This window comes from Octopus bimaculoides, chromosome 29 (assembly GCF_046866305.1).
Source record: "Octopus bimaculoides isolate indiv1 chromosome 29, ASM4686630v1, whole genome shotgun sequence".
Lineage (NCBI taxonomy): Eukaryota > Metazoa > Mollusca > Cephalopoda > Octopoda > Octopodidae > Octopus > Octopus bimaculoides.
Genome location: NC_142956.1, coordinates 4640265 through 4701539, shown reverse-complemented (window position 1 = coordinate 4701539; position 61275 = coordinate 4640265). Strand labels below are relative to the sequence as shown.

The 61275-nt window shown below is 36.9% G+C and overlaps 2 protein-coding genes across 2 annotated transcripts in view; one reads left to right on the top strand and one right to left on the bottom strand.

The window, feature by feature from the left end:
- The first annotated feature begins 1223 nt into the window (after positions 1-1223).
- Positions 1224-34415, top strand: LOC106873005 (uncharacterized). The gene is made up of 9 exons (XM_089345361.1): positions 1224-1624; positions 9666-9755; positions 12530-12606; positions 16590-16709; positions 17702-17818; positions 21295-21411; positions 28001-28129; positions 29730-29846; positions 33459-34415. The coding sequence occupies exons 1-9, from the start codon at positions 1482-1484 to the stop codon at positions 33689-33691; spliced, it is 1143 nt and encodes a 380-aa protein (XP_089201487.1). The 5' UTR covers positions 1224-1481; the 3' UTR covers positions 33692-34415.
- Positions 34416-55258: 20843 nt separating this feature from the next.
- Positions 55259-61275, bottom strand: part of LOC106873015 (uncharacterized) — a 16882-nt gene continuing 10865 nt past the window's right edge. The window contains exons 7-9 of the mRNA XM_089345569.1: positions 59310-59426; positions 58841-58957; positions 55259-55993 (exon numbers count right to left, since the gene is read on the bottom strand). Of these exons, the coding sequence (XP_089201695.1) occupies positions 55761-55993; positions 58841-58957; positions 59310-59426 (467 nt within the window). The 3' untranslated portion in view covers positions 55259-55760. The remainder of the gene's footprint in view (positions 55994-58840; positions 58958-59309; positions 59427-61275) is intronic.

Sequence of the window (61275 nt, the reverse complement as noted above, 5' to 3'; positions counted from 1 at the left end):
GATTCCCAGACCGGGCGTTGTGAGTGTTTATTGAACGAAAACACCTAAAGCTCCACGAGGCTCCGGCAGGGGATGGTGGCGAACCCTGCTGTACTCTTTCACCACAACTTTCTCTCACTCTTTCTTCCTGTTTCTGTTGTGCCTGTAATTCAAAGGGTCAGCCTTGTCACACTGTGTCACGCTGAATCTCCCCGAGAACTACGTTAAGGGTACACGAGTCTGTGGAGTGCTCAGCCACTTGCACGTTAATTTCACGAGCAGGCTGTTCCGTTGATCGGATCAACTGGAACCCTCAACGTCATAAGCGACGGAGTGCCAACACACATGGAATCCTGAAGTGAGGTGGTGGGACTGAAAATGTATGAGATTAAGACGCAGTATCTGGTAGAGAACATTAAGAACCCAGAAAAGATTATGAATGTAAGCGGGAAGTCACTAGAGTTGGCTGAGGACTTTCTGTATCTGGGATTGGGAACACAGAATGTGATATAGTTTGCTCGAAAATAAAACAGAGTAGACTGAGGTTAGCTTGACATGCTCAGCGTCATTCACAGTTGATACTGCACTCAGTGCTCCTATGGAAGTCCCTACGTAGATACTTGAAGAGTGGTCTCCCCATTTGAAGAGGGAGACCGAGAATGACATATGTTGATGCCCTAAGAACAGACACTGGTCTCTGAGGAGACTCAGGACATAGCAGCGATGATGAGGAACAAGGACCGCTAGACAGAACTCATCCATGGCTCTTGGGAACTTTACCCGCCCTAGATAGATATATATGCAAGCATACATAAAATCACAAATTTGTAAACATGCTTGTTTGAGTATGTATACGTATACACGCATAAACACACATACACACACACACATAAACAGACATACACACATACATATATTTATATATATATATATACTGGCGTGACAATTTTCCCGTAGTACTTCTTGTGAAATTTTCAGAGAAACAAAGCCTCATACACCCCTATCTTACCCCTGTCTCATACTTATCCAACATGACCTCCAGACAACCAAATGAGCTGATGTGAGATCAGGTCATTTTCTGCTTCAGGTGGACAGTTTGGGTAGGGGTGTGATAGGGGTGTCTGAGGCCTGTGTTTGCTTCTTCTTCTTGTCTTTTTTTTTAGCTTAAATTGTTTATGTAATATATCTTGGCCAATCAGATTGCTGAAGGGAATGTCTGCGATTTGTTATAAATGTGCGTGCACGCTTTGAAGGTTTGTCACAACTGAGCCAGTTGCGCAACTAAATTCCTTCTGTGCTGTTGTTGAAGACATCTGTTTCTGGACATCACCGACATCATCATCGAGCATCACTAACAACAACAGCAGGAAGAGTAGTCACTATTCTGTATTAATCATATCTACTACTACTACTACTACTACTACTACTACTACTACTACTACTACTACTACTACTACTAGAGACTGCTCAGGTGCCATTGAAAACAAAATAACACAGAAGCAATGAGGGACCTCGTTCAAATCGCATTTGTTTTCGTCGTGGGTTTGTGGTTGAGTGACGGACAGGTGGCAGAAGTGCCATTGGTAACTGAAGAACCACCAGTAACAAAAGCAGGTGTCGAACCCCTCCTTAATAAGCAAACAGGGTAAGTATCTCTTCCTTTAATGTATTTCATATGTTTTTATTTGACTGATTAATGATCAAGGGTGTAGGAAGCTGCGGCTGAGAATGGGGTGGTTTCGAATCTTGCAGCCCAAACACCACTAACTATGATGATGGTAGTACCACGTAGTTCTAGGTTCAGCCCATTGCGCGGCATCTTTTCCAGGCGCCTTCTGTTATCGTGCCAGACCGACCAATGCACTGTGAATAAATTTGATAGACGGAGACTGGTAGTAAGCCTGTCATATATATATATATATATATATATATATATATATATATATATATATATATATATATATATATATATATATATTACTTTATTACACTTTTGCTTGTTTCAGTCATTTAACTGCGGACATGCTGGAGCACCGCCTTTAGTCGAACGAATCGATCCCAGGACTTATTCTTTGTAAGCCTAGTACTTATTCTATCTGTCTCTTTTGCCAAACCGCTAAGTTACAGAAACACAAACACACCGACATCGGTTGTCAAGCAATGGTGGGGGGAACAAACACAGACCCACAAATATATTGTTGTGTCGACGCCCCCAAGCGAAGAAGTAGGATCTCCCAAGACATAAATAAAGGTAGTCTGGCTGTGATAAGTGGGTTGAATAGCTGACGAGGAGCAGTCGAGTAGCTGTTGAGTAGCAGTCGAGTAGAGATCATCCGAAGGTGCTAGATCGCAGTAGCTTGAGACATAACACATATACATCGATATATATATATATATACACAGATGTAAATATAGGTATGTACATATATATATATATATATATATATATATATATATATATATATATATATATATATATATATACAGATGTATATATATATATGTACATATATATGTATGTATATATATATATGTGTGTGTGTGTGTGTGTGTGTGTGTGTGTGTGTGTGTGTGTGTGTCTGTGTGTCTGCGTGTGTGTGTGTGTGTCTGTGTGTCTGTGTGTCTGTGTGTATATATGTATGCATATATCTCTAGTTCGTCCCTCAAAAAATGGAATAAGAACGTAACAAACGACAATAAAAAGATACGGGTAGATAGACGATACAAAAATGGGCAAGAAAAAACAAGAACGGATCATTCGTAGTCTTCTATTCATCAGTCAAGTTTCCAATTATCATTACAGTTTCGACTTGTTACACTTGACACTTTTGAAAATCGGTTGGACCCAAAAATCTAAGCTAAAAGCATTAAATCTTTGGCAGAAAGCAACCGAATGTTTACAACAGACAGAAAAACGAGAAAACGGAGAAAATGTTACACGATTACAAATCCAAACAAGAGAATAACAACAGGTATCTTTCGATTTATAAGGACGAATCAAGTTGAGCTGGCATGTGGAGTGAAATCCTTGTAGCACAAACATAGATGAAAGTCAGGAGACACGAAAATAAGGTGTTGTACGGGCGGTGGTCAGACCAAGAAAGAAAGATCATGCTTGGGCGAACACCGGTTACGTGGAAGGAAACGTGACAGGGGGCAGAGGGATTGAAAAATTATGGAATGAACTGAGGAGAAAGAAGAAGGGACAGAGGGAAAAGTACAAGGAAGATAACGAAGGAAATTAGAGAGATTAAAGAGAATGCCAAGGAATGTGAGAGAGGGGGAGCAAGGAAAAGAAAAGAGGAAAGAAAGAAGAAAGTATAAGAGGACTAGAAGAAAGAGTAAAATGTCGTACAGCTTTTAGATACATAGTTACTTACAAGGTGAGCAAAAAGTGTACGAACGCCACTGGTCCTTTTGTGGTACCCCAGCTAACAACATGTTGCTAGGTTCTGGTAGGTTTTCTTATTTGGTAAATCCCTGTGTCCTCTAGAGGACTGGATAATTTGTATAGAATAAGCAATAGTGTTAATAATTATAAAGAAAATGGAGATTGTTCACATCCATAACTTTTGTTTAACAGCATGCTGTAAATAACTGTTACATAAAATTACGGATGTGTAAAATTCCCGTTCTCTTAATAATTATTAATATATATATATATATATATATACATACGCACACACACACACACACACATATATATATATACATATATACAAACATACATACGTACATACATACATACATACATACATATAATTATATATATATATATGTATGTAAATAATAAAAGGGTAAAATTAATTAATTAATAGTTTTACCAAGTAGATCGGTGCGTTAAAATAGCCTTTATAGGTAAAATGATACAAATAGTCTATAATTATAAACATAATTGTATTTATGTATTTATGTTTATAATTATAGAATATATATATATATATATATATATATATATATATATATATATATATGTATTTATGTATGTATATATATGAAGATGAACAATGGGATTTAAAAATGCTGGCAGATATCAATTAAGCACTCAATATAAAGGAATAAGGTTAAATCTCCAGCAAGTAGAAAACCAGTTAATGCAAGTACAACACAAATCTCAGGTAAATCCTCAGGTATGACAGGTAATCCAACAACCTTTTTGTAGAATTTTAAGAAATTCTGAGTATTAACCACAAATAAAATGTATGAAGAATAAAGCCATGATTTTCTACGTACATATAATTTGTTGCTTTTTATATATAAATATAAATATACATATATATATATATATATATATATATATATATATATATATATATATATATATATATATATATATATATATATATATGTATGTATGTATGTATGTATATATATTATATATATATAGTATATATATATATATATATATATATATATATATATATATATATATATATATATATATATATATATATATATATATATACATATGTATGTATATATACTATATATATATATATAATATATATGTATATATATATATATATATATATATATATATGTGTGTGTGTGTGTGTGTGTGTGTGTGTGTGTGTGTGTGTGTGTGTGTGTGTGTGTGTGTGTATTGTGTTTCATACTTCCGCACTGCATGACATTCGGCGTTGGTTTGTTGACATACCCATAGCTTAGCGGGTGATGCGTTGAAAAAATACTTTATTTCACGTTGATCCAATCCATTCACCTGCAAACGAATAACTCTATGAAGAGCTGGTGACCCGTTCCCTACCAGAAATGTACCTTTCTGGGTGATAGCCTGTTGGGGTCACTCTTCATCTTCTCATTAAACCCATTATCATGCCTGTTCACAAAACATAGTAAGCAGTGTTATGGATCCAGAAGTATCACCCACCTTTTCTTTGTCGACGACGTGAGACTGTATAGTCCAAATATCAACCACAAGCGAGTGGACCTCGTTAGCCTTTCTCTACAGTCATTGGAATGAAGTTTAGTGAGTTTAAATGTGCATTTTTTTACAATATAACCTGGGAAATTTCTGCCTCCTTCCTCTGAAAGCCAAAAATAAATGGTTTTACAGTACAACTTCGACAGGCATATGACACAGGGCAAGAGTAGAAAAGTAAAAAAGTAAAAGACACTTGTTCAATGTGCTGCACTGTGAGATTGAACCTGAAGCTACGAGGTTACAAAGGAAGCTTCTTAATCGCATAGACATGCCTGGACCCGATGTTTGTGAAAAATACAATTCAAAAATATTCTCACAGTTTGTAAGACAAAAAAGAAAAAAAACTCAACACACAAAAACAACCCAGGTTTATTCAAACAGTTCAAGATATATTTCATGGTCACGAGGTCAAGTTTGTAATTATTATTGTTGATTAATCAATACCTCACACTGACACTTCAGATATCATTCCCACTCCTACTCCCATGGTTTCTCATTTCATTGTCCTCAACTGATTTGCTAAAAAAAAAAAAAATTCTTCAGCGCAGACATGGTTGTGCGGAAAGAAGCTTGCTTCCCAAGCACCTAATTCCAAGTTCAGTCCCATCGCGTGACACCTTGGTTGTGTCTTTTACTATAGCCTCGGACCGACGAAAGCCTCGTCAGGGGATTTGGTAACGGGAAACTTAAAGAAGCACGCCGTGTTTGTATATATATATATATATATATATGCGTGTGTGTGTGTGTGTGTGTGTGTGTGTTTCCACTCTCCACACCCCATAACCGGTATTTATTTGTTTAAGTCTCCCTTACTTAGCGGTACGGCGAAAGATTCCGGTGGAATCAGTACCTGGTTAAAAAAATAGTTTAGGATCGATTCGTTCTACTAAAAATTCTTCAAGATGGTGCCCCAGCACGGCCGCAATCTAACGACTGAAACAAGTAGAAGTCGAAAGACATATTCATGCATACATGCATAACCGGCACTCCGTCGGTTGCGACGGTAGGAGCTTCAGTTGCTTCGATCAATGGAATAGCCTACTTGTAGAATTAACGCAGAGGTGGCAGAATATTCCACAGACATGCATACTCTTAATGTAGCCCCCAGGGAAATTCAGCTGGCCCTTTGAATAACAGGTACTATTCATTTTTACCAGCTGGTATCTTTACGCCCTCGTAAACTAGCGGTTTAGCAAAAGCAACCGATAGAATAAATACAAAGCTTAAAAAATGAAGTCCTGCAGTGGATTCATTCTACTAAAATCCTCCAAGGCGGTGCCCTAGTATGGCCGCAGTGAAGTGACTGAGACAAGTATGAGAATAAAAGGAACATAAGAACATGTATATTTATAGTACACATACAGATGTTTGTAGCTGTGAGTGTATGTACAAATTTCCCCACATTAACAGCAAAATAATTACCTCCAAGTGAAATTTAGTCCTCTTTCTTTTTATGAAATCAGTCAAGGGCAAATAAACAAAGAACAATGAGATAAGAGTGATGTCTGGAGTAAAGGGCGTGAGGTATTATTTAATAAACACTGGTGAGATGTTTAGTTGACTTGGTGGCAATAAAATGTGTCGTTTTATGGTGATTTAGTGACAGTTTTCTTTACGTTTTACAATGCAAGTTCACTTACTTGTTACAAGGGCGTGAGAAGATTTACATAATAAATTTACAATGAAGTCTATACCTTAGGAAGTTTTGTAGAAATGTTCTCGGTGTCGCAAATGTATATGTACGCTTGTATTGTACACAAACATACACACAGAAACGCACACACACAAACATACACACACACACATCCTTCGTTGAGAGGAAGCTTCAAAGCCATTTTGTATCAGTAGCAGTTTAAGCCAGAGTTTTAGTGATGAACCAAACTGAGAACTTACAGTACATATCTATTATATTATGTCATTTGACGAAAATTATACAAACACACACACACGCACACACTTACACTCTCTCTCTCTCACACACACATATATACGCATACATACATATATATATATATATATATATATATATATATATTAATTATGTTTATTATGGTAGTTTTGATTTTAAGAGTCCCTCCTAGGGTGAGGCATTTATGTATAGTAATGCCCTTAATATAAATAAATATATTTATAGGGAATAATTAATAAATTTTCCCTTATGAGGTTTTTCACGCTAACTACTTGATAAATTCTTATAAAGATTTTATCCTATATATATAGATCGAGGTGAGAGGGATAACTTCCCTTGGCAAACAGGACACAGTCGTGTGTCGATAAGCCAGCTGGAGGAGATGTCCTCCTGGGGCTAAAAGCAACAGTAACATCCACCCCTAGGGGTCAGCCACACTTAAGTGGCAATATACTACACTTTATCGTGCAGTTACTGTTAATACTTCATTTAGAGAATTAACATTGCTTATATATATATATATATATATATATATATATATATATATATATATATATATATATATATATATATATATATATATATATATGCGAGTAAAAATAAATACAAAAAAGGTGGGGGGTTTTTGTATGATTGTGTATAGAGGAATATATTATTTTGTTTAAAAGAGTTCCAACACTGTCTGTTTTTTTATGTTTTATTTATATTCCTGCAGAACTAATGTGGGGTATAGAATATGGAATATACAATATATAATATAATATACAATATACAATATAAAATAAAATAAAATAAAATAAAAATGGATGGCACCATGAAAGAAAGTATTGAATGTAGATGAAATATTGAGTATTCAATATAAAGGATCAAATATATAAATATATAAATATAAATATATATATATATATATAAAGGCGACTCGAGTTTCAGGGCTATTTCCCTTCGTCATGGCCGGTATGACAGACTTTAACAGACTGTAATAAGTTGGCTGGTTTTCTGTCTTTTATACCAATTCCTTTGGACGGCAGCAGTAGGTGTTTGGCTATTTTTAGAATTGATGTTAAATCTATTTTTAGAAATGATGATATTTTAATTTATTGTTTTGTGTGGGTTGTAGGGATAAGATTTTTAAACCCCAGTAGGTGTTTGGCTGTTCTTAGAAATGATGCCAAATCTATTTATAGAAATGATGATATCTGAGAGATTTTTTGTGTTTTGTGTTTTTATTTTATTTTATTTTATATTGTATATTGTATATTATATTATATATTGTATATTCCATATTCTATACCCCACATTAGTTCTGCAGGAATATAAATAAAACATAAAAAACAGACAGTGATGGAACTCTTTTAAACAAAATAATATATATATATATATATATATATATATATATATATGTAGTTCAAAAAAACAATAACAAAGAAACAAAAAAACAATATATATATATATATATATATATATATATTAAGAATATATATCCATATATTCTCAAAATGTATCACGTTAACTCGGTACATCAACCTGTAAATCGGCTGGGATATCTTGTTTTTTACTGTAATTTTGCTACCCATGGTAACTATTAACGTATTCAAATTATCGAAAGTTTCAATAACTGAGATAATATTAATTAACATAAAATAATATATATATAAGTTTGTAGTATATTGTCAACTTAATGTGACAATCCCAATAAGGGAATACACTACTGCTGTTTAGCCCTAGGAAGCTGGACCGCTTCCTGTCGGCCTTGACACAATTACTGTGTCCTTAAGTTTGTGAAGGGGAGACAAGCTCCCCCACCCAGCCTAGCCAGCATTCAGGGACATGTTTCTGAGTCTTTGTTCGTCATCAGCCTGAAGTAGCTTACCAGCTGGATAGAGAAGCCTGTTTCGCCTTCACAAACTTATGTAAATCATAGTGAAGTTTATTCACTGATCAGCAAAATTAGAAATATAATATTTCTAAATCTCTCAGAGAGATTTAAGCAGTAGTGGAGCGACAAAGTTGTAGTATATTGTCAACTTAATGTGACAATACACACTGGCTTCTTAATAAAATTCTTGTAAAGGAGTTTTTTTCCTTTTTTGAATTTATTTATCAAATATATACACGGAATACATTCAATGTTGAATTTTTTATTCCTGTTTCCACATGGGTACCCCAAAAAACAACCCGGAAGTATTTCCCGCTTCCTTGATGAAGATATATACAGATAAACTTCATTCCCTTTTCTCTGTCGGATACGTAGTTGTTCGGTTTTGGTGAGGTGAGAATTCTGTTTATTTGTATATATATTTTGGACAATACTGTGCTGATGAACGAAATCTAGATTCATTCTAGTAATCGCGAAATCGGTCGATACACAGTTAAGTCTATTTAAAAGAAAGTTGGTCATCTTCTGTTGGTTGTTTTTTCCTCGCATTAGGTACTAAATGTGGTTATTTTGAGAAGTCCACTGTGTGGCGTTATTATTTTTCTATAATAATGCCCTTTATATAAATATATATATATATATATGTGTGTGTGTGTGTGTGTGTGTGTGTGTGTGTGTGTGTGTGTGTGTGTGTGTGTGTGTGTGTGTAAATATAGGAAAGTTTGACTTCGATTAGAACGGTTTTAGTTTGGGTCTCGTGATCTGTAAATGCTTATAATACAGCTTATACATACATATATATATATATATATATATATATATATATATATATATATATTTATATATATATATATATATATATATATATATATATATATATATATATATATATATATATATATATATATATATATTTATATATACATACATACATCCATTTCTATTATTTTTCTTTACAGTCGAACGTGCAGTTATCCTTGCTTGAAGAGTGTGAGATATCTAACAACCCGAGGTACATGGTGTTGGTTCGGGCTCTGCACCGACCTGACGTAAATACAAAGGCTCACGTTACTTATTTTATGTGTCTTACTAACTATGCAGAATGAACATTCGTATTAACAACGTCCATCGTGACACATCACCTAAACTAACAAAATGAAAACCGCCTTTGTATGTGTATATATGACTGTCCGGGCCTTTATCTTTTATCTTTCATGCTTTTATTTGTTTCATGTATTAGACGGCGGGCATGCTGAAGCACCACCTTAAAAAATATGAAGTATCTTAGCCGAGCCACTCGGCTCGGCTCTATCCCCAACTAGCGCTCCGTTCAGGAGCATATATTTATTGAGTTTTACACCAGGTTATTAGTATGGCAATGCCTAAGCGAAATATTAAAATGCAAAAACTCCAACCGGTGCTGGTGTGTTTACATCGCTGTAACCTAACGGTTCGGCAAAAGAGCCCGATATTGTAAGTATTAGGCTTTGAAAGAATAAGCCCTGCGGTCGATTTCTTCGACTAAAAACCTTTTAAGGCGGTGCTCCATCATGGCTGCAGTTAGATGACTGAAACAAGTAAAAGAATAAAAGAATAAAAGAATATGTATGGATGCACGAAGGAGTCCTGAAAAGGTCATGGCTTGAAATGCATCGCGAAAGGCCTAGTTGACGGTTGACTCTTCTGAGTTCTTTCTAGTGCTAAAATAACTGTAAGACCGCTGCAATAAGCGTGTGAGTCTGTGAGGATAATTTGTTAAATGAAATTATAATTAACTGATCTTCCTATATTTGTTTTTTACCCAAAGCCAGGAATTTCTCAGTACTACTTCGTGTGTGTGTTTGTGTGCGTGTGTATACCCAAGTATCTATCATTATTCCGGACCACCAAGGTCCAGAAACAGATGTTGGAGTCGTGAAACTCTACCCATTTAACTTCTACTACCATTTATAGCCAGTATAAGTTGAACTATTTTATACCCATACACATGTATATTTTTTGTATTAAATGTATTTAATATTACGAATAAATCGACTTGCCTAACTTGCCTTTATGTATATATCAGGTCATCCCATAAGTTCTGTCCGAATTTTGAATACGGAAAACAAGTGATCAAATGTTATATTTAATTGAAATTTAATCATCAATGTACTTTCCCTGATTATCTATGACTTCCTTCCATCTATTTACAAGCTTTATAATCCCATCAATGTAAAACTCTTTTGGTTTCAAAGCGAATTACTCTGAAATGTCAGTTTCGACCTCTTCCTGGCTTGCGAAAGTTATGTCCCCCAAATGATTCTGTAAACTACGAAATAAATGGTAGTCTGAAGGAGCAAGGTCGGGAGAATAAGGTGGAAGAGGAATTTTTTCACAACCAGGCTTTTCGATCTTCTGTGATGTGATCTTTGCAGTGTGGGGTCGCGTATTGTCCTCATGAAACATCACTCCTTTTTGATTCACTAAAGCGGGTCTTTTTTTTTTTTTAAGCTTGGTTCAAACGCTCTAATTGCTGACAGTAGACTTGAGCATTGATTGTTGCATTAAGTGGTAACAATTCAAAGTGAATTACTCCTTTGCAATCCTACCAGATAGAGAAAAGAAACTTTTTCCCATGAATCCCCCTTCTCGGTTGTGGTTGAGCTTTTTCCCTTTTATGAAGCCACTGTTTACGACGTTTAACATTTCGATAGAAGATCCATTTTTTTTGTCACCAGTCATAAGTCTATCCAAAAAGGGTGAAATGAGTTCGCGAGAATGGAGAGAAGAGCAGATGTCAACTCGGGATTTGCGGTTGCTTTCGGACAATTCATGAGGCACACATTTTCCAAGTTTAGGAACCTTTCCAAGTTGTTGAAGATGACGACGAACAGTTGTATGGTTTGAACTAAGCTTTATTGCCAATTCTTCAACTAATAATGCAGAGTTTTCTTCAAGTAATGCCTCAAAGAGCTTATCCTCAAACTCAAGTGGACGTCCTGTTCGATCTTCATCTTCCAGGCTGAAATCTCCACTTCTGAATTTTGCAAACCATCTTCTGCAAGTTTTTTCATTCAGGCATTCTTTCCCATAAACTGAGTGTATGTTTCGAGTCGCTTCGGCTGCTCAGTTTCCTTTTTTTGCACTCATAAAGTATTATGTGCCTTAAATGCTCTTTGGATACTTCCTTGTTAGAAAGGGTTTTAATCAAAGAAATTTTAATTCTATTATTCTGTAAAATAATATATAATTTGTTTAAATGTACACAAATGCATAAAAGTAATTTTTAATTCTATTAGTCATTCTAGAATACTACTAAATTTCATTCGATTTAAAAAAAGATAAAATGGGACAGAACTTATGAGATGACCTGATATGAGTATTTATGTGTGTGTGTGTGTGTGTGTGTGTATCTGCGAATACAGTGTGTGTCTGTGTGTGTGTTCGTATGTTTGTCATGTATTTGTCTCAACAACCACTTAACAAATGGTGTTGGTTTGTTTACGTCCCCGAAAGCTTAGTCTTTTTCAGGAAAAGTATATATATATATATAGTGAGTGGGAGAGCGGGAGAGAGAGAGAGAGAGAGAGAGAGAGAGAGAGAGAGAGAGAGAGAGAGAGAGAGAGAGAGAGAGACAGACAGAAAAAAATTCCAAATTTAAAAAGCAAGCTTCGAGATGACTCTGTTCGGCTAAAACCTTCAAGATGGTGCTCCATCATGGCTAAAGTCCAGTGACTGAAACAAGTAAACGATAATGAACACGAGATGTGTAGATCATATTTCGAAACTACTATTACTGTTCTGTTTATAGATTCCGTAATTCTATCATTCTTTCTTTATACAGCACATCTTATAGATTAGCGAAGTCGACTTGTACCAGCTGCTGCAAAGGATGGACTGGCACACCTGAAAACTGCACAGGTGAGGATATGGGTTCCATACTGTCCAAGTTTCGTGTGTGAATGATGCTGGGAACTGATTTATAAATATCGCAGTTTTTCGACTCCTGAGCGCACGCTCGTGGTAATATAAAAATAATAGGAATGCAGCGAGCGAGTTCAAATTCCGCCGTGGTCGATAAATTAAGTACAAGTTGCGTACTGGGGTCGATCTAATCGACTGCTCCTCCCCAAAAGTTCCGGGCCTTGAGTCTAGAGTAGAAAAGAAAAGATTTAAGGCGGCGAGCTGGCAGAATCGTTAGCACGCCGGGTGAAATGCTTAGCGGTATTTCGTCTGCTGTTACGTTCTGAGTTCAAATTCCGCCGAGGTCGACTTTGCCTTTCATCCTTTCGGAGTCGATAAATTAAGTACTAGTTGCGTACTGGGGTCGATATAATCGACTGGCCCCTTCCCCAAAAATTTCGAGCCTTGTGCCTAGAGTAGAAAAGGATATAAAAAAAATTGGTTAAATAAATAAATAAAGTGTGTACGTACCTAAGACGCGCAAAGCTCTTTTCTGTTGTGCACCGGAAATAGACAATCGCATAGATATTATTTCAGACATGTCCCCTATATGTAATAATCCTTTCTACTGGCGGCACACGGCCTTAGATTTAGGGCGAGGCGGACAAGTCGATTACACCAACTCCAGTGTCTCACTGGTACTTAATTTATCGACCTCGAAAGGATGAAAGGCAAAGTCGACCACGGCGGAATCTGAACCTAGAACGTAAAACCTGGCAAAATGCCGTAAAGCATTTTACTCGTTGTACTAACGATTCTAGCAGCTCACCACCTTTCCTCTGTGTGTAATATTACTGAGATAGAGAAGGTTATGTCATCTAAATATAATGATACTCGGGCAGTGGTAACATTCCTCGTTAAATTCTGACAGTAAATACATATTTGTACTCTCTGTATATTAGGTTAGTTAGAAGGTCCTGTTGTATTTTTGACACGATTACTTTAAAGGGTAGTTTTTCAATATTTTTGATAAAATAAACATTAATTTTTTAAATTCTAGTGTTTTTATTTCCTTGTAGATTACTGTATGCCATAGTCGTTAAATTTGTATCGACTTTTCTCTTTTTAAAATGAGTTTAGAACAGGCCCATACAGCAACTGCTTGCGGTATGGATTGAAAAGGGATTTTTCGGGAACAGAAGCGGCAAGAAATGTTCGTTCTATCTACAGACATCAAGTTTGAAGTGTCTGGACATGCTAACGATGTTTTGCCCGTTTTACTCGGGAAAGTTTTTCTTGTTGTTATCTCGCGATCTGGATGGCCAAGTTCTGTCAGTTGCGAATCTCTGAAGACCGTACTTGAGGAAAATCCAAAGCAAATTGCACGAGAATTGGCAAAACAGTTCAATTCAACTCATGTTCCGGTCACAGAACACCTTAATGAGCTAGACGACTCTCATATTCGATCAGTGGGTCCCTCGGCAAATGACCGCTTTTCAAATTAATCGATCAGTTGCTATCTATTCTTCATTGAGGTATAGATTTGCTAGCGATCCTTTCCAGGGCAGAATCATTACAAGAGATGAAAAGGGTGTTGTCTAAATATAAGATCTAACGAAAGTAACAATGGTTAGCATCCAAATGGAAGGGGAAAATCCATTCCCCAAACCAGAACTTCACCCGAAAAAGTTATGTTCTGTATTTGGTGGGATATGAAGGGTTTCGTCGATCTTGTAGTGTTAAACCAAAATGAAAAAGTTAATATGGGGAATGGTGCCGTCGATATGAAGCATCGCACAATTTTATAGAAAAGGCACCCAACGATCGTAAAAAGATATTGCTCTTACACGACAAAGCATGGCCACATATTGGCCAAATCACTCAGGCAAAGATTACTGACTTTAATATAGAAGTTTTGCCTCATCCTTCTTACGCACTTGATTTTGTTCTATCTGACAATCATCCTTACCAATCAGTGCCACGTTATTTAGAGGGGAAAATGGCGGCCAGCGAGGTGGCAGAATCGTTAGCACGCCGGAGTAAAATGCTTAGCAACATTTCGTCCATCTTCACGTTCTAAGTTCAAATTCCGCCGAGGTCGATTTTGCTTTTCATCATTTCGAGGTCAATAAAGTAAGTACCAGTGAATCGACATAATCTATTAGTTTCCTCCCTGCAAATTTCAGGCACTGTGTCTTTAGTAGAAAGGATTATTTAGAGGGAAAATAGTTTGTTAATTGTGAAAAGGTTGTGTGTTTCTTTGCTTCGAAAATTGAGGAATTTTATACTCGAGGGGTCAAACGTTTGCATAATAGAATGGACTATGTTATCAATAATGAGGGGATATATTATCTTGATTAAATATATCAATTAAAAAGGCGGTGAGCTGGCAGAATCGTTAGTATGCCGGGCAAAATGCTTAGCGGTATTTCGTCTGTTCTGAGTTCAAATTCCGCCGAGGCCGACTTTGCCTTCGGCATCGATAAGATATGTACCAGGTAGGCATTGGGGTCGATATTATCGACTCACTCCTTCTCTCGAAGTTGTTGGCCTTGTGCCAAAATTTGAAAACAGTATATCAATTCAGACTAAAGAATTACAGACTTAAATATACACGTTTCGTCTCATCCTCCTTACGCACTTGACTTAATATGCGAGAGGACTTTCTTTCAAGCCTTTTAGTAAAATTGAGACTGAGCAGAAATACCCCTTACATAAGTGGACCCCATATACGTTTGCGTCACAGATTTGGGGACCACGTGCATTATAAAGCACAATAAAGTGTATAATATATAATTGAATTATTACATATATCATGGCATCACGGTATCGACCAGACCGTCGGATGTTGTAATACATCGCTGGTTACAATACGCTTCGTATTATTTTCGCTTTCGAGTGGCTAGGCGAGTAGGCCGCGAAATTTTTTTCCCACGAAAGTTCTGGACCCCAGTAATGAACTCATTTGCATACAACCAATCAGAGATCGCCTTGACCTTGTTATCAGATTAACAAACACACTCTACCAAGTAAACTCGAGACAAAGAAGGGTGTTGTAAGTCTACCGATCATCAAGTTATGCCTGACTTTGAAAGGAGATAAGTAATTAGATAGGTTTGGATCTATACCTATTACCGGAGTTTGTTAGGGTCCCATATGGTAAAGACATGGATGGGAAAATGCGGGTGGAGTGTGATGTGCTAGCAACCCTCCCTTCTTACTATTTTACAAAGTAAACAACAACACAAATAGCTACTCAGAGCCAGTCATGGTTTAAACAAGAACAAGAACAACAATCATTCTTAAAAGCGAAAAGAAGCATGGTCATTCCTTACCCAACTGACCTTATTTTATCGCCCATCACTCGTTATGCGCTTATAAACTGGTTTGATAGTTGAGCTCTGATTGGTTGTAAGCAAATGTGTTCATAACTAGAGTCCGGAACTCCCGTGGAAAAAAAGAACATTTCGTGAGCAGGCCAATACTTCCTCTGACCGGAAGGCTATTTAGTTGCAGAGTTACGATTTACAGCTGAGCGGACTAGATCAACGTGAAGTGAAGTGTTTTAATCAAGGACACAACATGTCACTTGGAACTGAACTCATGACCTTACGGTCATCAGCCGAATGCCCTAACCACTAAGTCCCTGCCCTATATGTAATAAAACAGGAACCGGCCGGAAATATCCTCCATATTAAACTAGCAATATTACTGAGTACATGTATGTATGCAATATTTACTTTTCTAAGACGGCGAGCTGGCAGAAACGTTAGCACGCCGGGCGAAGCGTTTAGCGGTATATCGTCTGTTGTTACATTCTGAGTTCAAATTCCACCGAGGTCGAATTTGCTTTTCATCCTTTCGGGATCGATTAAATAAGTACCAGTTACGCACTGGGGTCGATGTTATCGATCTAATCCCTTTGTCGGTCTTTGTTTGTCCCTTCTATGTTTAGCCCTCTGTGAGCAATAAAGAAATAAATATTTACCTTTCTATTTCAGACTACAATGAATGCTTGGAGAATAATCCGTGCCATCCTTCGGCATTTTGTCGCAACACTCAGGGGTCCTACGAGTGTGGATGTAAACGTGGTTACAGAATGATCGATGGAAAATGTGTGGGTAAGTAAACAAACTATGAGAAAAGCTTTATCCACTTTTCATTTACCAGCCATGGGTGCGTGGTTCAGAGGCTCGCTTTGTGCCCATGTGGTTTCGGGTTCAATCCCGCTGCATGCGCAGCTACTTGGGCAAGTGTCTACTACTATAGCCTCCGGACCTTCCCATGAAATTTATAGAAAACCAAAAGACGAAGGCAAGTGTATGGACAACAATCAAGTGTATTAGTTTGACGCTCGGGAAAATGAAAAAGTCTTTTACATTTCGAGCCTACGCTCTTCAACAGAAAGGAATATGAGAAAATAAACACAACAAGAGAATGGAAAAAACTCTTAGATTTTATCGGTCCAACATGGTGAATATCTATCTATCTATATATCTATCTATATATATATATATATATAATATGGGCTCTCCCGTCGTTGATGACGTATAAGCGTTCAGCTTTAGCCGAACGACCTCAATAAATGATTTGTTTATAGTGATCAAACGCATGTTCTGTATATTAGCTGACTCCCTCCACCAAATCGACTTTGCCTGCAGAAATGCACAGTGTGCCACACGTCAGGTGTTGAAATGATCATGGAGCAACATGAAGTGAAGTGCTTTTGCTCAAGAATACAACGCACCACCCACTCTAGGAATTCAAACCGCGATCTCGCGATCGTGTATAAGACACCCTAACCACTAGGCCATGCGCCCTCATTATATATGTACGTGTGTGTGTGTTTGCCCGCGCGTGTGTACGTGTGTGTGTATATGTATGTGTGTGTGACCCACTACCACTACCACCATCAACGCTTGACAACCGGGGCTGGTCTATGATGGTCATGAAGATGCTGCTGTTGCTGCTGTTGCTGCTGCTGATGATGATGATGACGACATTCCTAACAATTTCACACAACATAAAAGTGGGTGGGTGGCTCTTTTAATGAATAATTTAATTTTTCTTTTAAATGCGTTATTCTTATTTTGGTTTCAATCTATTTGTCCAGATTTCGACGAGTGTGCGATGCGACCCTGTTTTCCCTCCGGTACTTGTTACAATACTCTAGGATCCTACAAATGTGTTTGTAAAACTGGATACCAAAGAAATAACAGCAGATGTATTGGTAAGTTACGTTTGTGAAGTAACGTATTTTCCGGGCATAAAAGTCAAATTTTTCAGACCAAAATTTCCAGCCGAAATGCTAGGTCGACCTATATATTATTATACATTATACATTATACCTATATCCAACATTGAGGACCAAAATTTCTATGTGAAATGCAGCAAGATTTAGAAATACAGCGCTTGAAGTCTTATATTGCATGTCTACACTATACACTACATCAATTTGTATGCCGGAAATTTGCTATGTGCATGTAGGTATGAATGTATATCTTTTGTCTTTTACTTGTGTCAGTCATTTGCTTGTGGTCATGCCTTGCAGTATCGACGCCAGTACTTATTTTTTTTAAAGCCTAGTAGTAAATTTATCAGCTTCTTTTCCCGAACCGCTAAGTTATGGGAATGTAAACATACTAGTACTGGTTGTCAAGCGGTGTAGAGGGACATCACAGACTCAAAGACACACAAACACACAAGTGTATATATATAGACATGCATACGACAGGCTTCTTTCAGTTTCTCTCTAAGAAATCTACTCACAAGGCTCTGGTCGTAGAAGACACTTTCTATTATAGTAGAAGACACTTTCCGAGGGTTTCACGTAGTGGGACTGAACTCAGAACGGTGTGATTACCATACAGCTGCACATCTATCTATCTATCTATCTATCTATCTATCTATCTATCTATCTATCTATCTATCTATCTATCTATCTATCTATCCATCCATCTATCTATCTCGATGTATATATATATATATATATATATATGTGTGTGTGTGTGTGTGTGTGTGTGTGTGTGTGTGTGTGTGCGCGTGTGTGAGTTTTGTTAATAACACCTATAGAGAGGTGCTTTTTCCATTCACCAAAGTGAATGGAGCCTTGGCCAGGAGGAACTGATGGCAACAGACAGTATCCATCGTTCATCTGGTGTTTCAACCCTGAACTGTAGCACCCTTCCGTTGGTGGGTCAACAGAGGTGGCCAACTCACTGCTCCTCGTCTCCTTCCTAGCTTAACTCCTCTTCCTTGCTCCAAAACCAACAAAAGGCTCTTTCAGCTGCTTCTCCCATCTTGTACACAGCCACACTTCGCTCCTTACCTCTCATTCCAGTAGCTGTAAGCGTCCGCTCTGCTGACTGAGTAGAAACTCCCTTCAACCAACCCCGACTGGAAAAAGTCATACCTGCCATTCCTTCCTCCTGCAATCCTGCAGAAAGCTCTCATATCTGGCACACTTCCTTTCGTGGGCCTCATCATACCCCTATACCCATGGGACTGTGAGTTCCATCACGATAATTTCCTTGGCCTTTTCAGACCACAGGAACACATCTGGCCTCAGGGTTGTATGGATGACCTGGAGAAACTGCAGTCTCTCCTCTAGGTCCACTTTCATGCCCCACGGTTGAGATCCATGCAGCAAGCTAAGTATTGTCTTTGCTGCCTTTACTGCCCCTCCCCCTCTTTCATGAACGTAATTGCTGCTGTTACCTTCCTCTGGTGATGGTGTTTCTTGTTCCCTTCTTCTTCCTATCATGGCGCCATCTATATATGTCTTGATAAAGTGCGATTTTCAACCCTACCAAGATGTGTGACACAGCGCCCTTTTCTCCACCACATCTGTGCAGGTTCGATGCAGGTTCGATGGCAGGTTCGATGGCATCGGGAGTGTGTCATGCACCATCCGTAGCAGGGATGAGATGCGGAACGGTTACAGTCTCCACAGGTCAATGCATGTGAGCATCATCTTAGAGAGTCCCATTTAGTCCATACGCTCCACATCTCTCGATTTCCTGATGAACGTTGGATATCGTCTGATGACATCAGTTCCTCCTGGCCAAGGTTCCATCCCTTTGGTGAATGGAAAATGCACCGCCTTATAGATATTATTAACATAACACACACACACACATACATTTTTATATCTAATATATATATATATATATATGTATATATGTACACATATATATATATATGTATATATCTATCTATCTATTTATCTATATATATATATATATATATATATATATATATATAAGGGCATTTCTACAGAATAATGCCTCATAATTAAATAAATAAATAAATAAATATATTCTTGGGAATAGAAAATGCTGGGTTTTTTTTCGTTATGAGTTTTTTCACGCTAACTTCTTGATAAAATTCTTGTAAAAGATTTTATCCTATTATTGAATTAATTAAGTATATATGTGTCTTGTTTGAGGTTCCGATGTTATTTGTGATTATTGTGAAAAATATATATATGATGGACTCTCGTCGTTTCGAGGTATGATGTTTCAGCAAGACACAGCTTAGGCCGCCTGGGAACATTCTAGATGCCAGTCGCCTAAGCTTCGTCCTAAGCTTCGTCCCATGACTATAGCTTCACCAAGAAGACAGACAGTGAAAAGCGGTGTCATATGAAAGACACCTGCACCATTTCGCCCTCGTTTTCTCTGTTGTAGTTGACATCACCGCAGCTATTTAGATATTTCTGCAGGTTCGTCACCCTCAGCGCGTACCGTTGCATTATTACTGACTGCATTCCCAGTCCCCCACAGAGTGGATGTTGACACCAGATGAATATCCTGACCAGCAGAACTTGACCTTTCCTTAAGAGGTCATATCCTCGACCAATTTTTTATAGAAATCTTGAGTCATTTTTAACCGCTAACGGCTTTTTCAGCTAGTACAATCCTGTGAATGCCTGGCAACACTGTATACCAAACGCCCAATCTTGACCCATGACTGCAGCTTGGTCATGGAGAGGAGTTGCGGAAAGGTGCGACCCACGAAAAACGCTCATATCAGTTCGTACTTGTATTTGTTGTCGTTGTTAACTTCATCAAATATTTTTGATGGTGTCGGCCTCAGTGTATGCCGGTACATTATCACTGAATGCATTCTGAGACCACTACGGAGTGGATGTTGAAAGCAGCTTAATTTTCTGACCAGCAGAACATGACCTTTATTTAAGAACTCATACCCTTGACTAGCTCCTTATAGAAATCTTGAGTTGTTTTTCTGTGAACGACTTTGTCCGGCTGGTTCAAAGATGCTGTGAGCGCCTTCAAACACAAAATGCCAAACGCCTAGTCTTGGTCCATGCTTGAACCCTGACTAGCTCTGTCAAGGTGACCTACAGCGCGGTAAGACATGTGACGGCGACGATGCTCACACCAGTTCAGCCTCGTTCTCATTTTCGTCATAGATACCATCGGAACGATGTAGATATTTCTGAAGGTACGTCAGCCTCGGTGTGTGCCGGCGCTTCGTAAAGGACGACATTCCTAGGCCACTACGGATTGGGCTTTGAGAGCAGATAGCAGATTTCCTGGCCAACAGAACCCGACTATCCCTTAAAAATCGGTAAAGCAAGTACTCCAATCTGGTTAGAGTTTTCTCGGATCAGTTTACAACGAATGTTGTTGTCATTGCTTCGCCTGTTCTATATTTTTCTGATGCATTTGTTTCAATTTCCAGACATCAACGAGTGTGCAAGCAATCCGTGTTCTTCCAGTGGTCGATGTCTCAACACTCGAGGATCCTACCTTTGTATATGTAACCGCGGATACCGAATGGAAAACAACAAATGTGTTGGTAAGTCTCTCTCTTTCACACGCACACGCCCGAGCGCGCACACACTAATACGTACACACACACTTACACTCCGCACCAACATTGATATGGTGGCGGTGTAAACACATTCACACTCTTTTATGTCTGTGTGCCCATGCTTTTGTTTGTGTGTGTAACTAATTATAAAAACAAACTCTCCTGTTTTGTTTTGCTTTCTCTTGCTGTTTCTTGCTCTTTCTCCCCTCCCTCTCGCTCTCCACACACATTTACATACACATACATATGTACATAGATATGTACGTATATATATATATATCTGTGTGTGTGTGTGTGTGTGTGTGTGTGTGTGTGTGAATATACATGTATGTATAATTTGTGAAATACAATAATTACGTGGTCGACCGGTTTCGCTTGCGCTCATCATGACTAAGAAGTTAGTGATAATGTAACTCTTTGATCCTGTCATAAAAAAGTTTTCATTCCGTGTTAGTAGGAGGAAGAATATTTTGTAAATGAATCACGCACACATATGTATATATGATTGCGTTCCACCAGAGAAAGCACCAACACACAGCTGTCACTGGTAAATACTTACCTGTATAGTTATTCTAAAGAATAATCGTATACACTGATATATGAATGTAAACTCAGCAACTTGAAGCTAATGTCCGGTGCGGAAAAATATGTGATTTGTCATTAGAGCCTGCTATTTTCCATCTTAGCATTATTATTCTTATATTAATCTAATTCAAAAGCGGAGTTCTTCATGTTTATCCGGCCTTGGAAAAGATGCTGCTGTAGGATGCCATGCAGTAGCTAATAACGATATTGAAACTTTTGAAATTCACGTTATCAGGTTATTATACAGATTACATATAAATATACCTACACACACAGACACACCACACACATACATATGTGTGTGTGTGTGCGTGTGTATGCATGTATATATATATATATATATATATATATGCATGTATCTATGTATAAATATATATGTGTGTATATATATATATATATATATATATATATATATATATATACATATATACATATATACACACACACACACACACACACACACACACACACATATATATATATATATATATATATATATATATATATGCATGTATCTATGTATAAATATATATGTGTATATATATATATATATATATATATATATGTGTGTGTGTGTGTGTGTGTGTGTATATATATATATATGTATATATGTATATATATATATATATATATATATATATATATATATATATATATATATATATATATATATATATATATATATATATATATATATATATATACAAGAATAAGGGCAGAGAATCGTCAATTAATAATAGAATTAATAATTAACAATTTTGCCAAGTAGTTCAGTATGAAAAAAACCTTTATCGGTAAAACTATTTATCATTATAAATATACAGGGATTAGCAATTGAGTTGCTTCTCCAACATACTGAAAATTTAGAAATAGCAGTCAAAGAACTACTGATAAATAGTTATATATATATATATGTATATATGTTTGTATGTATATGTGTATACACACACACACACACACACACACACACATATTATTACAATACAATAATATTTTGTATTGTAATAATATTTATATTTTTATATAAAACTTTTACACTGATCTCGGTTCTGTTTATGGTTGGGACAAATGGCCGAGTATACAGGCATTGATGCAGCGGATATTTTAAATTCAGTCTCTTCGGTGGACCTAGCTGACGAGAACCAATCAGTTTTACGATAACAAACGTATTATAAAAAGTCTGAAACTCGAGTACTATGTTGCCCATTTCTCTGGCGTTCTTCCTAGAGATAAGATGAACATTTTTTATATATTCGCCGCCTGTCCACATCTTTGCCTCTTTACATTCAGTGAAGCTTTACCTAGAATTGAACGATAATCGACTGCTATTTCCAGCAAATATTGGTACTTTCTTGTGCCATTATTTCTCATATATATATGATGGCCGTCCACTCGTGATCGAGAAAGACCATTGCTGACCTTCAGGAACATTGTACGCTCTAGAACTAACTTATATTTTGCATATACGGCTCGGTTGGTGGCTAATGAGCCCTGCTCTTGACAAGCATACACGACTGCAAACATTGCAAGCCAAGATTTCCCTCATTCACTACACCAGCCATGCGATTTCAAGCAGCACGCTTAAATTCTTCATGCAGAATACGTGATTTCTCAAAGGTGTCGACTCCCTCCTTAACCTGCTTCCTCCATCTGTAGCGATGAGAGGCATTGCTCTACCAGTTAGTTTCCTGCATTTCACAGGCCTTTCATGAGAAATTGTCACAGTCTTTAAATCGCAGCCTTGGTTTCTATCGGGGTCTCTTTTTCATTACAGGTTCCCCATATAGCATCTGTTTAGGGATCCTGCTATCCTTCATTCTAATGTGTCCAGTCCTACGTAACCGATGCTTGTGCACCATTGCCTCAATACTCAAAATATCAGCTGTCCTCCGTTGATATTTGAAGGTCCAGCCAACATTCAAAATGTGTCTGAGACATCTTTGGTGAATGCTTTCAAAGGCCCTTACATGACGTTTGTAAAGGGTCAATGTCTCACATGAGTAAAGGAGCTATGTCAGTACACTTGCACGGTACACAACAAATTTTGTTTGCTTTGTGATGCCATGCTGGGACCAGACACGAGACTGAAGAGACTGGAAGGGCTCAGTTGCTTCCTGCAGTTTGAAAGATATTTCATCATCCAGGGAGCAAGAATGGCTGAGTATGCTGCCCAGGTAGACAGACTTGTCTACCACTTTCAGAATTGTTCCTTCCACCAAGATAGCTGGTTTCACGTATGGATTTCTTGGTGCAGGCTGGAACATTACAACAGTCTTGTCCAGGATAATGCTGAGTCCAAATGCCTGGCAAGAAGCAGGGATACGATTCATAAGTATGTGCATGTCATCCACTGTATGAGTGACTAAGTCATAGCCATCTGCATAAAGGAGGTTTTGAATAAGCGACTGGAAAATATTTGAATTGGAAGCAAATCGGCGCAAATTAAAGAGGCGGCCAGAAGATCGATATTTGGCATATATTCACAGAGAGCTAACCTTAGCAAAAGCATGAGTAAAAGTAGCAGCAAAGTACAAAGAAAAGAGAGTTGGGGCAAGGATGTCACCCTGCTTGACACCATTCTCTACAGCAATGGGTTCTGCCATGCTACCACCAACATTGACCCAAGCCTCCGTCCCATCATGAAATGATTTAATTATAGATACAAAGTGATCCGGACACCCAAGCTTGCCAAGTATTTTCCACAGACCCTTTTCACAGTATCAAAGGCCTTCGTTAAATCAATGAATACCAGAACCTGAACAAGATCCATATTCTGCTCATAGCACTTTTCCTGCATCTGTCTTGCTGTGAAAATCATATCCATTGCCCCTCTACCAGATCAGAAGCCACGTTGAGATTCAGATAGGACATCATTTACGAGACACCCATTCAGGCAGGTAAGAAGAATATTTGCCAGAACCTCGGCAGCTGCTGATAGTAGAGAAATACCTCTGTAGTTACCACACATTATCTGGCTCCTTTTCCTTTATAGAAAGGAAGAATAATTGCATCCTTCCAGTCCTTAAGCATTGCACCATCCATCCAGACTGCAGTAATAAGTTCATGAAGGGACTGTATGATGTAATCACCACCAAATCGCAAGACCTCAGCACAAATTCCGTCCTTTCCAGGTGCCCTACCAAGATTCAATTTACTTATTGATGTCATTATCTCATCTAGCGGGAGCGTGGAATTTAAGGAGCCAATGATAGGTCTTTGTTGCATAGTATCAATCGCCGTTTCATCCATAACTGACTCATGGTTTAGGAATTCAGAGAAGTGTTCAATCCAGCGACCTATGATTTCTGTTGATTTGGTAAATAGAGCAGAAGACTCCTTGGAAAGCAAAGGAGCTAATGCGGAGCTGATGCGGAGCTGATGCGGAGCTGATGCGGAGCTGATGCGGAGCTGATGCGGAGCTCATAGGCCCATAAACTTGCTTCATAAGATGGTAAAGCTTCTTGCTGTCATTTGCATCAGCAGCGGCCTGAACATCACGAGCAAGATCCTCCCACCAAGTGTTCTGCATCTTCTTGAGAGATCACTGCAGTAGTGATTTTACACTGCTATAGTGCTAGACTTCGCTGCGCAGCTGAATGTCCTCTGTGCAGCAATACATTGTGGGCATGGTACCTTCCAACCAATAGTCGCTGAACTTCAGCATCATTTTCATCAAACCAGTCTCTGTGTCTGGCAGTAGTATATCCCAGTGTTTCAGCAACACATTGATGAACCTGGTCTCGAAAATCTTCCCATGCTGTAGTATATTCAATGCTGGACAAGCGAGTCTGAAGCTCTTTCCTCAACACAGCATCATATATCTTGTGGACATTCACACGCTAAGGAATGCTGACTGGCCCTCTTCTCTCTTTCACTCTAATCATCATCCGGAACTTTGCTCACACCAGATTCTGGTCTGTCCAGCATTCCGATCCATGAAAGGACTTGACATTACAAATGTCATAGATGTCACAGTTGCGGATGGTGACATTTTCCATTAAGTGCCAAACTCTAGATCATGGATGCATTCACGCTGTTGTGTGATCCCCTTTGTGCATGAAATGAGTGCTTGCGATATAAAGTCATGTTCATGGCAAAGCTCCAGTAGCATGAGACTATTGTTATTCATTTACCTTAAACCAAAGCGTCCTAGAGAGTTCCATGTTTACCAGTCTGTTCCAACCCTGGTATTAAAATCCCCCAGTAGAATGACTTTATCAAAATGGGATATTTTCCTAAGTATGGGTATCAAAAATAGCTGGGTATCAAAAATAGTTTTATCTTCATCACAACTAGTCAAAATAGGTGCATCGACACTTATTAGAGCAGCAAACCGCCCACCTTTCAGTTGCAATCGTAGAGTGATTAGACATTCATTTATAGGAACAGGAAGCTCCTCCAACTTCTTAAGGATATCAAATCGAACTGCAAAGCCAACACCAGCCTCTCTACACTCCTTCTCCTGCCTCCCCTTCTAAGAAATGGTGTATCCACCTCCTACTTCCTCAAGCTGACCATCACGTTCTATACGTGTCTCTCTGAAAGTGCAGCTATGCCAATGTTATAGCGGTTCAGCTTGCGAGCAACAAGTGCAGTGCAACTTTCAGGCCTACAATCACTCTTGTTATCCAACAGAGTGCGCACAATCAAACATGAAATGTTCAAGGTCCATGCAGATTTTGTAAATAAAAGTCTCCTTGTTTTTCGAGCGCAGGGTGGACATCTGTTAGCTGCGCTAAACTGACCAGATATAGAAAGACAGGCAATTTTTTGTGAACAGTGCCCTTTCCAAATGGAGCTGTTCAGACACCCATGCAGGCACCGAATCCTACCGCTGTGTTGAGCGGCAAGGAAATGACTTTGTATCCAGCATGTGCTGCCTACGGATTGGAAGTATGCAGTCATTGACTACATACTTCCAATCCGTCAGAACTGCATGCTTCACCACCTTCCCATCACCGCAGGACTTCCGAATAAAAATAAAATAAATGTATACTAAAAAATAAATAAGTATATACTAAAAATTGAGATAAATATATACTGAAAATAAAATAAATATATATAGAAAAAAAACAGCACATATCGAGCAGAGGTCAGCAATGCCTGTGCAGAGTTTTAGGTCCAATAAGGCTTGTACGACACCTCATCGACCCTCTCCATTCTATTGATATTATTGCGATCCACTGAGTACTTCTTAGGCTGTCTGGTTGAATGCTTTATCGAAGTTTTTCCATTTCCCTTCTATGTCAATATCTTCTGGAATCGCCTCAAGTAAAGCAAATTTATTCTTTAGTTCCATAATGAACCTACATTTGATATACTGATACGCGTCTGGGAAGAATTCTCTTATCGCATTGATGCTACTCGTGCTGCAAGTGGTGGCCACATTGAACACTTGTAAGACAGGAAATAAAAGTTGATTGTGGGTAAATACTTGAAACGGAGGTAGAGTTTTCTGTTGCTTTTTCCTTATTAAAATATTGCGTAATGAAATCTGTTCATTTTTTTTTTATAACCCTGTATATATATATTTATATAAGGGCATTACTATACAATAATGCCTCACGCTATGAAGGACTCTAAGGTCAGACTACCATCAAAAACACATTTTTACCGAACGCGAGGAAATGCAACTCTCAAAGCTAGCCCCTAAAAAACAGACTAAATTATAGGGGCTGGCCTTGAAAGTTGCATTTCCTCGCGTTCGGTAAAAATGTGTTTTTTATGGTAGTCTGACCTTAGAGTCCCTCATAGCGTGAGGCATTATTGTATAGTAATGCCCTTATATAAATAAATATGTATTTCGGGAATAAATGATGGATTTATTCCCCTTATGAATTTTTTTTCACGCTAGCTACTTGATAAATTCTTGTAAAAGAATTCATCCTATTATTGAATTTATATATATATATATATATATATATATATATATATACACTCAAACACACACACACACATATTTATGCAAAGTTTTTGTTTCAATTTTCAGATGTCAACGAATGTTTATGGAAACCTTCCCCCTGTCCATCTACTGCTTCCTGTTATAACACCCCGGGATCCTACAATTGTGACTGTAAATTTGGGTACAAAGTGGATGAGACGACAAAGAAATGCGTAGGTAAGTAGAATGTTTGATACGCCTTGAATAAATGATGGGATGGTCACGGATGAAACATATTCGATTGTAGGTCTGTTGAATGAAGAATTGACCTAGAGCTAGAGAACAACAACAATAAGTATACCTACTTATACTAACTACTCTAGTATACGTTATATAATGTAGTCCTAGACACAGTATGTTTGAATAAATTTTGGGATGCTCACACCCCTGATTGTCACAAAATTGCATACTGGTGCATTTGGCTGCATTGCAACACAGTGTGAAAAAGGATTAAGTGAATAAGGTAGTAGATTTCCCTCATTCCACTTAACCATTCATCACTCATGCTTTATGTTACTGAAATGTTTCTTTCATCATTACGTGTGCAAGCAGCATGTGTGCATACGTGTAGTATACACATGTAAAGAGATAGATAGATAGATAGATAGATAGATAGATAGATAGATAGATAGATAGATAAATAGATAGATAGATAGATAGATGAAAAATAGAAGTTGAAAATGCATTGAGAATTGTTAAAATATGCTATATTAAAATATTTGTAGCTTTAAACGGTTTCACAGTTTACACTGATTTTCAAAAACTTCAGATAGAAAGACGTGGCTTATGTCGCAGCTGTGTTGCTTCTGACTACTGTTTGAATTTTGCCCTGTTCTTATAGGGAGTTCATGGCTCAAATTTGTATATGTTTTGAATAGAATTTGATTGGTAGAGGATAGTCACATGACTAGTCTTAGAAATTATTGTAGGTTCCCCGCTACATCCGTGTGTTAATTCCAAATGACAATGTTTGGTGTCGTACGTTAAGGATGACACGGTTGACTAAATAAGTCCAGATATTTCTACCTACCCTACGTGGAATGAAATATCTTTGTTTTATATATATATATATATATATATATATATATATATATATATATATATATATACGGAGATGCACCTGCATAGCAAGTGACCTGATCTGAGATCGTGTGTTGGAACGAAAACAATTGCAGCGAGGAAGGTGTTTATAAGCCATTTAAGAAATTTATGCATATAAGTTCTCTGGCTGCTTGTATGTATCATTATATGAGAACTGATTAGCCTACCTTCATTCTCAATTCTCTCTCTCTCTCTCTATTCCAACCCTCTCTCTCTGAATATATATATATATATATACATATATATATATATATATATATATATATATATATATATATAAAATGTATATGTTACCATAAAAGTATATCATTCAGTTATGTTGGGGAATAATTCAGTTATTTGATGAATTACCTGGCTGAATCAAGTAACGTTTCTTATTTCTTTACTGCCCACAAGGGGCTACACACAGAGGTGACAAACAGGGACAGACAAACGGATTAAGTCGGTTATATCGACCTCAGTGCGTAACTGGTACTTATTTAATCGACCCCGAAAGGATGAAAAGCAAAGGTGACCTCGGCGGAATTTGAACTCTGAACGTAAAGACGGACGAAATGCCGCTAAGCATTTCGCCCGGTGTGCTAACGTTTCTGCCGCCTCACCGACTTAAAAAAAAGAATAATATTGATATAGTTGTTGTTATTGTTATTTGTATATGTATGTATTTATTTCATAGATATCGACGAATGTCAGAATAAAGGAATCTGCAACCAAACATGTACCAATACACCCGGCTCCTACGTTTGCTCTTGTGCTAAAGGTTTTCAAATATTTATGAATCGTTACTGTGTGGGTAAGTTAAGCATTTTACTACGATATTCTATTTCATTGACGAACACGCACACAGACACAGAGACACAGACACACATACGACACACACAAACACACACGTACACACACTCACAGACAGACACACGCACACACGAACGCGCACACTCACACATAAACACAGGTACACATACAGTCACAGACGCACGCCTGCACTCACACTCGCACACACGCACATACACACACACACTAGCACCTTCCTCCCTGTAGGTTTTACTACAACACACTACTACACAGACTAATATACATTCTCTCCCCATCCTCTTCCTCTCTAAATATATGTGTATAACGTCGTCGTCGTCGTCGTCATGTATCGTACGCTTGTAGTGCATTGATGACATTATGATGAAAACCAAGCCGATGAAGTGGTTGACCAATCTCGTCCAATAACTTCTTAGTAGTGTGTCAACTGCGTTCTTTGCCAGCCCCTTCACTTACTGCCCTGTGCTCTTTCTTCGACATATATATATATATATATATATATATATATATATATATATAATTATAATACAGGGTATCTAAGAGATACCGCCACGCTGAAAAAATAGCAGTCAAATCTTGACTCTAAACCACAATAAATGTTCATATAGAGTCAAGATTTGACTGCTATTTTTTCAGCGTGGCGGTATCTCTTAGATACCCTGTATTATAATTTTAAATAATTGTTACCTTTGATGGTCTTTATTCCCATGCTGGCCACTTGATAAAATCAATATTTTAAATATCGATCTTATCCTTATTTATATAATATATATATATATATATATATATATATATATATATATATATATATATATATATATATAGTAAATATATATATATATATATAGTAAATCTTCAAAAGAAGAACAAACACAAAAAACACAACAACGCGAGGACGTGGTACACGTAACATATTAGCAGACGCTAAGGGAAGGAAAGAAAGGTGGTTTAACGTTTCGAGCAGACGCTCTTCTTCGAAAACAGAGGAAAATCCAATAGAAGGGAAGACGGAGGAAAAGATCGCCAACTATTCAAATGTGGTTACGTTCATCGTAATTTGAATTTAACATATATATATATATATGTTTATATATATATATATATATATATATATATATATATATATATATATATATATATATATATATGTTTATATATATATATATATATATATATATATATATATATATATATATATATATATATATATATATATATATATATATATATATATATGTATGTATGTATGTATGTATGTATGTATGTATGTATGTGCGTGTGTGTGTAAATATATATATATATATATATATATATATATATATATATATATATATATATATATATATATATATATATATATATATATATATATTTGGACACGTATGGGCATTGTCGTACAAAGGTAGAAATGAAAGAAAAGAGAAACAAGGAAAGCTTCTAATGATACAGTGAGTTTTACAAAAATAATACCTTTATATTTTGGGCACAAAGGCCATCCGCAGGGAAGTCTTCTACATCCTACAGGCCGATTCGGGACCGTCTCTATCTATGCACCTATCAACGAGATAGTAATGTGCAGAACAACAGCCCTGTACACTGACGAACTCCTTTATTCGTTACACGTATATGTGCCTACGTACATACGTGGTATACCTAATACAATGCATCAAATGCTATAACTATCACATCTGAAGCACAGTCCGCCCATTCCACGTCGGAATGAAGGAACACCTAACAACGATGAGTTTTCCTTCCGCAGACACTTAAGCAAATGCGGCAACACCACCGAATAGATGGCCGCCTCCAGACCAGCTTCGTACGGGAACGGAGGGAAATTTCGTTTCAAAGAAACTATGTAGATCTACATGCTCAACCCGAAAATCAATGGTCATCGGAAATGGAGCGAAGGCTCCTATGATTACATCACTGCGCCAACGACGAACATCCCAACATTCGCCACCAGCACAATCTTCCACATAAAAATACGTCACAACGACCGCGACCAACAATTGGCTAGTTGCTGCTGTTGCTGCCAGCCCAAACACCGAGCAGTTCAAAATATCGAAATCTCTGTAAATGCATTTATTGTTCACTTCTTCCTTCCGAAGACAGGCCTTTGTGCCTGAAATATAAAGGAAGTTTTGGGAAAACTTTCTGCTTTCTTAGAAGGTTTCGTTATTCCTGTTTTCTTTCATGTATGTATGTGTGCGAGTGCAAATGCATATGTGTGTGTGTACATTTTTTATAAATAGAAATATATATGTATATACTGGGTTGGTGTACCTCAAGTAACATATCAACAAGACTCAGATTCATATGTCATATATATATATATATATATATATATACATACACATATATATCACTTCGACGCCTGACACGAGTTACACAGTGCACCTGCTCAGACAACGTCGATTTGATAGAGAGAGCTAATGTGCGGCACGAACATTTGATCACAATAAACAAATCATTTCTACAGGTCGTTCGACAAAGGCTGAACGCTCATATATATATATATATATATATATATATATATATATATATATATATAAACGCTCACACACATACACATACACACACACACACACACACATACATACATACATATATATATATATATATATATATATATATATATATATATATATATATATATATATATATATATATATATATATATTCATATATTTGATCCTTTATATTGAACACTCAATATTTCATCTACATTCAATACTTTATTTCATGGTGCCACCCATTTTAATTTTATTTTATTTTATATTATATATTGTATATTCCATATTCTATACCCCACATTGGTTCTGCAGGAATATAAATAAAACATAAAAAACAGACAGTGTTGGAACTTTTTTAAACAAAATAATATATTCCTCTATACACAATCATACAAAAAAACCACCTTTTTTGTATTTATTTTTACTCGCATATATATATATATATATATATATATATATATATATATATATATATATATATATATATGACTATCCATCTTTATAAACATACATGAATGTGACTGCAATCGTAAGATGACAAAAGAAAACTGTAAACATCGCGTCGATGGGACATGATTTAAGCATTTAATAAGAGAAAAATTACCTGAAAGAAAAGAGGAAACAACATGTATTTTGTAGTTTTAAGCATTCTGGTTGTGAGTATCGAAAATGCAACGCAAAATATCCAGAACAGCAGCAGATGCGTAAAAGCAGAAAGACCCAGCGTACAGTATCAGTTTTTTAAACGCACGTGGTTTTTTGTAAACAAGAGGTCCAACGTTTGGCTTGTTACTATGGAAACAACACCTATATGTCTGGGTTTCGATTGGCTAGAATTACTCCAAAGTTGTAAACTTTAAAAGTTATTAACCGTTTATTTATTGTTTTATGACGAAAATGAATTTCATGTCAATAATTAGCATACATAACTACATAAATACACCAAATTTGAAATCAATTGGAACAAAAAAAGGTTGAAAAGTGGCAGTCAAACAAAAAAAGATATATATATTTCTTATATTTTTGTTTATTCTCCTCACTATTATATTTTATTTATGTTATTTTTCTCTCCTTATTTTCAGACATCGACGAATGTAGGTGCAACAATGGTGGATGTCCTTTCCCTCTCAAATGTGTTAATACGCCTGGATCTAACTATTGCGATTGCCCGGATAGGTTTGCACGGAGAGGGAGTCTGTGTCATCTGGCACCGAGTGCAAACCTCAACTCTACTCTCCCAACGAATAAAACTGTTATATCAAGAATGAAGCTGCCAGTAAATAAAACATCTTTGACGCCACCTGGAAGTAGCTGAAACAATTGGCGAGATGGCCATTAATGGAATGCTTATCACTTGTTCTTTTCCACGATTCTTCTCAATCGAAGTTGACATGCTATCTAACCAACATCAATGACTATACCAGTTACTACTATCTATATTATACATTACATAATGTAGTCCTAGATACACATAGTCTAAACCAGTGCTTCTCAACCACTTTTTACCTAAGGACCCGTTTCGTTCCTATTTTACTTAATGGATCCATATAGCTATTGATTTTTGTTTTCTTTTAAAATCTTATTTTTATTATTAAATATTGTTAGGAAGTGCATTACAAGCTTAAAATATTTTGTGTGATATAGGAACATTACCAATTTATTGCACATGAATTTTAACAAGAAATTCTTATATGGATCCTCAAAGGCCACATGAACCCCGGCTGAGGAGCACTGGTATAAACCTTCACTAGCTGGTAATAAGACACCGGCTTACACAGAACATTGGAAACATAATCACCAGTCAATTTTAAACCACTCAGAGCAAGATACCTCTATGGGGTCACATCCATAGCAGGTTATCTCATCTCTGGTGACCTTCATATGACTCGGGTCATCTCCATATTACGTGATCATCACATCAGGACATCATCACACAAGGTCACATGATGACAATCCTATCATCCCACTATGTCACTTATACACTACATCATTGTTGTATTTTTTATCATTTCGTTAATTAAAGATATTTTAATCATAAACGTTATTGCTTGTCAGTTTGTGTGTTTACGGGAAACATTCCAGAATAATCACAAACTCATTATCTTATATATAGTGGAACAATATATGTATGTATGTGATGATTTTTTCATCTTGAGAGATGACAGCCGTCCCATCAATGCACACACCACACCTCATCACACAGTTCAATCACTCCGTTGATGAGCCCTTAGATGACTTTTCAGACCAGTTGCTGACTGACAGGGTTTAAAACACAAGTGCCCTTTGGAATCTGATTCTGAAAGAATGTTTTTGTGAACTAACATATGTCTTTTTAAGTCTAGATATTGTCTCACAAGTTTTTTTGCCATACGACACAAGTTGTAAGAGGTGGCTGGTGTCCAAGATCATTACCTCTCAGAGCATTATGATTTTCAAGTGTCTTCACATGGTTCACATATCCTGCTTTTGGCAACAGAACACGGTCACAACGTTCACTGTTGATTACAGTTCCAATTGTTCCTTTGCGACAGACCCTTTTAAGTCCAAAGTGCTGAATCATCTTTCCCTCCCAAGCATTGCAACCATTCCTAAGAGCACCGCTCTAATTGTTCTAATCTGGAACATCATTTTCCCAATCACATTTATTCATATCTAGTTTCTTCAGGTTTTCCTCCACTCAGTCTTTATACCTTTTCCTCGGCTTGCGTTGGGGTCGCTTATGTCAGGTCGCACTTCAGCGCAACTGGTAACATGTAACCCAGTACAACCTGTCGCATGGTCGGGTCGTCGGCGTCTAAACTGGCAACCCCACCAAGCTTCCTTGGTGAGGAGGGTGATTGTTGGACACCCTGCAGGACGAAAAATAAGACCTGTCAAAGAAGGACGGAAGATGTATGTATGTATATTCATATACACACACATACATATTTATATTATATATATATATCATATATAATATATTATATATATATATCATATATAATATATTATATATATATACGTATTATATAAATAATATCCATATAATATATATGATGTATATATAAAATATATATATTATATATATATAATATATATGTATATTATATATATATATATATATATATATATATATATATATATATATATATGTATATATATATATATATATATATTATATATATAATATATATAATACATATATAATATATATGTGTGTATGTGTTGTGTGTACGTACGTGTGTCTATATGTATGTATTATATATGTATATATTTATGTATATATATGCATGTATGTGTATGTATATATGTATTTATATGTATATATGTGTATGTGTGTATGTATGTAGGTGTGTATGTATTTATATATATATGTGTATGTATATATGTACATGTATATATGTATGTGTGTGTATACATGCATATGTATACATATATGAACATGCAAGCGGGTACATGTGAGTATATGTGATTATAGGTATAGACACTTTATACAACTATGGATTCGTATATGAGTATGTGTAGATACATACATATATATATATATATATATATATATATATATATATATACGCATACCCACCCGCCTCTATGTGTGTGTGTGTGTGCGTGTGTGTATATATACACTTGCATATATTTATGCGCGTGTGTGACTCTGCATGCATGTATTTATGTATGCAAGTATCTATATATATACAAAAATAAATACAAATGAGTGTGGATATGTGTGAATGCGTGTAACATACAAGAGTTTGTGTGCGTATATATGTGTTGGTGTATATACAGGTGTGGGTACGTATGTGTGTACACACTTTCACACATACATTCTTTATTTCTTCTACTACTCACAACTAACCAGCCCATTTAAGCAACTTGACTTATATTTTTCATTCTTCATTCCACCTCAATTTTATTACTCTTACCTTCTCTCTACACGTTATATACACATCCCTTAATGTGGCTACGTTACAACACCCCTGCTAACATACCTCACACTCTTTTACTCTTTACCCTCTTATCTCTTCCTCTCTCTCTCTCTCCCTCTCTCTCTCTCTCTCCCTCTCTCACGTCACCCTTCCTTCTATCATTTTATCCTGACCACTAGTTAACACACCTCTTTCATCACTTGTTTATTGTGTCTCACTTTTTTCTCTTCCTATTTTTGATTTGGCCTTATGAACACATTCCCAACTTTTAAATCACTTCAAAAAAAAAACTCGATCGTATAACACTATTTATAAGACTCTATGCTTGGAATAACCAATTATAAACTCCATTGGAATTCACACACAAGGTACAGGAAAATTATATATACACCATTCTGCTTAAATAATGGAACTGAAGATACAATATCCTTACGTATCTCACATCTGTTTTCATTCCTCCATTTCCTTCCGTATTTCATATTTTCTCTATAATAACTATTACTTAAACATTTTCTCTCACTGTCTGTGACGAAGGAATAAATAAAACAACCCGGAAACAGCTGTAAGACCTTTTCTTTATAAATATTCTGAAAACTATTCGCAGCCTTAGATTTTTTAATCTCATTCTCTTAATTTATGTATGTATGTATGTATATATATATATATATAATATATATATATATATATATATATATATATATATATATATATATATATATATATATATATATATATATATATATATATATATATATATATATATATATATATATAAAGTAAAGATTATGTTGACAAACAATCTTTACTTTAGTGTACTGTTACAGAATATCTCTAGAGATGTAGAAATAATATATATAATATATATTATACATATATATACATATAATAATATAAATAATATATATACAATGAAAGACACAAACAACATAAAGAACGACCCTACATCAGATGTTGACTGTTTTTCTAGTCTCGTATTTCGGGCATTTAACAACAATATACGCTTTCGATAAAACAGTTGCTTCCGCAAAGCAAATTAAGTAAAATTTGGGATTTTACGGATGGTTAAAATAGGTAACACAAACAGGACAATGAAAACAAACAGGATGGGCTGTTAAGCCTAATCGAAGCTGTGGTAGCGTGTAAAGCAAGCTAGGAAAGGAGACAAACAAGAACACGTCTTCCTTGTTCCAGATATAACGGAGAGAAAGAAAGAAAGATGGCTGATGGTCACGTGGGAGCCACGTGAACAAGGGAGGAGGAGTGAGGGAGAGAGTGACAGAGTAATGGAATAGTGGGAGAAGAAAAGAAAGAAAAACGAAAGAGTAAAATGATCATATAGAATGCCCATCAGAATTAATAAGATAAAACTTACTTGGAAGAGACTGCGTGGCGTTCCATCATATAATAATGTAAATAATATACTCAGAAGAGCTCCAATCAGGTGAGAAGAGGATTTAAGAAGAATGCTTGCAACAACGTAGCGGAGAATGGCGAGAGCACAAGGGGAATGGAGGGAATGCTGTGACCACCGGAGCCCACTCGGCACCAGACAGCCTGGTCGATCCAGCTGATCTCTGATTTGTCTCAGTTATCAGGCTACAGTCATGCTGCAGCACTGTCTTCAAGAAGCTTTAGTCGAAAATTGACCCCAGTACATTCTTAAACGCCTTGTATTTGTTCTATCAGGCTCTTTGCCGAAACGCTAAGTTACAGAGACATAAAAACACCAACACCGGTTGCCAAGTAGTGGTGGGGGTAAACACATACAACCACAGCCACATCACACACACATATACAAACGTCTCCTTTTAGTTTCCGCTTACCAAATCCACACACAATGGAGACTGATTGCTTTCGCTTCATCCTACAGATATTCTTTCCTGGTCATCGTAGGTCATCCAGCTTTCCTCTATCCTTCAGTCTCTGTAGGTCTTCTTGATTGATGGGAGTTTGATCTGTTCTAGCCTACAAACTTCTGTTTGAAACTTTTTCCGGCCACCAGATCTTGAAGATGTGCCGCTGGTATTTATTGACGAAGCCTGTACATTATTCTTTGTGGTTTTGATGACCTCCCATGTTTTGAGAAGAACGGCCTTGATTTATATATATATATATATATATATATATATATATATATATATATATATATATATATATATATATATATATATATATATATATATATATATATATATATATATATATATATATATATATATTAAGGAGTACTCCGTCGGTTACGACGACGATGGTCCCAGCTGATACGATCAACGGAACAGCTTACACTCGAAATTAAAGTGCAAGTGGCACGTTTAGCCTTAACGTAGTTCTAATGGAGCTGCAGCGTGACAAAGTGTGACAAGGCTTGGCCCTTGAAATACAGGTACTACTCATTTTGCCATTCATTTTTGCCACACTTTTTTAACTGTAGCAACCTGAAATAAAATGTCTTGCTCAAGGAAACAACGCGTCACCGCGAATTGAACTCACAACCTCACGATCGTGAGCCGAATGCTCTAACCACTGAGCCATGCACCTTTACACACACACACACACACACACACACACACACACACACACACACACACACATAGGTGTATAAAGATTATTTTGAAATGCAGAGTTTTGTTTTGAGAGAGATGTTTGTTGAAGGCACACGAGGCCTATAAATTAATTAACATACCCTTAAATCAACATGAAATTAGATGCTTGAATAAGAATACCCTGTAATTTTAATGGTGTACAAATAACAATTCACAGTTGGCTGCTGCAGTATTGAAAAATAGATTTAATGAAACCTTTCTTGATAAATTTGAAATTTATAGTATAGGAAACAATATTGAATTCAAAGTTTTACCTCAAGTTAATGATTCCACATCACAACTTTGTGTTTCCGAATAACATCATGGGCGGCGAGCTGGCAGAATTCTTAGCGGTATTTCGTCTGCCGTTACGTCCTGAGTTCAAATTCCGCCAAGGTCAAATTTTACTTTTCTTCCTTTCGGGGTCGATTAAATAAGTGCCAGTTACGCACTGGGGATCAATGTAATCGATTTAATCCCTTTGCCTATCCTTGTTTGTCACCTCTATGTTTAGCGTTCTGTAAGAAATAAAGAAACAAATGTATTATTACCAGCCAATACAGTGGACGGTTCTGCGGTCGCTCGGATAATTACTCATTTTTACCAGCTGAGTGGACCGGAGCAGCATGAAATGAAGTGTTTTGCTCAAGAACACAACGCATCGCCCGGTCCAGGAATCGAAACCGCAATCTTACGATCAAGAGTGCAACACCGTAAACACTAAGCCACGCGCTTCCACAAATGACCGAAACTCTACTGAAAGAGAAGTTTTAATTACAATTGGGTTAAATTGTTTTATTTGGTTGCAAAAACCTCTCTACTACAACCTCTCTTCAAAACTAATCCAGGCAAAATGGTGGTTTTACTACATAAAATTTAGTGACGTACATTTTACCTTTTAGACTGCGGCCGTGCTGGTGCACCGCCTTCAAGAATTTTTAGTTGATCAAATCGGCCCCAAGATTTCATTTTTTTATTTATTTATTCTAACAATCTCTTTAGTCGACTTGGGGACATAATCATATCTGCACTGGTTGTCAAGTAGCGGTGGTGGGCGAAACAAACACGCACACACACACACACACACACACACAAACACACACACACACACACACACACACACACACACACACACACACACACACACACACACACACACACACATATATATATATATATATATATATTTGAAGAAAAGAAGGTAAAGATATCGGTCGCTAAAATCAAAGCGAAAGCTTCAAAAGACCACCAATTCTACGATACACACACGAGCAATGTCATAAATATTTTTAAAAATAGGTCTACCTTCAGGATGGAATATGAAGGCAGTTTAATACATATCCCAATATCAATTGATTTCATGGTGTGCATGAGAAACATGCTTTGCAATCTTCAGTTGGAGACAATATTCGACATCTATTTCTAAAATATTCATTACATTAACTCGTGTTTCTTCACATATTTACTTATATATATATATATATATATATATATATATATATATATATACATACATATATATATATATATATATATATATATATATATATATATATATATATATATATATATATATATATATATATATATACGCGTGGGTGTGTGTACGTGCCTGTGCGTATGTGGATGTGGATATCTATATGGATGTGTGTACATATGTATGTATATATATGTATATATATATATATGTGTGTATATATGTGTATGGGTATATGTGTGTGTGTGTGTGTGTGTGTATTTATGTATGTGTATATGTATAGGTGAGTATGTAGGTAGGTATGTAGTTGTGTACATACGGATGTAATGATAGTTGGCCACACGGTTGTGTATGTATGAATAAGTATGGGTATATGTGAGGGGACATAATGTGTATAAGGATGTATATCTGGATATGTACAGATGAGAATGTATTTATCCTCATTGTTACTGTTGTGGCTATGGAATTAAGAGATGTGTGGCTGCGCGCATACATATGTATGTACACACACGCACGCATGAGAGTGAGTACGGGGGGGGGGGGGATTTACACAGCACACGTGTGTGTGGGGGGGGCGCAGGCAGGCTAGCATCTTGACCGGCCACTGGCTATCCAACCGTAGCTAAGCGTAGGCAGTTTAAAACAATAGTTGCCCAATTGGAAGGAGGAAGTTAGCGGTAGTAATCAACCCTCCCCCACTAGCAGCAGAATGGTAGAGCCGTTGGAAGAGGCAACAGGATATCTTACACCGCTAAGTTTGAAAGTTTGGCATATTATTGTTGTTGTTGTTGTTGTTGTTGTCACCGTCATCGTCACCTTCACTGTTATTGCTACTAGAACATTAATTGCGACTAGAACATTAATAACTTGTATAAAATGAACTTCTACATAGAACCTTCCAATATATACAGAAATGACACACACACACTCAACAAAACCTCCTTTCTAAAAAACACTTCCAGCTTTCTAGATACGGCTAATAGAGCTGATGCCACAAACAACGTATGTGGTGGAATGTTTGCTTATAAAAACTTGTATATGCACACATGAGAGTAAGGGGACATCCGAGTAAGGCTGTGCACACGAACCAACACATATAGATGTGCATTGGAGTGCCTATAGCGATCTATCTATAATGTTTGTAGGCTTTTTGGGTGCCTTGTGTTTCTAAGGGTTTTTTGACATATATCTTTTCTATATGTTTGCATGTCCCACATGCTATACCTTCATTTATGTATTCTTTTTTACTACTATTATTATTTTTTTCCTCCTGTACCCTTATTTGTATTTTTTATTTTTATTTTTATTTATATTTTGATTTCAATTGTATTTTTATTTTTATTTCTATCTTATTTTTGCTGTTGTTTTTCTTCTGGTCTCTACCACACCTCTGTTTTTACCTCTTGCTCTACATCTGTATGTAACCCTTTGTGAATCTCTGAAGAGGCCCAGAGGTTCGGGCATGTAACCCCATTTCAAAATGTCATCCGATAATCACTCCGGAAAGGAATATTCGGATAGAATGGGGTCTGCCAAAACTAGGCCGTAACAGTTGTAAGATTAAACTTCTGTTCATCCTCTAATTCCTTATGTACTTTGTACTTCTATATGTAAACCATGTTGGCAAAATAACATAGTCTGCCATGGACACCTGTGCTTTGGTTCTTTCTTTCTTTTTCTTTTCTTCCTCCCTTTGTCACTTTTGCTATGAATTAAATTAATGAATTCAACGGGATACACCGTCTGCAAGTAGTTGGGTTCAGCATATTATCCTCCATTTTCTAATTGTTACACAAATTTTGGGTAAAACCTCCACTTTTACCCGCTCCCATTGATTGCACCTAGTATAGCACTAGCGTAGCAATAATTGGGTACCCTCCCAGCAGTATACTGGATAGATACTATCCCTTAGTGGGTTGTACCCCCAACCCCTAACTCTCTCACGTTATATATATATATATATATATATATATATATATATATATATATATATATACGATAGGTTTCCTTCAGTTTCCGTCTAGCACAAGATTTTGGTCGGTCCGAGGCTATACTAGAAGACATTTGCCGAAGGTACTACGCAGTGGGACTGAGCCCAGAACTATGTGTTTGGGAAGCAAGCATCTTAGCTCAAAACTACTGGTGCACCAATGAGTGTGTGCATGTGTGTGTGTGTGTGTGTGTGTGTGTGTGTGTGTGTGTGTTTGTGTGTGTGTGGGTGTGTGGTATGTTTCACATTTTTGCTTTAAAACTTGCAAATTATGTCTTCATCAAATAAATGAAATTGCTAGTCCAGATTACTCTGTAAGGAGTGGAGTACTGGTTTCCCGGTTCCTGTGACGTGTAGATATATGTGTGTATACATTCATATATTTTCTTTGTATTATATATATATATATATATATATATATATATATATATATATATATATATATATACATATATACGACGGGCTTCTTTCACTTTCCGTCTTCCAAATCCACTCACAAGGCTTTGGTCGGCCCGAGGTGCCACGCAGTGGGAATGAACCCGGAACCATGTGGTTGGTAAGCAAGCTACTTACCACACAGCCGAACCTACGCATAGTTACTGAGAAAATTTGAATTTGTTTGTGGCAGACTTATTTGAGAGGGTGATCCATTAAAATTCTAAATAAAGAAAGCAAGTCTGCTGTTAATTTGATCATTGATTACAGCAAAAGTTAGAATAGACGGGTGGAGGCGCAATGGCCCAGTGGTTAGGGCAGCGGACTCGCGGTCATAGGATCGCGGTTTCGATTCCCAGACCGCGAGTTGTGAGTGTTTATTGAGCGAAAACACCTAAAGCTCCACGAGGCCCCCGGCAGGGGATGGTAGCGAACCCTACTGTACTCTTCCACCACAACTTTCCCTCACTCTTACTTCCTGTTTCTGTTGCACCTGTATTTCAAAGGGCCAGCCTTGTCACACTGTGTCACGCTGAATCTCCCCTAGAACTACGTTAAGGGTACACGTGTCTGTGGAGTGCTCAGCCACTTGCACGTTAATTTCACGATCTGGCTGTTCCGTTGATCGGATCAACTGGAACCCTCAACGTCGTAAGCGACGGAGTGCCAACAACAACAACAATAGACGGACTATCAAAAAAAAAAGAAGAATTCAAGAAATGGGGAAAGAAAGAATGATCCAAATACGATAGTTTTTTTTTTTTTAACTTTCAGGTGAAAGAAGGCACCGTATTGCGACACACAAAAACCTTCTACATTGATTATATGAGAAAAAAAGTATAAGATTACTGGAGTTAAGAGGCAGCGGCTAAGATTGGAAGGGTTTAGAAAATAATGGCAATAGTGCTGATGGTTGTTTACAAACAACAGAAAAAGAAAAAGGTATTTTGAACTGAAAATAAAATCCAGCAAGATTAACACTTTATGTGAAGGCCACAAATAGATTTCAAATTTTGGCACAAGGCCAGTAAGTTCAGGGGACGGAGGTGGTAAGTTGACTACATCGATCTCAGTGCTCAACTGGTACTCATTTTATCGAACCCAAAAGGATGAAAGGCAAAGTCGACCTCGGTGGAATTTGAACTCAGAACGTAAAGACGGACGAAATGCCGCTAAGCATTCGTCCGGCGCGGTGACGATTCTGCTCGCTCATCGGCTTATCAAGCCTATATAGAGAGAAAATAATTAGCGTGTGTGTGTGGGTGTGTATGCGCGTATATATATGTATATGTATATATATATTTATATATATATGTCTCCTCTCATCACACGAACTTTTGGATTCTACCTTCTTTCCTTCTGGATCTACTCTTTCTGGACTGTTTGATTCTGAACTTTATACCCTCCGGCTGCACCTCTCCTACCCACGGATTACACTGGACCCATCTTCTGATTGGAAATCGCTTCAATATACCACGACGTCTAAAAAACTTTTGAACTTTTCCACTTTTGTAAACCTCCTTTATCATCTTATTTTTACCTTTACTTTCCTTCACCTACCGTCTCTCCTTGTCTCCGTATTCTTTCTATTGAAGAGCGTAGCTAGAAACGTCAAAGACTTTCCGTATTCCCGAGCGTCATACTAATACATCCTTTTGTTATTTACACCACCTGTCCTCGTCTGTTGTTGTTTTTTCGTATATTCTCCCATATATATATATTTAGTTTTTGGCGAGTATGTGGGTCAGCATGTGTGTGTTTCGAGCGGTGGTTGAGTATATACATATAGACGTATGTTCGGATTGGTGCGCTTACGCGAACACTATAGACTTTTCTACTCCCTTACCTTTATCCCCTGCCCTTATTTAGCGGTGTACAGCTCCTTCGTCTTAATAACGGTCAGCCGCACAGTAATTTCCCTTTGTTTAACGGTCATTTTTCACAGGAATTTTCAATGGTTGGATAACTGAAGAGATGTTGGCGTGGGTTCCCACCCCGGCATCCGAAACTCGGAGTTTCATCATGGCTACCGAATAAGTGTCACACACACACACACACACACACACACACACACACACACGCACACACACACACACATTCTTGTATAGTAAAGCCCTTATATAAATTAATAAATACGTTTATAGGGAATAAATAATGGTATTTTTTCCCTTATTAGGTTTTTTCACGCTAACTACTTGATAAATAAAGACTTTATCCTATTATTGAATTATATATATATATATATATATATATATATATATATATATATATATATATATATATATATATACATATATATATATATATATATATATTTATATAAAGGGCATTATTACAGAAAAATAATAACGCCACACGGTGGACTTCTCAAAATAACCACATTTAGTACCTAATGCGAGGAAAAAAACAACCAACAGAAGACGACCAACTTTCTTTTAAATAGACTTAACTGTGTATCGACCGATTTCGCGATTACTAGAATGAATCTAGACTTCGTTCATCAGCACAATATTGTCCCAAAAATATATATAAATAAACAGAATTCTCACCTCACGAAAACCGAACAACTACGTATCCGACAGAGTAAAGGGAATGAAGTTTATCTGTATATATCTTCATCAAGGAAGCGGGAAATACTTCCGGGTTGTTTTTGGGTACCCATGTGGAGACAGGAATAAAAAATCCAACGGCGTTATTATTTTTCTGTAATAATGCCCTTTATATCAATATAAACGAATAATTATATTCTTGGGAATAGAAATTTCCCTTATGAATTTTTTTACACACTGGCTTCTTGATAAAGTTCTTGTAAAAGAGTTTTATCCTTTTTTGAATTTACTTATCATATATGTATATATATATATATATATATATATATATATATATATATATATATATATATATATATATATATATATATATATATATACATATATATATATATATATACATACATATATATATATATATATATATATATATATATATATATATATATATATATATATATATATATATATATATATATATATATATATATATATATTTATATATATATATATGTATGTATGCATGTATGTATGTACGTATGTATATATATATATGTATGTATGTATGTATGTATGGATAGATAAATAGATAGATAGATAGATAGATAGATAGATAGATAGATAGATAGATAGACTGTATGTTCAATGGCCCAGTGGTTAGGACAGCGGACTCCTGGTCACAGGATCGCGGTTTCGATTCCTGGCGTTGTGAGTGTTTATTGAGCGAAAACACCTAATGCTCCACGAGGCTCCGCCAAAGGGTGGTGGCGAACCCTGCTGTTCTCTTCACCACAGCTTTCTCCCACTCTTTCTTCCTGTTTCTACTGTACTTGTATTGTAAAGAGCCAACCTTGTCCCGCTATGTGTGACTCTGAATCTCCCCGAAAACTACGTGAAGGGTACACGTCTCTGTGGAGTACTCAGCCACTTGCACGTTCATTTCAAGAGCAAGCTGTTCTGTTGATTGGACCAACTGGAACCCTCGTCGTAACCGACGGAGTGCTGTAAAAAAATATATGTATGTATACATGTTGTTGGCACTCCGTCGGTTATGACGTCGAGGGTTCCAGTTGATTAGATCAAGGGAACAGCCTGATCGTGAAATTAACGTGCAAGTGGCTGAGCACTCCACAGACACGTGTACCCTTAACGTAGTTATCGGGGATATTCAGCGGGACACAGTGTGACAAGACTGACCCTTTTGAATTACAGGCAAAACAGAAACAGGAAGAGTGAGAGAAAGTTGTGGTGAAAGAGTACAGCAGGGTTCGCCACCATCCCCTGCCGGAGCCTCGTGGAGCTTTAGGTGTTTTCGCTCAATAAACACTCACAACTCGCGGTCTGGGAATTGAAACCGCGAGTCCGTTGCCCTAACCACTGGGCCATTGCGCCTCCACGTATGTATACATACACACATACATACACACATATCTATGCACTTATGAATGTATTTATGTAAGTATAGTGTATAAGGTGTAGCTTCTATAATGTATTAAAATGTACTCTTCCTTGTATAAAACAATTTGATGGATTTGGGAGAGATGTTACTCATATTACTAACATTTATGTCTACACTTACAAGCCATCTCATGCAATACCACGTAATTGTATTCGTTCAGGGGGAAATACTCTTTACCCTTCCTTGATATTTACTTCCCTTGAGAAGTTTAACGGCAACGAATTTGGTTTAATTTCTATCTTAATTTCTCAGCACCATCGTCGTCGTCGTCGCCGCCGTCAGCCTCATTATCTCTTGACTATGGTTTGAACTTTGCGTTCGACACAATGGGCGAGGTACCACATAATCTGTTCAGTCATATGAGACAACTTGGACCACGGAGCAAACGCCAATGATAATCTCACTTCTGCTGTTCGTGTTATTGTAATCAAATGCCAAAGCGGAAAGCTAACAGATTCATTAGCGCGACGAGCTAATTGCTTAACTGTACTTTCTTCTGGTTCTTTACGTACTCAAATCAAATTGCGCTGCGGTCGACTTTGCTTTTCCTCTTTTCAGTTCCGATATCATAATTACCCTTTAGCACCAGGTCAGTGTAATCGACTTACCATTCCCCTCAGAATGCCTTTTTTGTAACGCTTAAGGGATTGAGTACATATTCCTTATTGCATGAATATCGATATATATATATATATATATATATCGATATTCATGCAATAAGGAATATGTACTCAATCCCTTAAGCGTTACAAATGATTATTCCGGAGCATGTTCACCATCTACTTCAATTTCTGCTTGCCGTTTTGTTTGATAAAACTGTTGAAGAAAACTTATTGAAAAAAAAAGCCGCAATAATTATGCACCAACCTAATATATAAATATACATATATCTATAAATATAAATAAATAAATATATATATATATATATATATATATATATATATATATATATATATATATATATATATATATATATGCGTGTGTGTGCGTGTCTATATGAGTGTATGTACATACATGTTGCTCTCTCCCTTTTTCTCTAGTTATCTATTTGTCTGTCTCTCCCTCTTTCTCCCCCCTCTCTCTCCATATATATATATATATATATATATATATATATATATATATATATATTTATTTATATTTATAGATATATGTATATTTATATATTAGGTTGGTGCATAATTATTGCGGCTTTTTTTTTCAATAAGTTTTCTTCAACAGTTTTATCAAACAAAACGGCAAGCAGAAATTGAAGTAGATGGTGAATATGCTCCGGAATAATCATTTAAAGATGTAACTGTTTAATGTTATTATTGCTTTTGTTGAATACGATTTACTGAGAAAAAGCCACAATAATTATGCACCAACATTACACACACACAAACACACACACACACACACACACACACACACACACATATATATATATATATATATATATATATATATATATACAGAGTGCGGTGAATATATTGTCGTCTAAGTTACGCAAAAAGGAAAATAACACTGACATCTCATTTTAACAGATATATTTACCAAAATTACATAAAATTATTCAATTAAATCGACATTGGCATAAATCATGCCCTCAAAACAACTTCGCAATCTCCTGAAACTCTTCTGGACAGTCTCTTTGTTTAAGTTGATGAATGCTGCCTGCTTGTATGGTCAGTTTTCAAGAGATATGAACGCCAAGACAGATACAGAGGACGGTAGCTAGGGTTGAGGATGAGTGACAAGAAGATACAGAGAGAAGCACTTATATGCGCAGCTCAAGAGCAAGCTTTAAGGACCAACTATGTGAAGTGCAAAATAGACAACACTACTGATAGCGACAAATGCAGAATGTATGGTGAGAAGCGTGAGACATTATGGCACATCGTTAGCGAATGCCCGAAATTGGCGCTCAACAGGAATACAAAAGACGCCATGGCAATGTGGCAAGAATGATCCATTAGGAGCTCTGTGGAAATCACGGCCTACAAAGAGTAAAGACGTGGTATGAACGAACCCCAGAAGGAGTCACCAAAGATGAGAATTGCAGAATCCTGTGGGATGAAATGATCCAGTGCGATCACCTGGCCAGACATCAGAAACTAGATAGTGTTGTGGTGAATAAAGAAGAAAGAACATCTATGATAATCGAAATAGCATGCTCCGGTGGCAACAGGATCAATGTGAATGAAGAAGAAGAAATGAACAACTATGACTTTTTGAAGTGGGAATTACAAAGCTTTTAGTCAATAAAGAGAGACGTGATAACAATAGTAATTGGTGCACTTGGAAGTATCAGCACTCAGTTACCAACATGGCTGAAAGAGATCGGTGCAAATGTGAAGGTAGATCACTTACGAAAATCAGCATTGCTTCGAGCTGCAAGAATTCTTCGTAGGGTTCTTGAAGCATGAACAATAAACAAGTGTCACCTTAGTCTGCTGGCTGTGGACAGATGACACTTTCCATCGTACCCAGCAAAATAAGCTGAGAGTTCTCATGTAATAATAATAATAATAATAACAATAATAATAATAATAATAATAATAATAATAATAATAATAATATTCCCCACTCATGAATCCTAGAAACACTGGCCATGAACAAGGTGGCACCAATAATCATAAAATATATAAGACACTCTATGAATAAATGGCAGACAGTGCTATAGCTCCAAAGAAAAGAGGGACTCATAAAAATAAAAATCCCCATTAGAAGCGGAGTATTCCAAGGAGACACGCTCTCTCCACTCCTTTACTTATTGGCACTGACACCTTTATCTGACATGCGAAACAGAACTGAGTGTGGATAAATCTGTTACAACAAAACAATCAGCCACCTCTTATACATGGATGACCTAAAACTGTACGCTACAAATGATAAACAGCTGGCAACATTACTACAAAGAGTACATGGATTTACCAAAGAGATAAATATGAAATGTGGCTTATAAAAATGTCCTAACGCAACCTTGAAAAGAGGAGAACCGGTTAAGAGTAGCAACATCACACAAGATAAAGCAAATGAGATAAAAGAATTTGACCAAAGCCAGACATACAAATATTTAGGAATTAATGAACTCGATACGGCACAACTGATATAAATGAAAGAAATTTTTTTACAAAAGAATACTATAGACGAGTCATATTAATATTGAAAACAGAGCTCAATACGAAAAACAAGATAATAGAGATCAACACTTTAGCCGTCCCAGTTATAAGTTACGGCTACAATATCCTTAACTGGACACTAAATGAACTAATCAAAATAGACACGAAAACAAGAAAAGTAATGACAGGATTTAGGATGCACCACCCAAAATCTGGCGTAGAAAGTTTATATATACAGCGTATATGTTGGTAGAGGCTTTGTACAGCTAGAAAACGATTACAAATTAACCACGGTAGAACTGCAAATGTACCTACTTCAGTAGAAAGGAAAACTAATCCAACTAGCCACAAAACACGAACAAAACAAAAGATTGTGTACAGTCTTTAAGGAAGCTGACAAATACAAACAAGAAGTCATACTACCTAACAACTATGAAGAAAAAGAAGAAACAACAAAAGCTGTAAAACAACTGAAATCCAAACTAAAACTAGAACAGCAACGGGTCATGATAAAACGATGGCAAGAAAGGCCTCTTCTTGGCAAATACTGGATTAAATAAACGCAAAAGAATAGACAAGCAAAATCCCAGCAATGGCTGAGAAGCTCAGGACTCAAAGTAGAGACAGAAAGGCTTTTTATTGCAACACAAGATCAAAGCCTCCCCACCAGAAATTACCAAATGAAAAAGAACATAGCAAGTAACTGCAGAATATGTAGAGATGGACAAGAAACAATAAATCATATTGTCTCTGGCTGCCCAGTCCTGGCTAAGAAGGAATATATTCACAGAAACGACAGAGTTGGGATCTATATACACTGGAAGCTATGGCAACACTATGGAATAAAAACAGAAAAAAGATGGTGTAGGCACACACCAGAAAAGGTCACATAAAATAAGAAAGCAGCAATACTACGGGATATGCCAATACACATAGATAGAGACATTAAGGCCAATAGGTCAGATACAGTTGTCAGAGATCATGAAGAAAAAATGCTTTCTAATCGATGTATCAATACCAGCAGAAGACAACGTTTCTCTAAAATAAATGGAGAAACTTTCAAAATACAAAAACCTGGAAATAGAGGTAACTCGAATGTGGAATCTAAAAACAGAAACAATTCCTATCATAGTAGGTGCCATAGGTATAATAAAAAAATATTCAGACAAATACATAACAAAAACACCAGGACTTACAAATATATATAACATACAGAAATTGCACTACTGGGTACTGCACACATCCTACGCAAAACACTTTCAATACAGTAAACATAAGAACATCACAGCAAACCACAGCACATACCCAAGGCACACAGAGCTGCGCTCGGTAATGCAGCGAAAGCACGTTATAAAAATAAGACTACTGAATAATAATAATAATAATAATAATAATAATAATAATAATAATAATAATAATAATAATAATAATAATAATAATAACAATAATAGCAACAACAACTACATCAACAACAACAACAATGATAATAGCAACAGTTTCTTATTTGGGACGGGTCAGCAGCTTTTGAGGGGAGGGGGAAATCAGTTACCTCCACCTCTTTCGTTGACTTGTACTTGTTTTGTTTACTCCAAAGTGATCAAATGCTTTATATGACTTTATTATGAGATGCGGGAGATAAATCAGGATTGTGCCTGAGTGATTTATTTCAGTCTGAGATCGGATCCCATACTAAGAATGGTGATGGTAAAGATGCTGCTGCCTCTGCTGGTAATCATGGTGATGAGGATGCGAGACCACCATAACTGGATTGGTTAAATATGTTGAAACATCTAACGACCGGATGCTAAAACTCGTTGAAAATCACAAGTAGCGTAATAAGATTTATTCTGTGATGAATGAGAGCAAGAAATTTGCTACCGAATTCATGCATGATACCCTGGCTGAATAGCACGAGGGAAGCGCAGTAACTTTCCTTGCAAAGAAGGTGAAAGCAATAGCAAAGAGAAAAGGCGTATTATAGTTGGGTGCACAAACGTCAGCATGGCAAATATGTAACTCGTAATAAAAAAGCTGCTGTTGACCAGAAGCACACCTATCAGTGTCTACTTACCCTCGGGTTAAAAGCAGAGATCGAAGCCTTCATCTTAGCTGTGTTAAATCAAAGCTTACTGACCTAGGACAACCAAGCTAATATGATGATAAATTGAGTAGACCCAGAATGCTGATTCTGCATCATTAGAATTGAAACAGTGGACCACCTAAGCTCTTGCTTAGCAACAATGGAGTATAAATCAAGACATGATAAAGTTGGTGTATGCCTACACTGGATAATATGTCGGCATTATAATATTAAAACTGTTCACAAATGGTGTAAGCAATTCCCTGAAGCTGTAATTGAAGGAGAAAATGTAACGATTCTGTGAGACTTTCAGGTACACACAGACAGAATTATGAGAGCTCATAAACCAGATATTGTTGTGAAAGATCGAAATAATAAATTTGGTTTAATGATTTACATGAGCATACCCTGTGATCATAATATCTTGGCAAAAGAATTTTACAAGCTCAGAACATATAACAATTGAAATTGAAAAAAAAATGTGCATTTCAAGGCGGTTACAACACCAGTGATTGAGAATGATCCTTGGCTTACCATCCATGCAGGAAATGCAAAACAAATTGTCATAATTGGTAAGCATATTAAGAATAGTATTGTCACTGTGAATTTTCTCTCTTCCCCACTTATTTTATTAGTTTTCGTTTTTCAATTTTTCGTATTTTTCTCTTCTTTCCTCTGTCTTATTTCTCTTTTTTTCTAAAACCTGACTTCGTATTTTAATAGCCTACCAATGTATACAGTAAGTTTCTTTGCCCCTAGGTGCTGGGAAGACACTCAGCAAGAGATGGAAACAAAATTGAAAGAAGAAGAAGAAGAAGAAGAAGAAGAAGAAGAAGTTTTATGTGACACTCAGAAATATCAAATGTGAGTTACATGAAGTGGAGGGAGTATAATTTGTGTGGGAGGAGTTAACATACCAGATGCAAGTAAGAGAGAGGAGGGAGAAATACGATTAAAGACTATAGAAAATATGTGAGCACATCGATGATGTAAGCGTTTTGATACAGAAGGGCATCCAACTAGCAGCAATCAAGGAATTCTACAGTTCAAGGGTTAGCCAGACAACGGAGATCACAAACCCTTCACCGACTGTTTTCCTTCATTCTACAGGTGCATGCATAAAGTAGGTTAATTCCCCTAACCATTTTTACCACAGTCACGTTCCGTGTGCGAAATTCACAGGGGGACAGAGAAAGAAGAGAGAGAAAGATGGAGAAAGAAAGAAAGAAAGAAAGATAGATAGAAAGAAAGAAAGACAGAAAGAAAGATAGAAAGAAAGAAAGAAAGAAAGAAAGAAAGAAAGAGAGTAACTCTTCTCCACTCTCACTTTCCTTCCCCAGTGGAACTTGAATAAAGTCGATGAGCGTTTGAGCGAAGTGAGAGTCGGTGTCTTTCCGCAAACTGTTCGGCCTTCTTTAATCCGTAAATACCATTTCCCACGAGAGATGCAAAGTATTTGTTAAATAGAAAAACAAATGGCAGCAGTGATTTATATATATTGCCTTGAGTCAAACGCTTTGCAATATTTTGATCAATTTACATTTTTGATTTGTCAAGTTACAACAACAGCAGCCTAGCATATAAAATAGATGTCATGATGTTGCACCATCTGTAGCCACCATTCTACCGATTCTTTGACCCCACGCTGATACCAATTCTTGTCCTTGAGACGAAGAACTCTTTCACTGAAGCTTCCATCTTCTCTCGGTTGATGAAGCGTCGCAGCAGAGAAAGTGATCGGAACAAGTAATAAAAAAAAGAGGGACATATTTTTTCCGACACCTTCATAAGCAGTGGTTAAGCAGGGGCCAGCTTCCTGAACTCGTCGCCAAACATGCGCGTTTCGTAGGCAAGGTGATGCTTTGCGTCTGATGGGTTTACCAGGGGATAATTCACTACGAGTTCGTTCCGGCCGCTTGAACCATCAATGCCACTTTCTGGAATGGATATATGACATTGTACGGGGAATCGAGCTGAAGCCATACTAAGCACTTCTCGGGTTTATACTTGCTCCGATATGGCAAAACTTTTGACTCAACACAATACACGTGACAGTAATAAAAACTATAACAATTAACAAACATATGACAAAAAACCCCTCAATGGTAGGGAGTTCCCGTTAGGAGTCAACAAGGAATCATACAGATACTGGATCATTCCGTCTGCGAATTGTACCATTGGGGGCTCCTTTCCCCCATAAGTACTCCCTGTCCTACAAACGGAAGCCAAGAGTAAGCCTACTCACTTGGGCCATCCATGTCACATGCATCCACCTTTCAATACTGGGGTGGGGGCGCCACGTCCCTTTTTATTCTTACCTTCCTTTTCAAATGGAATCTGAAAAGGTCGATGAGAGCTTGACGGAGAAGAAGTGTCTGTCTTCAATCTGTTCAGTCATGTCCACCACACAACCCCTTTCACTATAGCCACCCGGCAGAGGAAACATACCTCTCCTTCTCGACTAATGAAAGGCAGTTAGATGGACTTAACTTCACCAGCCAGCAATGTTTGTGCATTGACAAATGCGCGTAGGATGGCTCCCTCAGTCCTCACGCATCTCGGGTAAGCCCGACTACTTACGTGCCTATACAATTTATCCCCCAAAAAACAATAATCTGTTAACACTGCCAGGTTCAGCATTTCTGAAATTATCCATACGCCCAGGACTGAAAGAGGTCGTGGTGATTTTCGTCGACGCCCAGAGTGCCTTCCAGAACGCTCTCGCTCTTGGTGGTCATCAAATCTCTACAAAACGCAGAAATACAACTTTTCCCATCGCATCACTCGACTGGTCCCTGATGTCAGCTAGGTAACAGACGTTCTAATTCAGTACGGCGACCACACCTGCCCTCAGTCAAAGAAACCTCAGCGCATGTCTGTGTATCATCAGCCACGTCACGCCCAGTGCTCCATGCAGTGGATGTTTAACGGCAAATCAACCGTCTAACAAGCGAAATCCCATTCTCCACACAAAACAGAAAAACATGTTCTAAATTCTAATCAGCCATACTTGCACAAACACACAACTGTGAATGCTTTGCATCTAATAGCAGAAACAGCTGCAAGCCAATTAAAGATCATTATATCATTGCTTATTCCCTTGTCATTTAATTTTATTACACACACACAAGCACACGGACACATAGACACACACGGACACATAGAGACACACGGACACATAGACACACACGGACACATAGACACACACGGACACATAGACACACACGGACACATAGACATACATATATATACGTACGGTAGGGATTACTCTTCACAGTTGCTACATTAAGAGACAGAGAGATAAATGCAATGGTCATTTATTTAACTAATACAACGAAATTACTGAATTAATAAAAACTCGAAGCATACACAACGATGATGTATTGTATAAGTGACATAGTGGGGTGATAAGATTGTTATCACATGTCCTGGAGTGATGATGACTTGATGAAGTGGTCATGTAAGACAGAGGTGTCCTATGTCATATGGACGTCACCTAAAAAAATGACTTGCTATGGAGGTTACCCCGCACAAAGAAGTTCCGCGGCGAAACGTTTGATATTGGTCGGTGATTACGCTTCCAATGTTTTGTTTAAGTCGATGCTAATTATTTTATTACCATGTAGTAAGGATTTAAACTATTTAAGTAGGAGTATAATTTATAATGTATAATATAGTAGAGAGTAACAGTCGATTATTTTTTATGTAGATGTTTAGATTCCATGTAAGCTTCGATCGAGGAGAATTATCAAAAAGACAAATGGTAGGCATTTCATTTATGACCATCTTGCCTCGCCTCTGATTTAACCTTTATTTGGTGCCAACGTTGTGGAATGTACTTGTGGCTTCATTCTTGGTATGACAGTTGGATTATTGGGGAGAGTAAAGTTCAAGTTCTTTTGAGGTATCAAAAGGTGACACATATTCCCTTTAACTCCAAACCCGAAGGGGCAATCACAGTAGTGGTGTCCGGGTCTGTTAATACATCTGTAGGGGAAAGGACAGCCACCATTGTTGCACCTACATTCGTTGATGTCTGAAAATAAGTAGGAAATGAACAAACATAAGTATAGATAAAAAATGAACAATATATATGAAGATGGAAAATAACCGATCCCTATTTATATGGAGTACCTAGCAAGCCATGTAATTATAGAAATACATTGAGGGTAGTAAAGATTGTTTGCCAACATAACGTGGCAGTCCTGGTTTAGGACGAATGGTGCTGTAATTTAGCTTCTTTTTCGAAAATATAAGGACACAGATCGTGTCGTATAGCCAGCTGGGAACATACCATGGCAGTCCTAAACCATGTTATGTTGGCAAACAATCTTTACTATAAGATACTGCTGCTGAATATCTCACGTTGTGAGATTTTAAAATAGTAATTTTCTACATTTATGGTGTCAAAATGGAAAACTGTCGTTTTTATTTCCTAGGTATGCGTCTGGGCTGAGGGAGTCCTTCACTTTTCTTCGTTTCTCTGTTATACAGAATCTACAGCTCCTACTATCTTTCAGGAATGTCTGGTCTGCACTTCTCTAGCACTTTGCATTTGATGTTATACTGAGCAATAGTTTCTTTAATATCTATACATATCTTCTCAAAATTGTAACGTTACGTCACTTATAGATGTTAAATGAGGACCACAAAAAGATTTATAAATGTACCCAAATCCAGTACAAAAGGAGGCTTTAATATTGAGGTAAGGTCACTTGCTGTCATAATAATTAAAGTAATAAAGAAATAGTTATAAACGTGACAGTGGCTGTCTCCAATAATCTGAAGGTGTCTAAGAAGGTACAAATAATCCGAAGGTGTCTAAGACGGTACAAATAATCTGAAGATGTCTAAGACGGTACAAATAACCTGAAGGTGTCTAAGAAGGTACAAATAATCTGAAGGTGTCTAAGAAGGTACAAATAATCCGAAGGTTTCTAAGAAGGTACAAATAATCTAAAGATGTCTAAGAAGGTATAAATAATCCGAAGGTGTCTAAGACGGTACAAATAATCTGAAGGTGTCTAAGAAGGTACAAATAATCTGAAGGTTTCTAAGAAGGTACAAATAATCTAAAGATGTCTAAGACGGTACAAATAATCTGAAGGTGTCTAAGACGGTACAAATAATCTGAAGGTTTCTAAGAAGGTACAAATAATCTGAAGGTGTCTAAGAAGGTACAAATAATCTGAAGGTTTTTAAGAAGGTACAAATAATCTGAAGGTGTCTAAGAAGGTACAAATAATCTGAAGGTGTCTAAGAAGGTACAAATAATCCGAAGGTGTCTAAGAAGGTACAAATAATCTGAAGGTGTCTAAGAAGGTACAAATAATCTGAAGGTATCTAAGAAGGTACAAATAATCCGAAGGTGTCTAAGAAGGTACAAATAATCTGAAGGTGTCTAAGAAGGTACAAATAATCTGAAGGTGTCTAAGAAGGTACAAATAATCCGAAGGTTTCTAAGAAGGTACAAATAATCTGAAGGTGTCTAAGAAGGTACAAATAATCTAAAGATGTCTAAGAAGGTACAAATAATCTGAAGGTGTCTAAGAAGGTACAAATAATCTGAAGGTGTCTAAGAAGGTACAAATAATCTGAAGGTGTCTAAGAAGGTACAAATAATCTGAAGGTTTCTAAGAAGGTACAAATAATCTGAAGGTGTCTAAGAAGGTACAAATAATCTGAAGGTTTTTAAGAAGGTACAAATAATCTGAAGGTGTCTAAGAAGGTACAAATAATCTGAAGGTGTCTAAGAAGGTACAAATAATCCGAAGGTGTCTAAGAAGGTACAAATAATCTGAAGGTGTCTAAGAAGGTACAAATAATCTGAAGGTGTCTAAGAAGGTACAAATAATCCGAAGGTGTCTAAGAAGGTACAAATAATCTGAAGGTGTCTAAGAAGGTACAAATAATCTGAAGGTGTCTAAGAAGGTACAAATAATCCGAAGGTTTCTAAGAAGGTACAAATAATCTAAAGATGTCTAAGAAGGTACAAATAATCCGAAGGTGTCTCAGACGGTACAAATAATCTGAAGGTGTCTAAGAAGGTACAAATAATCTGAAGGTTTCTAAGAAGGTACAAATAATCTGAAGGTTTCTAAGAAGGTACAAATAATCTGAAGGTGTCTAAGACGGTACAAATAATCTGAAGGTGTCTAAGACGGTACAAATAATCTGAAGGTTTCTAAGAAGGTACAAATAATCTGAAGGTTTCTAAGAAGGTACAAATAATCTGAAGGTGTCTAAGACGGTACAAATAATCTGAAGGTGTCTAAGAAGGTACAAATAATCTAAAGATGTCTAAGAAGGTACAAATAATCCGAAGGTTTCTAAGAAGGTACAAATAATCTGAAGGTGTCTAAGACGGTACAAATAATCTGAAGGTGTCTAAGACGGTACAAATAATCTGAAGGTGTCTAAGAAGGTACAAATAATCTGAAGGTGTCTAAGAAGGTACAAATAATCTAAAGATGTCTAAGAAGGTACAAATAATCTGAAGGTGTCTAAGAAGGTACAAATAATCTGAAGGTGTCTAAGAAGGTACAAATAATCTAAAGATGTCTAAGAAGGTACAAATAATCTAAAGATGTCTAAGAAGGTACAAATAATCTGAAGGTGTCTAAGAAGGTACAAATAATCTGAAGGTGTCTAAGAAGGTACAAATAATCTGAAGGTGTCTAAGAAGGTACACAATTATGCAGGTATAAAGGAAAAATACCCTTTAAGATCAGATTAAACAACCACGAGTCAGAAGGATGAGATAAAGGGCCTTCTGGTAATGTGGAACTGGACAGAGTAGATGTTGTTCTATTACGGATAGAAAGGACAATATGTGGCGCGCGCGCGTGTTGCGTAAAATATTATATAGAAATGATGAACTTACCCACGCAAAAACGATTCTTAAATATTTCATAACCCTTATTACAGCGGCAATAGTAGGATCCGGGAGTATTGATACAGATTTGGTCACATCTTCCTTTATATTTGCACTCGTTGTAATCTGTTAAAACAAATAAATAAATGTTATTTAAACGCAAAAGCAAGAATGAACCAATGTTCGTTTTATATATAACATATACAATTTTATATATACCACATACAATTTCCGACTGTATTCCCTGATATACAAAACGTCCACACTGTCACACTACACAGCATAGAAATTAACTATTGTATGTCTAGGTGTGCAGTATGATATTTTGCTTAATTACTAAATTAGTTATTCGGTTGAACAACTAAATACATTAGACATACGAGATCATTACCGAACTTGGGCTAAATGACCAACACAAATTATTTCATAAACCAATGTGGATTTTAAATGTTTATTTTTATTGCTTATATTTACTTACCAACACACTTTTTATTCAGATATCGGTAACCTCGTTTACATGCACAACGGTAAGACCCTGGGTAGTTGTAACATTTGGCATCAGAAGGACAAGGGTTCTTTAAACACTCGTTGATGTCTAAAATTTGGAAAAAAGAAATAAATATTGTACATATAAATAAGGAACTGATATTATTTTTGTTGTTTTTGCTATTAGCGTTGTTATCCACAAGTCACAATACCCTAAAAAATACACAATTTCTAAGATGGTTACCCAGCCTTCCTGCTTTCTCTCCATATTATCACTCAAATCTTCCTTCATCATATTCTTCACTTAATCTTTTCCCCGTCTCCAAACATCTCTGACTCTCTCATACACACCCATACAATCACTACACGCATTCTTCCTATTCTGCTGTCCTCGTTCACAACTTTTCCCCTAGGACATTAGGGGCCACACCTCGTCACCTCTATTTTATTTCTCTCTCTCTCTCTCTCTCTCTCTCTCTATCTCTATCTCTCTCACTCTCTCTCTCTCTCTCTCTCTCTCTCTCTCTATCTCTCTCACTCTCTCTCTCTCTCTCTCTCTCTCTCTCTCTCTCTCTCTCTCTCTCTCTCTATCTCTCTCACTCTCTCTCTCTCTCTCACACACACACACACACACTCACTCTATCTCAAGATCTAAAAGATCGTTCCTAAAACTATCGTAAAACGTGAGAAGCCATATTGCGCCTCTAACCTTTTCTGTTCTTACCCCTTCTGCTATATTTAAACCTTTAATTTCCTAACATAAACCCGACCTCTTTCCCTCCATCCGTCGAAGAGGATCTTAGTCGTGTAAACTGCACGGCAGCCACACTAGCGTTGAGGCCACGACAAGTGCCCAGTACATGCAGCGAAGTGGTTGGCGATTTGAAGAGCATCAATCCATAGAAACAATAGCAAATCAAAGATGGCAGAACGATGCAATCTTGAAAGCCTTAGGATCGTGTCCCGCCGTCCAGAACATGCCAGCATAGGACGTGGATGTTAAATTAGTATTCCAAGTATTATTATTATTATCAAAATAACAATGATTGTTATTATTGTTCTGCGAGATGGTAGAATCATTACCGCGGTGGGCGATAAAATTAGCGCCATTTCGTCCGTTTTTACGTTCTGAGTTCAAATTCTGCCGAGTTCGACATTGCCATTCACGCTTTCGAGGTCGATAAATGAAGTACTCAGTGAAACACCGGGGTCGATGTTGTCGACTAGTCTCCTCTCCACAAATTTCACGCTTTGTGCCTTTAGTAGAAAGGATTATTATTATTATTATTATTATTATTATTATTATTATTATTATTATTATTATTATTATTATTATTATTATTATTATTATTATTATTAAGGCAGTGAGCTGGCAGAATCGGTAGCGCACCTGTGTGGTAAGTAGCTTGCTTACCAACCACATGGTTCTGGGTTCAGTCCCACTGCGTGGCACCTTGGGCAAGTGTCTTCTACTATAGTCTCGGGCCGACCAAAGCCTTGTGAGTGGATTTGGTAGACAGAAACTGAAAGAAGCCCGTCGTATATATGTATATATATATATGTGTGTGTGTTTGTGTATCTGTGTTTGTCCCCCCAACATCGCTTGACAACCGATGCTGGTGTGTTTACGTCCCCGAAACTTAGCGGTTCGGCAAAAGTGACCGATAGAATAAGTACTAGGCTTACAAAGAATAAGTCCTGGGGTCGATTTGCTCGACTAAAGGCGGTGCTCCAGCATGGCCACAGTCAAATGACTGAAACAAGTAAAAGAGTAAAGGAGTAAAAGAGTAGTATTTCATCCGTCGCAACGCTCTGCGTTCAAATTCCGTCGAGGTTGACATTGCTTTTCTTCTTTCGGGATCGAGGAATTAGGTATCAGTGAAACATTGGGGTCCATGCAATCGACTCATCCCCTCCACCAAACTGGCTGCCCTTGTGTTAAAATTTGAAACGATTAT

Coding starts and splice junctions, on each gene's coding strand:
- LOC106873005 (XM_089345361.1), top strand. CDS start 1,482: ATGAGGGACCTCGTTCAAATCGCATTTGTTTTCGTCGTGGGTTTGTGG. Junction 21,412..28,000: donor GGAAAACAACAAATGTGTTG/GTAAGTCTCTCT, acceptor TTCAATTTTCAG/ATGTCAACGAATGTTTATGG. Junction 28,130..29,729: donor GACGACAAAGAAATGCGTAG/GTAAGTAGAATG, acceptor TTTATTTCATAG/ATATCGACGAATGTCAGAAT.